Below are 72,089 nucleotides of genomic sequence, written 5' to 3' on the forward strand. Positions count from 1 at the left end.
ATTTAGCAGCTCTAGTCTCAACTTGGTTGTATCGCTCCATACAAGATTCAACCTTTTCAAAGCCTACAATGCCTGATGCTCAAGCTTGGCAGAAAAGTGGCATGCTTTATATTTAAATCCTGAGGGTTGCACCACACAGTGAGGGACCAGGTCCCTCAAATTCAATCATAGGCAAACTACTGTAAAGTTACTAAGAATCAAACGACATGTGCAGGAAAAGTAAAAACACAAGATTTAACGTGGAAATCCCCTTGCTCACGGAAATGAAAAACCATGGCTTGCCCTCATAAGATCTTCAAAATACACCATAATAAAACTCTTGATTACAACCTTTAATGAACCTAACTCTAGGTTCCTTTCGCTTGTAATAACTTTATGACAAGCTCATCTTGACAACTCTACCAAGGACCCTCTACACTGATTAACTCTAATTAGTATCAAAACTTAGGCAACTCTACCTAATCACTCTCCACTCAAAGAGAAAAGTTCATTACTCTTAATAACATGAGTAATTCATTTACAAATCAGAACTAACTCAAGGACAATTTCTATTTAAGCATACATAAATAGCTAAGAACTTGAGCAGTTTTGAAATGAGATTTTTTTTGCCTTTCTTCACTCTTTGTATTTGCCAAAAACCATTTGATAAAGAAGCCTATTTTCCTTTTATAGATGGGTGATGATTAGGGTTGACATATCATTAGACCAGGTGTCCTATTCAGTACAAGAAGCACCTACAATTTGTTACACAAAAGGATAAAATTGTGCAGATATGCGTGCCAGCTGTACTATACTATGAACATCCAGAGACCTGGTCCCTTGCAGTTAGCTTGTCATATCAAAACTAAATATAGAAATTTTCTCCCTTTTTGAAAATTACAAACCAACCATATATCTTTGAGCATATCCATCACATTTAATTAGTGTGAATTACCACTCTGAAGATGAACGTTCCTCCTATAATCTTGCTTCAACCATCATGCAACACAGGGACCTGGTCCCTTATTGTTATTTGCAGCAAAAACTCTTGTTTCATTCTGCTTGTCACTGTGCCTTATCATTCACGTAGCACATCACTTCCTTCCCCTACCAAAGTGTTTTCTTTCTTTTACCAACATTCAACACATCATATATTCCTTTTATCAACATGTCATTCATATTTACTTGGTACCCTACTATATGTACTCAGTATTCGCCCTTTTGGCATTATTAAAAAGTAAAAATAGTAAACCAAGAGTAAATTAAGCACAAATTATTTAACTTATGTCCAATGGGGCAATACTAACATGAAGAACAACTTTTCAAGTTAAAGGTAACTAATTTAACACACAAAGCAAAGATTCATTCATAAGTAGAGGATAAGTATCATTGCAGTGCATAAATTAAATACTCTTAGGGAAAAAACCATAGGAATCAGGAAGAATTAACAAGTGAAGGACTAGGAATTTTTTTGTAAAGGAGTAGGGTCAGGTAGTTGTTGAGATGCCTTATCTCTACATTCTGGCCAAGGACCTCATCAGTTAAATTGACACCCTTTTCTTCAGTTCAATATTCTCATTCTGAGCATTTTGGTGTCACATGGGCTTCATTTGGAGAAATGTTGAATTGTCACCTGGAGCTTGCTGGTTTCTTCATCCTTGGTAGCTAGGTTGAAATTTAGTTCCTTTATTTCCTTGCTGAGCTCCTTTTGATAAATGCTACCTGATTTGACACACTCAGTTTTGACCAGTGTTTTCATGACAAGCATTTGAACCACAGATCCTTGGGTTCTAGAGTCATAGACAATTCAATAATGATCAAGTACTTTGCTCAACCAATATCTATAAGGCATGCCATGCTTTCAATTTTTCCCAAGAACCACTTTGTGAATGTGTTCTATCATCAGTGTAGGTAGATTAATAAACTCAAAGCAACTAAGGCATTTCGTCACATATAAATCGATGGCTGAGGCAATGTTTCTTTTGTGACCTAGGCAGCATTGCCTTGTTCAAAAAGTCAAAAATCAATTGAAACTCACTTATGAATGAGTTCCTAGTCACTGCAGCCGCAAATTTTCCTTTGACTTTGGATGCATTTGTTATGAATTCTATTGAAGGCAGCTGCTTGGAGACAGTTCTCACCCCATATATAGGAACTTCTAAAATTATTCCCAGTGTTTTCTCATTCAGCTTTATTTTCTTTCCTTGGACCTGTGTAGTTAGATTCTTACCATCTTCTAAGAATTCCAAAGTGAAATAGAATTCCCTGACTATATCATAAAAAATAGTGGGAATAAGTCCTTCCACGAGATGCATCCAGCCTTAATGTTTTACCAACTCAACTAGTTCTAGTATACCATGTTCTGTTAATATATTTGAAAAAAAAAATCCTCCCAGTTAGCACCTTTTGATTTTTCAAGAACATATATATCTGACTTCCTTTGATACAAACTTTCTATTCTCCCTATTCCTTCTTCTAGTATAAGTGATCACATATTCTTTTTTCAGCTACTTTTCTTTTCTTGGGACCAGGTCCCTCAAGTGTCAAAACTTCTAAGTAAAACTTCCAGACTATTTTCCAAAAATTCTTGATGTTTTACGAATAATGTTTTTCTTGTGATCAGCCACGCGTTTTCCTGGGTTATTTGATAGTAGGATGAGATTTTCAGCAACCCATATTTCATCCACTACAGCACTATCAGAACAGTTTTGACAATTCAGGGATGATTTTTCATCAACAGGTTGAGTGATAAAGGAAATAGGCTTTGGAAGATTTAGAACAGGAGGAAGAAGGTTTGGGAAGGGATTTTTAAGCTCAAAATCCTCTGAAGAATATGAAAATGGGAGAGCTACAACCATCAGGAAGGTCTTTTTCTTAGAAGGGTTATTTGGAATTTGGATTTTCCTTTTTGATATGAGAAGGAGTAGGTGCAACAAGATTTAAGGAATAATGAGCACTAGGAATGGTTTTCTTGTGGGAATAAGATATGATTAGTTTCATATTTTGGGTGGCTCACCTTACTTTTTAGAATAGGAAAACATATTTCTAACACAAGGATAGGGAGGATGCGATTTTTTCTTGACAGAATAGATAAAATTTTCACATACAAGATACTAAACTGAAAGATAGGACCAAGTCCCTCACTAGTTTGTGTTAATCTTCAACATTGTGCATGTCACATTTGTCCACCTCCAAAGTTGTTCCCATGAATGTATACCTGCAAAGGTATGGTACTGAATTAGACCAATATGCTCCTATTCTACTAAGGATACCTACCTCCTGAACATAGCCAATATTTGAGGAGATACCTTGATTCACATGTTCGGTCAAGTCAATTAAATCACTACTTTTTTCAACTTTTAATCCTCGGCATACTCCCTATTTTGGAACTATTAAGAGATTAGCCATTAGTTCTGAGAACTAGGTGTAAGTCTTTTATTTATTCATACTCTCTCAAGCTCCTGCTTTTGATTTGAATTCCTTTAGGACCAGGTCCCTGAGAATTTTGACATGACCATTTCATGTTGGTCCTCTACTTGAGCTAGGATCAATGACTATCATTCTAAATTAACATCATTCTCATATGCAACTTTCATCCTTTCACCATCATCACATGAGTGAATTTTTCAATCTCTGAGACTTTAGTGCCACTAGGATAAATAGCTTTTCTAACTAATCAGGAGCTCCATGCACTTCTTACCTTGAGAATTTCAGCATTATTTTTTCAGGGACCAAGTCCTTTGAAATCAACCATTTCAAAATGAGACACTTCCACTTGAAATATCCTGAGAAAGAGAGAATAGTCAGACTTTCCAAAGTTAAAATTTGACCACTTATCAATAAACTATTTCTGACTGCAATCCCCTTTTTCATACCTGGAACCATGATCCCAAGTTGAATTTAGGAACCCAGTTGAGTTTGAATTCCCAATAGGAGGACAATAATGTGATTAAATCCCTTTTGTCCCATCTATGCAGAGAGTTTCTTTTCATAATTTTCTGAGGCTTGAAACCCATAGAATATGCATTCCCTTTCTGAATATATCTAGAACCATTTATTCTAGCTCTAATCCAGCTTTGACAATTTCCCTTTGTGTGCCCATCTCTTCCACAATGAGTACATAGAGACTTATGGAACTTGTTCTTAGCATCATGAGCAACCTTCCTTTGAGAGCCACAAAGTTGGGTTCTGTCTTGATAACCAAGACCCTTCCTATTATTAACATCTTAACTAGTTAGGTTAAAAAGGATCTGAGAGGATGTAGTCCATTGTAGGAATTTTTTACGTTCTTCCCTAAGATAGACCAGGTCCCCCTCCAACTCATTATTTTTCTAAAGTGTAGACATAAGATGCTTTTGGTAATCCTCCAATTTTTCTTCAAGATAAACCTAAAAAATTGATGATTCTTTCTTCCCTTTGCTCTAAGAAGCATCTACCTTCTTTAGTTGACTCACCAAGCTCAGATCTTCAAATTTGAGCATAGTAACCTGTTGCTCAATCATAGATATCTATAGGGATAGAGCTATCAATTCAAGCTCTTGACTTTCTACCTTTTCTTTGAGAGCATTTTTTCACTAGTCATTTCACAAATGAAATCAATCAACATAATGATAAGCTTTTCTATTTTTCTAGCAGAGTAATTTTATAAATTTTCTTTAATGTTAGAAAGGGTTACCTCATTTTTTTCTTCATCTTCAGTGTTCATCATAAAAGCAAATAAAAAATCAAAGGTCACTTTCTTATCCTCCACTGACATCATGGAAACATCTTCATGCTTCCCATCTTACTCAGATTCACTTGAGAAATCTCCCTACATTGCTAGAGTCTTTCCTACTGCATAATCAGCTGCAACCTTTTTGCTTAATTTTATAGGGACCTGGTCCCTGTTCTTTCCTTTGTCACCACCAGTCTTGAGATATTCTTGATAGTCTAATTTTTTCATTGGAGAATCCTAAATGAAGTGCTTAGGACCTCCACATTTTTGAAAAACCTTTGCAGTTCCTCACTTTTTGTTGCTACATCCACTTCTTTGAAACTGACCACTTTTCTTCATAACTTTCACAGTTCTTTTTTCTAAATAAGCATCATCAATGTCTGATTTTAGTGCCTTCAGTGCCAAAGATTTATCCCTTTTTCCTTCCTTCTTCTCTTATTCTTGCTGCTTCTTGAGTTCACGAGTCTTTAAATTTCCAATAAGCTCATCCATAGTGAGAGTTTTTAGTTTCTTTGCCTTAGTAATAGTATCTACTTTGCTTTCCCAAGATTTTGGCAGACTTCCAAGAATCTTCCTCACTTGCTTATGTAATGGAATCACTTCTCCTACGTAGTGTATCTCATTTGTGATGGAAGTAATTGTTGTATGCATTTCCTGTATTGTCTATCCTTCTTTCATGTGAAGGTTTCATACTGGGTAGTTAGAATGTCAACTTTAGAATTCTTCACATCTGTAGTTCCCTCATGAGCTATTTTCAAGCAGTCCCAGATTTCTTTGGCATTTACACATGCAAAAATCCTATTGTATTCATCAGGCCCTATACCACAAACTAGCAATTTCTTCGCCTTGTAATTCATTTCAACTTTCTTTCTTTCTTTATCATTAAACTCCCTCCTACTTTTAACAACCATTCTTGTTATTTATCCTTCTTTGACTTCTCTTAATTGGAACATGAGGTCTATCAAGAATTATGTCCATCAGTTAACTATCCTCAGCCATAATGAAGTCAAATATCCTGGTTTTCCACCATCTATAGTACTATCCACTAAATCTAGGTGGTCTAATGGTAGATTTCTATTAATCTAGGTTAGGTGGAGCAGCCATACTGACCAAGACACTCTAGGTGTGAACCTTTTAAAGTGAACCTCGCTTTAATACTAATTATTAACACCCTGAGGGTTGTACCACATAGTGAGGGACCAGGTCCCTTAAAGTCAATCACAGGAAAAATACTATAAAGTTACCAGGAATCAAAAGACAGTACAAGAAAAGTAAAAACACAAGTTTTTAATGTGGAAACCCCCTTGCTCAAGGAAAGGAAAAACCATGGCTTGCCCTCACAAGCTCTCCAAAATCCACTATAATTAAACTCTTGATTACACCCTTCAATGAACATAAATCTAGGTTCCTTTCGCTTGTAATAAATCTAATACAAGATCATCTTGACAACTCTGCCAAGGACCCTCTACACTGATTAACTCTAACCAGTATCAAAATTTAGGTAACTCTACTTAAGTACTCTCTACTTAAAGAGAAAAGTTCATTAATCTTATAACACAAGTAATTTGTTTACAAATCAAAACTAACTCAAGAATAATTTTAACTTAAGTACACATAAACAACTAAGAACTTGAGCAGTATTTAAATGGGGTTTTGATACCTTCCTTCACTCATTGTATTTGAAAAAAACTGTTTATGAAGAAGCCTCTTTTTACTTTTATAGTTGGGTGATGGTTAGGGCTAAAATATCATTGGACCCAGTGTGCTATTCAGTACAAGAGTCACTTGCAAGTTTGTTACACAAGAGGACAAAATTATGAAGATACGCTTGACAGCTGTACTATACCAAGAACATCCAAGGACCTGGTCCATTGAATTTGGATGCTCATTATCTAAACTAAATATAACATTTTACCATGCACAAGATGATATGATACATAACCAATAAGGATATTGTATATTATTTGATAGGTTCATAGTGCTCATCTAACTTTCTCACCTAATCCATCATATTGGCATTCACAATCTTTGCCAAGATGGACTTAATCTCACAGTGGGAGATCTTAACATGCCTAATTGTCTGAGGATGGTAAGGTGGTGCCACCTTATATTTCATACCATATTTCTCAATCAAGTCTTTGAAAAGAAGACTACAAAAATATAAGCCTCCATGACTAATGATAACACTCAGAGTCACAAATCTGGAAAATATGTTGTTCTTCAAGAAGGTTGTGACACTCTTCCCCTTATTGTTTATAAATAAAACGATCTCCACCCATTTAAAAACATAGTCAACAACTACCAAAATATACTTCATACCATGTGAACTAACAAAAAGGCCAATTAATTTAATATCCCATACATTATATAACTCAAGCTCCAGAATAGTGTTTATTATACGTTCTTGCCTTTGGGAGATGTTTCTTTACCTTTGACATTGGTCATATGACTTGGAATAATCGTGTCATATTTGTAAATAGTAGGCAAGAAGTATCCACATTGCAAGATCTTGTGCACAGTCCGTACACCATTATGATGACCCCCAACTTGGGACAATTGGCATGCCTTTAAAATACTCATCTTCTGAACTTCAGGAATATATATCCGTACCACTCCATTAGTACAACTTTAAAATAAGTATGGATTATGCCAGAAGAACTTTATCACATCATGAATAAACTTCTTACGTTGCTCAAATGGTAGGTCCTCAAGAACCACACAACTCACCAAATAATTAGCGAAGTCTGCAAACCATGGAATCAAATCTTGTGATGAGGCTAACACCTTCTCATCCAAAAAAGTATCATCAATCTCAAGCTCATCTTCTGGTTTTAGAATAGCCACTTATTACAGTCATGACAGGTGGCCGGCCAGTTGATTCTCATTCCTCTTTCGATCCTTGACCTTAAATTCAAATTCCTGCAATAATCGTACTCTAGAAATCAACCTTGGCTTCACATCCTTATTTTCCATAAGGTATCTAAGATTTGTATGGTTAGGATGCTCAATGACTTTTGTACTAAGAAAATAAGATCAAAATTTCTCAAAAGCAAACACCATAATAAGAAACTCTTTTTCAGTCACAGAAATTTTTTTCTGAGTAGGGTTAACTACTTTGCTAGCATAGTAGATGGGATGTAAGATCTTTCCTTGCCTTAGTCCTAGGACTGCACCTAGAACTATGCTGGTAGCATCACACATAACATTAAACTACATATACCAAATGGGAGACACAATAATAGAGGCTGAAATCAGCTTCTCTTTACGGTTCTCAAATGTTCTTAGACATGCATCATCAAATATAAATTTTACTTCCTCCACCGATAACTTACACAAAGGGTTTGAAAATTTAGATAAGTCTTGTATGAATCTCCTATAGAACCTCATATGCCCCAAAAAGCTATGAGTACCTGTCATGACCCAAACTAGGTCCTAGTCATGACGGGTATATCAAGTCCACCATGGATCAGAGACCACCCCCTTAACCTAACCTCAAGAGTACAACAATAATATAAAGCAGAAGGCAATAAAGATAGTAGTAAAAGAAAAACATATCAAATGAAAGTTCAAAGAATCCAAAACAAACAATCCAACCCACATTTGTCCATAAAAGCCTCTAAACCAAAATACCAAACGAGGTCAGGACATGCCCTCGACCATGCCAAAAGAAAAGTCACAATTCCCAAAATATAAAAAGAAACCTAGTGAAATGACAAGACTTTCTGAAAGATGAAAGCTTACTACTTCACAACAACTCAATAGGTATCCGCACTAGCTAACGCTGCACAGAGGTAACAAAAAACTCTTTAAACCCTACATGAATTGATGTAGCATATGAAGACGATTAGTGGGATGAGCACTTTCATGTAACTCAGGGAAAGTGATAAAATAATGACATATCCAAAATCAGCCAAAACTACATACACACATTCATATATACATATATAAGATGTCAGGATAGGGTAGAGGGTCATGAACATAAGAGTTTTAAACCATTAACCTAGACTGTGTAGCTCTATCCGTCTTGAGGACAACCCCGAGCTATTGGGTTCAGCTCTCCTAACTAAAAAAGCCCCAACGCGTGTTATCTAGACCAATCGAGAAAATCCAAAAAAGGGATATAAACACCACGACTCTAGCCATCCCAAAAATAAAATATGTGAACTAAGCACATGGTCATATAGACCCCCATACCGACAAACATGGTTTTTAGTATTGGTCCTCCCGGAACCTCCATCTTTACGGTGAGCTACACAAACCCCTTTAAGCCCGACCTAAAATCACTTTGCACATAATCCCAACCATAAACCAAAGAGTCATATATTAAGGCATTTATCATTTGGTAACATCATACCGGTTATGCTTGCAAGGTCATATAATCATATCAAACCAATCCATGTAACCATTAGACTCCCAAGTACCATTTTAAAATCCAAACCATGGCCACCAAGGGCCTTTCAAATCCATTTTACCCAATTATCCATTAATGCAATTGGATTTATAAATATGTTGAATTATGCAATTATCCATATAAAAAGAACTAAACTCACAAAGTGGGTTCAGGTTAATGCCATTACCAAGCCAAAAGGTCATCAATTTGGGGAAACCCATGTTCCCTCTTCCAATTCCCATAACAATGCACCTATTCAGTCCAAAAACCACAAATTTAAAGTACCAATCATCTATTTAAAACATGGGAAAGTAATTCAAGTGATACTATTCAAAACCCCTTAACCCAATTTCAAACCTATTAATTTAAAACGCATGGATAATGATAAAATAAGTGCCAAAATATAAAGTTTAAGTTAGGGAATGAGATACATATCTGAAAATAAATTTTAAAAAATATTCAAATTTTGTTTTGTGGGTAGGGATGGGGGGTCAGGGCCAGAGGATGGTGTAAGAAAAAAATATTTTTTTCATAACAAAACTTATTTGTTTAAAAAAATTTTCCAAGATGGAAAAAGAATATAATTAAAGCAACTAAAAAATAAAAATATTAAAAGTGGAACTATAAGTACTAGGTTTAAACATTTTTATGGTACAAAGTTGGGCATCATTGTGAGCCCATTTGGATTGATGATTTGTGATGGGTTTACTTAGGGTGACCCAAATTAGCCCATCTTCAAAATCACTTAAGCCCAACCCATTAAAATAGAGGCGGGTTGGGCGGGTCAAATGGGTTTGGGCTAGTTTTTCCACCTCTACCCGAAATATATAAGAAATAGAAGTTAATTCAAAGGTTGGAGCCCAGATAATATATTCACTATAAAACCCTTGAATGTTCTTGGGTTCTGAGTTTGAGAGAGACAAAAATGATTTGATCTTTGAAAACCGAAGGAAATAGAGTTATTTTATGTTATAAGGTCGTACAAGGGGTAAAAAGACCAAAACCCCCCTCACCCTAAGTGAAAAAAATAAAACTAGGAAAAATTAAAACATAAGCATGGCACGCCATTTTTGTAGAGGATAGCCTTCGTGCCACGCTAATATCGCAGATCCTAACCTCCATCCCATGCCAATATTGCAGACCCTCACTGCCCCGGGGTCCTAAAATAACCCTAAATCCCTTTCAAAAATTCAAAAACTTTCCCAATTTATCCTTTTAACATCTCTAAACATAATTTAAGTCAAAATTGACATTACAAATGCGGGAGGGTCAAAAAAAATCATCGATGTTTTATGGGGTCTCACAATACCCTTCACAGAAATTGGTAGAGATAACTTTTCAATCACCTCAATCTTTCTCTTATCAACTTCAATCCCCTTCTTCAAAATCTTATGACCAAGCACTATCCTTCTTCAACCATGAAATAATACTTATCTCAATTTAAAACCAAGGTGCATTCTTTGCATATCTTTAGAACATTGGTGAGATGTGACAAAAATCTTCGAATTAATAACCCACAATCGATAAGTCTTCAATGAACACCTTAATAAAGTGTTCAACCATATCAGAAAATATCTCTATTATGTAGTGTTAAAAGGTCATCAGTGCATTAAACAAATTGAAAGACATTTTCTTAAATTCGAACGTCCCATAAGGACTAGTGAAAGTAGTATTTTCTTGGTCCTCGGGAGCAATAGAAATCTGATTATGACCTAAGTATCCATCAAGAAAATAATACCAATATCTACCAGCAAGTCGGACTAACATCTAATCCATAAAAGGCATCAGAAAGTGATCTTTATCAATCCAAGAGTTTAGTTTCCTATAGTACATACACACACGCCAACCCGTGACTGACTTTATAGGAATAAGTCATTCTTCTCATTTGGTACTACAATGATTCACCTTCTTCGACATATATCAGATCGGGCTTAACCACTTGTTGTTTGAAATTGAATAAACCACACTTGTATCCAACCACTTGATAATTTCAATTTTTACCACCTCTTGCATAGGTGGTTTAAACCTCCATTGATATTTAATACTCGACATGCAATCCAGTTTAATTTAAATCTTATGTTGCAAATCAAGGTGGAATCCCAATGGTGTCATTAATCGACCATCTGAATGCCCTTTTGAACCTCTTAAAAATAGAAACCAGAGCCTCAACTAGACAATCTACCAAAGCATCTACAATAATAATTGACAATGTGTTTTTGTCTCCCCAAAATGCATAACGAATATGGGAGGGAAGAGATTTGAGCTCCAAAACTGGAGGCTCCTAAATAGAAGAGCGCATAGTAGTGTTACTCTATTCTTCAAATCAAGATCTAAATTTTTTGGTGCATAAGTATATGAACCCCTCCCTACCTCCAAGTGTGCTAACTATATAATCATAGTCATTAATTTCATCACCTTTAGAGTTCATAATGACTATTGCAAGGGCCTCAATGCCAAGTCTCTCTTCAATAGGAGCTACCAAGTCATCCTCATTGACTGTATCTATTATAGAGATAACATGTATATTCTTTGGCTACTTCATTGATTGGAACACATTAAACTTAACTTGTCATTATTCAACCAAAAATTTATCTGTCTAGTCTATATATCTACTAATGCATACCCAATCATAAGGAGTGATCTTCCTAAGATGATGAAAACCTTAAAATTAACCTCATAGTCCAGGATAATGAAGTCAACTAGAAAGACAAAAGAGGAAACCCTCATGAGAAGTTTCATCAAAGTAGATTTGGGTTCCCAAAACCCCAACTATCTATAAAATGTTAACGAAATCATGTTAATATTAGATCCCAAATGACACAAAGTTTTTAACACAGTTGAAAAACCCAATAGTTCATTCGTGAAGGCTCTAGGCTCTTCATTCTTCCCAACCAAGGATTTAGAGACTATTGCACTACAATGAAATATATTATTAACAGGCTCATAACTCACTATCCTTTCTTAGTCACCAAATACTTTATAAATTTTCTATAACTTAGAATTTGTTCAAGTTCCCCAATTAAAGGGATATTCACGGTCAACTAGTTCAACATAGAAATAAACTTTTGGTAATTTTCCTCTTTCGATTTCTTTTTCAGTCTTTGTAGAAAAGGAGGGGGTGGTCGTGGAATAGGAGTCAGTACTTGCCGGACCTTCTTATTCTTCCCCTTTCTTACCCTGGCTTTATGATCTTCAACTTGAGGGTTGTTAGCTCATTCTCATTTACCATCACTTCTTCATAGTACACAACTTGTCCATCTTCTACAATCACCAGTCTTACTACATGATTAACAATCACGGGCATAGGAGGATCAATAGTCATCTTACCACTTCAAGTGGTAATAGCTAAGTGATGCCCATCATTCTTAAAAAATTTTATTGTGTTACTTAGAAGTTGATGCTAATTCAATATTGTAGAAATATGACCAAATTTTTTCTTAAGTTGTTTGTTGGTGGTAGCATGTGATTCAACATTTTAATTCATACCCAAAATATCTACCTTAATCTCCTTAAGGCAGTCTTCTATTTTCTCTACCCCTTTCATAATATTTTCAAGCATGTCTTCTATCCTTAAATTGCTCAAACCCATATCATGATTCCCAGGTAGAACACAAAAGACACTCTTATCCTTGTAGTCATTCTTTATTATCCCATCACCATCAAAATCCCTACTTCAATCTCTATATCCAGATTTATTGTAATTGTTCACTCCATGGTGTTACTTAGACGTTTATTCTAATTCAATATCATAAAAATCTGACGAAATTGTTTCTTAAGTTGTTTGATGGTGGCAGCATATGATTCAACTTTTTAATTCATACCCAAAATATCTACCTTAATCTCCTTAAGGCAGTCTTCTATTTTCTCTACCTCTTTCATAATATTTTCAAGCATGTCTTCTATCCTTAAATTGCTCAAACTCGTATCACAATTCCCAGGTGGAACGTAAAGGACACTCTTATCCTTATAGTCATTCTTTATTCTCCCTTTACCATCATAATCTCTACTCCTATCTCTATATCCAGACTTATTGTAATTGTTCACTCTATGGTAGTTCTAACCTTGGTTCCCTTATCGAGAGTTCAAATTGTCTTGGTTAGTCACTTAGCCCTTGTCTTGGAAATCCACTACCTCTCTACCAAGATACTTTGCCGCTTTTTTAGAATATAAATCCTCATACCCAGGAGCCTTACCCTATGTACCAACTATATTCACCATCTCTGCTCCCGCTATAACAATTTTTTTTGTAAGCAACCTAACCTCAATCCTTAATTATGCAACCTCTTGAGCTACTATCTCATATAATGCTCTCTACTCTGTGAATTATCCCATTGGATAGGTGCTTAAGGGTCTATCTACATCTTGAGTGTGTCATCCTCATTTTGTCTTTGTGATTTGATTTTGGATCTCAGAAATGTGCTTCTAATGCAAACTCATGAATGCCCTACGAGTGATAGTATTCTCTACAGCCTTGGTATTTGTGTTCAAGTCTCTATAGAAGATCTCAAGAAAGTTTCTACCAGTCATCTTGTGATTTGAAACATTTTATAACTTCTTTTTGAACCTCTACCAAATCTCATACAGTTCCTTCGAAAGTAATTGCTTGAAATTATAAATCTCACTGCAGCATTCTGGAAGGTGGGGAAAATTGGGTGAAGAACTGAGTCCTCGACTCATTCTAAGCAGTAATGGATCTATATGGTAATTCATCCAACCAGAATATAGCCTCTCCCGCTAGAAAGAAAGAAAACAACCTCAATATAATTGCCTCTTGACTCACTCCAGGAAGGTTGTAGGAGGTGAAAATCCCCATAAATTTCATTACATGCATAATATCATCATTAGTAGTAGGTACGCAAATACCCCTTTCAAGTTCAGCAAGTAGATCATGATACTAGTAATGCCAAACTTCATCCCTGGAGGCATTTTGGTATGTAGAATCGATAGGTTATGTAAACGTATAACAATTATGCTCTCTTAACTAAGTAGTATCATCAAGTAATTTTTTATTTTCTCCCGGATCCTATGTTACTAACCCCTATCTTCGATCCTAAATAACTATCTCAAATTTTAGCTCAAGCTATTAAGTGGAGGTATATAGCTCCAAGTCTTTATTTTATATTCCCTTATACCCATTTGTATTCATCCTTTTATTTAGAATACTGATCAGGCAAGTTCTAACAATGTGCATAAACCATTCAATCCTAAAAAGACAATCAACACACGTGAACACCAATTGAAGATTACTCTATACAATAAATCCTACTTTATTAATCCATCATGGTTCCAAGAACCCTAGTTGTGGTGTTTAGTGTCACGCCTTAACTCGAGAGGACCAACCTATAACCTAGTACATCTCATGCATGTAAATATGATAACCAAAGGTTCTTCCAAATATTTATATAATGCATCAATGAGAATAAACCACGTAGGATTTATAAATACAAGACTTGGCCGTTAGGGCCACCACATCTAAAAGACAAGACACTAATATGCTTAACTTTATATTGATCTACAAAGCCTCTAAATCGACATAGACTTTGTTAAGATTAGGAAAAACTCCCACCTTACTCTTAACTACTATCAATAGCAAAACATATATAATAGACTCAAAAAGCCCCGAATCAACTTGGAGCTTAACAATAGCCGCTGGATATCTTGTACTCATACTAGAGAGGTACATTAGCTGAAGCACCTATACCTGTAGCATGAAATGTAGCTCCACGTGAGGGACATTAATACAAAAATGTGTACTAAATATTCAAGGATGAAAGTAATTACACATAATACAAGAGCTTAATTGAAATTAGATACAAGTGTATAAATGGTGCTAGTAGACTACCTTTACATATACTTGTAGGATCAGGTACATTACATTCTTTTCCTTATTTTACCCTTCTTACTTTATAATATTTGTTATCCATATGATACAAATAACCAGCTGATCACTGGTAAGAAAAAAAATTGGGATTGGCTCATGCTATGATTTCACCCTTGAGCTTCCACGCACATATAAAGGTATCGGGATCAACCCATGCTAGTCTTATGCCCAGAACTGCCACCCATATAATTCAGATTAATGTTACTTCGTTTATTTAACCTTTGAGATTATTACTTTGGTGCTCACAACATTATTGGACTTTATAACAATAATTTACCAGTAAGATACATCTAAATAAATACTTAATGTAATAACAATAAGGTAGGGAGTAGTTGGTACACGAATAAAATATTTTGGAGCTAAAAATAACATATGAGTCTAGTAAAAGTAGACATACAGACTTGATTATAAGCATGTATTGAGGTGTTTTAACACATTAAAGAGTTGGAACTAGGTCGTTAGATACATAAGATATCATGCACTGCCACTATGTATCATTTGCTATAGGATAACTTTAGAAGCTTACTTTGTAACACAAGTGTTGGATTTCATGCCAAAGAATACAAAATAGAGTACGCCTTACATAACATGCTGTACAACTTCAATATTAATCAAATTAATCTTTTGCCTCTAAAATTACTTATATATAATAAAGTATATGGTAAACCTATTATAGTAACTAACCAACATATTTGGTCTACTTAACTTCACAAAACATAGTCGGACAGTAAGTTTGTAATTTAGCAAACCAAAGGTGTTCTCCTAACCCCTTCTCATCTAATTACATTTGTACATCACACATATTTATATGATATCCCCAGAAACTCCTAAGCTTCTTATTATGTACGAAACATTTCATAAAGTGTGGCTGGGCAATGGGCTTATACAATGTCTATTTATGTGGCATTTCATTATGCCCATTTATAAATCAATGCTAATTGTTTACACTCCTTTTTAAGATCAACCAAGCTACCTTCAATATACACACATAAAAAATACCCTAAAACACTTCCAAAATTCCTTTATCATAACAGGATATTATTGAACTTTAAGGATTCCCATCAGTCTTCCATTTTTTTTTCCAAGCACATGTGGAATTTCTCAACTAATATTGTATATAAGGAGGGGAAAAATGGCCAGTAGCCTTACCTTAATTTTATCTTTTAATTTAAATCCTTCAATACCTTGGAATTTTTTTATGCTTGAACACCTTAAGAGGAAAACATCATTAAGAACCTCAAAAAAGAGTATAGGACTTCCTTGTAATAGAATATTCTTAGGATTGTCTCACAAACTTCAGGTTTATTGATACATGATACCATAACCCTTTATGGGTGAATCAAGCTAAATTTATAAATTATTTTACTTACCTTGGCTTGAGAAAAATATGGTGCAACTAAATAGCCCTAGAGTGAAAATAGGGTTGCTTCTTCCTGCTCTAGAAAAAAGTAAAGAGAACTTGTGAAATATGGTCTTTGTTGTGACATAAAAATGAAGAAAATGACCAGCAACTTGTCCTTATAAAGGCCCTATTTAGGATATCTCTTTAGAAACATTTTGGACCTCAAATTTGTCCAAGTAGGTGATGCACCTACTTAAGGAGTTCAAGCTACTCAAAAGGTCAAAGTACGTGATGTACCTACTTGCTTGATTCTTTGTTGGGCTCAATTAAATTGGGCCTTGGCAGATTTGAGTGTTGGGTACTTTCTCCATTTTATTTTTTCTTTTATTTAGTTTGGGATTATATAAGTGCATTAATATAGGCCCAAATTTGAACCATAACCTTAGATCCATTAACTTGGTTCATATAACTCAAGTAGGTGACTCACCTACTAGATTACTTAAGTCAAGCAACAACCTTAATATTTTATTCCATTTTTAGTTCTTAACCCCTTTAATTTAACTTAAAACTTGTATACACTTGGTCACTTTAAGCTTAGATTCAAATACCTACTCACAATCCCAAGTCAAGATAGTTGTATCAATGTTAACTTGGTCATGTCAGATTAAAAGGTATGAGCAATATCTTCAAATCTATTTACACCATTAATATGGGTAGTCCTTTACCTATACCACAAGTCTATATCAAATTATGTATAAGTAGAACAAGTACATACAAAATATGGGGTGTTATACCCCCTCATAGGAACATTCGTCCTCGAATGTTAACATAATTATCCACCCTAAACAAGTTCAAGCCTAAGTTTAATCTTCCTGTTACCACATAATACTTATATATTTATACTTACATGTTATTTCTCCAATTCAACATCTTGAAACTCTCTCTTTGGAGTTGAATAAATGTGGGTATTTGGGTTTCATTACTTCCTCAGCTTCCAATATGATATCTTCTACTTGCTGGTTCCTCCAAAGTACTTTTATAGAAGTGATTTATTTATTTCTTAACTTCTTAACTTGACGATCTAGAATATCAATAGGTACTTCTTCATAGGCAGGTCTCTCATAACTTGTTTATCTTCAGTAGGAGTAATATAATATGGATCTCCTATGCACTTTCGAAGCATTAAGACAAGAAACACTGGATGAACTGTTGAGAGCTCTTGGGGTAGCTGTAACTAATATGTGGCCTGACCAAACCTTCGAATAATCTTATATGGATATATATGAAGTGGACTTAGTTTTCCTTTCTCACTAAATCTCATTACCCTTTTCATTGGTGACACATTAAAGAATATCCAATCACCTATAGCAAACTCTTGCCCCGTTCTTCTAACATCAGCATATAATTAGTGTCAACTTTAGGCTGTTTCTAGCCTCTGTTGGATCACTTTAACCTTTTCCATAGCTTAACGAACAAGATCTGGACCAAATAAGGCAGTTTCACCCACTTCAAACTATCCAATTGGTAATCTGCACTTTCTTCCATGTAAATCTTTATATTGTGCTATTTTGATATTCAAATTATAGTTATTATTGTAAGAAAACTCGATGAGAGATAAATGATCATCCCATCTAACTTTAAAGTCCAATACACAAGCTCTTATCATATCGCCAAGTGTTTGAATGGTACGTTCAACTTGTCCATCTATTTGAGGGTGAAAACTATACTTAAAATCACTTTTGTTCCCAAACTTATCTGAAAAGACTTTTAAGAATTTGTAGTAAATTGAGCTTCCATATCAAATATAATAGAGATTGGGACTCTATGTAGCCAAACTATCTCTTTAATATAAAATTTCATATACTTTTCAACTGTGTAAGTGGTTTTAATCAATAGGAAGTGTCTAATTTGGTAAGTCTATCAATTATTACCCATATGGAATTGAACTTTCGAGATGTATGAGGCAAACTATTGACGAAATCCATGTTGATCATGTCCCACTTCTAAATTTTATGATTTAAACATTGTATAAAACCCCAGGCTTTAGATGCTCAACTTTAACTTTTTGAAAATTTTGACACTTGGCTACAAATTCTGCAATGTTCTTCTTTATGTCACCACACCAATACATTTATTTCAAATCATGATATACCTTAGTTGACCTCGGATAGAGGAATACCTTGAATGATATGCCTCTATCATAATCCTCTTTCTTAGACCATTTATATTAGACACATACACTCTATTTTGGAACCGAAGTACTCCCTCTTGCGTAAGCTCAAATGCCTTTGCCATACCTTATTGTACATTTTCCGTAAGTTATTAATAGAATAGGATCTGCATACTACTTCTTTTTCATCTCAACTACTAATGAAGATTCTTCTGCATTTTGCACAATAACCCCCTCATTTGGAGTTTCCAGAAGGCAAACCCCTAAATTAGCTAGTTGGTGTAGATACTTAGCTATTCCTTGCCATTCCATTGACTACACATAAATTCTTGACATTGTCTTACAACTCAAAGCATCAGCTACCACATTTGCTTTCCTTGGATGATACAAGATATCAACATCATAGTTTTTTAATAGATTAAGCCATTATCACTGCCTTAAATTTAGGTCCTTTTGGTTAAATATATATTGCAAACTCTTAAGGTTAGTATATATATCAACATGAATCCCATACAAGTAGTGGCACCATATCTTTAAAGCAAATACAACTGCTGCTAGCTTAAGATCATGTGTTGGATAATTTTTCTCATGTAGCCATAATTATCTTGTGGTTTAAGCTATTAATTTACCATGCTACATCAGTACACACCCTAAGCTAATTCCTGAAGCATCATAATACACTGCCTATCTTCCGTGCCTTCTGGAAGTACCAATACGAGTGTAGAAGTTAACTTATTCTTCAGACCTTGGAAAATGTATCCACATGCGTTATCCAATGAAACTTGGATGCTTTGTGTGTTAGAATTGTTAAAGGTTTAGAAATTGAACAAAATCCTTCAACAAACCTTTTATAATAACCTTCCAACCCAAGGAAACTACGAACCTTCGTAGGCGATGTAGGCCTTGGCCAGCTCTTCATGGTTTCTATATTTTTAGTATCAACCTTTATTCCTTCATCATATACAATGTGACCTAAGAATGTGATAGATTTGAACCAAAACTCACATTTAGAGAATTTTGCATATAACTTATGATCACAAAAAATATGTAACACCTGTCATAAGTGATTAGCATGGTCCTCTTATGATCTTGAATAAACCAGAATATCATCTATAAAAGCTACCACCAACATATCTAAGAATGGCTTGAACACTCTATTCATCAAATCCATAAAAGATGTTGGTGCATTAGCTAACCCAAAGGACATGACGCAAAACTCTTAATGAGCATACTATGTTCAAAAAGATATCTTGGGTATATCTTTCTCTTTGACCCTAACTTCGTGGTAACCCGACCTCAAGTCAATCTTTGAGAAATACTTAGCCTCTTGTAACTGATCGAATAAGTCATCAATTCTAGGAAGGGGATATTTGTTCATAATAGTTACCTTATCTAGTTGCTGGTAGTCAATACACATTCTCAATGAGCTATCTTTCTTATGCACAAATAACACTGGTACGCCCCAAGGGAACATATTAGGACTTATGAATCTTTTTTCTAGCAAGTCCTTTAGTTACTCTTTCAACTCTCATTTCTGATGGGGATATTCTATACGGAGGAATAAATATTTGTTGAGTACTTGGAATCACATTAATACCAAACTCTACTTCCCATTTTGGAGGCAAATTAAAAAGATCTTCAAGAAATACATCGGGGAATTCATTTACCACTGGAATAACTTGAAGAATTAGTGGTTCCAAATATATGTATTTTACTCTACTAGATGACATATGTAACCTTTGGAAATTATCCCTTTTGACTTATGATAAGAAATAATTTTAACTTTTGGCACATCAATACCACCTCTCCATTCACGGACTGTCTCTCTTGGAAAATGGAAATAGACCCTTTTAGTTCGGCAATCTACTGCGGCATAACAAGAATCCAACCTTTCCATACCCATTATAACATTACAATTGACCATTTATAACTCAACAAGTTTATCCATTGTATCACGACCATAAACAGTTATTATACAATTTTGATATACTTTCCTAGCTGTAATAGATTCACCAACTAGCATAAACACTACAAAAGGCTTAACGAGTACTTTTAGTGTTCTTTTGAACTTTCCAGTAACCAACAAAGTGACATATGATAATATAGAACCAGGATCAATTATTGCATATACATTATGTGAAAAATTGGATAATGTACCTGTAAACACATGAGGAGAAGCCTCTAAATTTTGTGAATCTGCTAGAGCATATGTACGATTATGAACTCCACTAAAACTAGTTGTTCCTTTAACACCTTTACCGTGACCTATAGGGTGTATACCCCTACCTAAATATGCACCGATAATGATGACGCAACGGTTGTTCTAGTAGGTCATTCCATACCACCCATGCCCCTTTGTAGGCACTCTCTAATTATGTCTAGACATCCCACACCAAAAAATGAATTTTTCCCAAACTCAAATGAAGATTTCTATATTATTTACATGGACATTGAGGAGATGTTGATTGGATCATACTCCTTTACTGTTGATACCCCATTATTTGTGAACTTTGGCTCTCACTTCCTTGCCCAAACTTATTGCCGTTGGACCCTTAAAACCATGGTGAAGCACTAGCTACAGAATAAAAAAATGATGGCCTAGGTGGTCTATTAGAAAACCAATGCCTAAACTCTCTTTGGGATGCCATAAACTACCCCATAGATATGGTATTCTTGGAATACCTTCTTTTTTATTCTTGTGTTCTTCTTCTTTGCCTCTAATTTTCTATTTTTTTGCAAAAGCTTGTATCCTTGCTATATCCATGTCTTTATTCAAAGTAGTAATAGTATAATCTCTAACCAAATATGGATCCAGTCTATCCATATGTGGATAAACTCTATCATCCATAGAAGCTACAACATTAGGAGCATACCTAGCCAAAGAGTTAAATAGACGGTTGTATTCCCTCACGCTTATATTTCCTTAGCAAAGATTTAAGAACTGATATGCACGGGCCTCTCAAATCTTAAATGGAAGGTAATCATCAATAAATACCTCTTTGAACTCTTTCCAAGTAATTGAAGGTACGTCGATACCCATAGACCATTTCTAGTCTTCATACCATAAAATAGCCTCTTCTTTTAATCTATATGTTGATAGCTCAACTATCTCTTTACCAGATATATGCATAACATCCAGATCTCTTTGGATTTAATCAATAAAGTGTTATGGATCTTCATTGAGATTTGATCTGGAGAATGTGGGAGGATCTAATTTAAGGAAATCTCGTGTCCGTAGACTAGCTGCCCTATTCACACTACTAGAACCTGTAGTTGGAATAGTCTATCTTTGAGCTTATTTGGAAGCTATATAATTCATCAATTGCACTGTATTCCTTTTAGTAGCATTAATAGGTGATTCTGAGGGTGCTGCTTTCCCCATTAGCTATTCTGGAGATGGAGGAGTAGAAGAAGTTTGTGATACAAATTCAGCTTAACCTCACTTTGATTAGTTTGTCTTGGTGGTAACCTGTCCCTTCTCCAGCAGGCACATCAACTTTATTACATATGTTCTTACTTCTTCTCGTAACATGTATCTTTACTATAGTAAGAAAAAAATAGATTTAATAATTAAAAATGACTCCACCTATAACTTTGGCTATATAGCATATCTAAAGATATGAAGAAAAAAAGACAACCCCTGATGTACCGTTGCATCCTATTTATGGATATGGTGCACAAAACACCCATAAGCAAGAGTGTACATAGACACAACTTTGTAGAATCCAAGGAGGATCTGATCTGATACCACTTTTGCCATGCTACAACTCCCATTGAAGCATACAGGCACGCATAGCCATAAAGGCCCAAGATCACCAACCTATAACCTTGTATGTCTCGTCTATATAAATATGATAGCCAAAGATTTTACCAAATACAGATATAATGTATCGATGAGAATAAACCACATAGGAAAGCAGAAAACTATATACACAAGACTTGGTTGTTGGGGCCACAATATCTAAAAGACAAAACACTACTATGCTTAACTTTATATTGGCATACACAGCCTCTAAAGATACACAAACTTAGTTAAGGTCGGGACAAACCTCCACCTTACTCTTAATTATTGCCAATACCAATAGAGGCATACACAGCCTCTAAAGATACTAGAGAGTTGTATTAGCTAAAGCATCTATGCCTACAACATGAATTACAAGTACCTCAAAAAGGATATCAGTATGAAAATATATACTAAATATGCAAGGCTAAAAGTAATTATACATAATACAAGAGCTTAATTGAAATTAGATACAAGTGTACAAATGATGCTACTATACCACCTTTACCTATACTTGTAAGATCAGGTACATTACACTCTTTTATTTATTTTACCCTTCTTACATTATAATCTTTATAAGCCATATGATATAAATGACCAGTTGATTAGTGGTGAATACACACATTAGGATCGACCCATGCTAGGCTTACCCCCCTAAGCTGCCACCCATATAAAGGTATCGGGATTGGCCCATGCTACGCTTATGCACCTGAGCTACCACCCATTTAATTTATATTTGCATTACTTTTTATTTAACCTTTGAAATTGTTACTTTGGTGGTCATAACATTATTGTACTTTGGAGTAATAATCTACAAGTAAGAGATATGTGAATAAACACTTAATGCAATAATAATTAGGTAAGGAGCAGTTTGTACATGAATGAAATGTTTAGGAGCTAAAAATAACATATGGGTATTATTTGACTTAAAGGAGAACTCTTGAAACTTGTTAGTGAAAGTAGATTTGTAAACTTGATAATAAGAATGTATTAAGTGTTTTAACATATTAGAGAGTTGGGACAAGGTCGTTAGACACATGGGAGATCATGCACTGGCACTATGTATCATTTTTTGTAGGAGAAATTTAGAAGCTTACTTTGTAACACGAGTGTTGGATTTCATGCCAAAGAATACGAAATAGAGTATGCCTTACATACCTTGTTGTACAACTCCAATATTAAACCGAATTAACCTTCTGCCTCTCAAATTACTTATCTATAATAAATTATATGGTGAACCTATTATTAGTAACTAACCAACACATTTGGTCTACCTAACATCACAAAATTGTAGCCTCATGCTAAACCAGTAATTTAGCAAACCAAGGGTGTTTGTTTAACCCCTTATCCTCTAATTACATTTGTACAACACATATATTTATATGAGAACCCCAGAAACTCCATGGCTTCTTATTAAGTACAAAATATTTCACAAAGTGTGGCTGAACAGTAGGCTCATACAATGTATAATTTAAGTGGCATGTCATTACGCCTTTTTATAAATCAATGGTAACTATTTGCATCCCTTTTTAAGATCAACCAAGTTTACTTTAATATAAACACATAAAATAAACCCTAAAATAGTCCCAAAATTCCTTTATCATAATAGAATATTATTAAACTTTAAGGATTCCCATTAGCCTTTCATATTTCTTTCCAAACACATGTGGAATTCCTCAACTAATATTGTATATAAGAAGGAGCAAAAAATGGGTAGTAGCCTTGACTTAATTTGTGAATATTACCATTTAACTTAAATACTATAATACTTTGGAAGTCTTTTCATGCTTGAACACCTTAAGAGGAAAACATCATTAAGAACCTCTAAAAGAGTATAAGAGTCACGACCCGAACTAGGGCCTGGCTTTGACGGACATCCCAAACCATGAAGGCCCAGACATCCTACTCTATTTGGTAGTCATGCACAACATTCATCTAGTAAAAGAAAATGTGGAATTTATGATGTAATACAGAAACATGGTCATACTCTGGATTAAGTTTAACAATAAGGAATGAAATCCAAAAATCATTAACAATATCTGGAAAAGTCTGCGAAATCTCTACTACATGAAATTCTAACAAATATCTAAAAACTAGGAAAAGTCCCCTAGTAGACCAAAATTGTTATAGATGACATAATCTGAAAGGATAGGCCTTCTGGAATAGAGAAGGCTCACCAATGCACAATTTAATCTATTGTCTGAATTACCTATTTCTTATTGGGACCCTTAGACTGAGCCTCAGAACCTGAGAGGTAGGGGAGGGGGGTCAATACAGATGTACTGGTACATAGAGAAAATCCAAAATAGTAATTTGAATTCAACATATATAAGAGCAATTTAAAACAGTTCATAAACATATCATATAGTAAGAAATCTCATAGGCATTTTTTAGAGACTCTGAAAAATCATTTGAACTCTGTGACACTCTTTGTTTTACTTCTGCGCTAGGTGGTATACCCTACAACTCTGAAATTCTACGGGCTATATGGAATCTACCATTAACTCGGCAGCCAAGACCCCAACCTAAGTGTGCCACAAGGGTTGGAGTCTCTGAATCTACTACGCCATACGGCCATCGCCAGCGTACAATAATAATCTACCCATATCGGCAAATACAGTTTTAGGCTAAGAGTTACTTGAACTCAAGCCTTCTTTGAGTAACCACCTAACCCTCGTTATGCCCATTTTTAACTCTTTAAAATATGCATTCTCTAAAAACATATTCTGAAAACATTCTCTGAAAACATACTTTGTTATGGCTTACTTACATATGGTATCGTCATACCATTGACTTGAAAGTCACATCTTTGAGTCATTATTAGCATATTAGAATCTCTGTTTCCAAAACATAAATTTGGGACCACCATATCAATAAATCAGTTCGAAGAACCCTTTCTTTAATTACTCATGTAAACACATGTATGCAACTCTCTTTGACAATATTTCAAATAATACAAGGTGGTCATGTCAAAAGAATTAATCTTAAACAAATCTTTTTTTATTTAACAAAACACATTTATATCAAGAAACTCCCTCTCAAAATCTCTAAATCATGCTCAAAATACTATGGTATTTAAGTAAACTATTTTCAAGCCATAAATCATGCATATCAAATCATTCCCAACAAGACCACAAATTTAAAGTCATCACAAGAGAGGGATTCCATAAATTATGCTCTCAAACAATCTTCAAATCTGAATTTTTTTCATGCATATACATATACATGTAAATCAATTTAAGGGGCAAAGACCTAAAGACCAAATCATCAATATCTTTCAACATTCCTAATGCATAATAAAATCATAGATCTAAAAACTCCTTTATAAATTTATGCTTGATAGATCTTTAAATCATACTTTAATATTTCAACAATCCCATGTAGTTTAGGATAAACACCACGTACCTAAGATTATTTAGTTTGAAAGATGGAACCCGGATATAGATAGATGGAACCCAGACCTAGATCCATTTCTTGAACATCTTCACTTAGGAGGATGAATTCTTGATCCATTGAAGGGAAGGAAACGTAAATCCTGATTTGTTTTCTTAGAAATCTTGAACTAAAGGATTGATTTTCTTAATTTCTTGATCTTGGAGAAACCCCTAGTTTCCATCTTGTTCTTGAGAGTAGAGAGGATTGAGATGTTGTAAAACTGATAATATATAGATTAATAACACTTAAGGGGTGATTTAATTCATGTGAAAGGTTTTTAGGAGTGAGGAAAAGACCAAAATACCCCTACGAAATCACTTCCCAGCTGCTGAAATTTTCAGCTGACAACCAAGGCTGATAAGCCATCAGATCTATGATAGCCCATCAGCCCAGGTCGTCCACCTAGGAGCTGAAATTTATGAGTTTTTGCCTAAGGCTGACGACATATTTTGATAAGTCGTCAGATTTGTGATAAGCCGTCAGAATTGTCGTCACTCAGTTGCCAGGTTGATATGCTAGAGTAAAATGGGCATAACTTTTTGCTCCGCTATCGGATTTGGATGAAATTGGTATCATTGGAAATCTAATTTGAAGATATTTCATTTGATATATAGTAGGCCATCCATTTCATCATATAAAAGGATTTATGATCAATTAAAGTTGACCTAAGTTTTGGCGCTCACTAAAACTCGAATGATAGGAAAGCTTTCAACTTGACCTTGAGTTAGAGGACCTCTATGATCTCAATTCATGCTCAAATAGGTTTCCACACTACATAATTGATTAACATACCAAATTTTCATAGGATTTATGGCTTTTAGAACATCAATGCGTAGAAATGACGATTTTCATTCTAGCCCAAAATATGGGGTATTACAATAAGATTGCCTTGTAATAGAATATTCTTAGGGTTGTTTAAAAAACTTCAAGTTTGGATACACGTGATACCATAATCCTTTAAGGATGAATCAATCTAAATCTATAAATACCATGTCTTGAGAAAAAAATGGTACAACTAAAGGACCCTAGAGGAAAAATAGGGCTGCTCCTTGTTCTTCTAGAGAAAAGTAGAGGGACTTATGGACAATCGAGTACCACACTAGTATGGTACATAGACTTTGCTTATCCCCTATAGTTCATGACTAGTTGGGCAAAAATAAGTTCCTTAGCATATGTGTATAGATTAGTGTTGATTTTGATAGGTCGTGCGGTTTAATAAATCAATAACGAACTAATAGTGTGGTAATTATGAGGTTTAGAAGGAAATAGTAATTGTTACTTATGGTATTATTGTTGATTCTGTAGTTGTTTATTGGATGGTTGATACTTTTGATAGTTATATGGCTTGTTTGTAAAGCATTGTTAGCCCGTCATTGATGTATTTGATGATTCATTAAATACTTGTTATATGTTGATGCCTACCTACTTATATTCAATTTATATTGTATACATTCTATTAAATTAAGTTTGTCTATGATTCCTACCAGTACATAGTCATTTGTACTGACACAACCTAATCTTTAGTGTTTGAAAGTTGATTTTGATCCAAGGGTGAGAATTCCATCCAAGATACCATGGATCATCATATTAGTTCTTGTCCATCTTTTGAGCAATGAGACATTCTTTATTATTCTTTATTTTAGATATATCTTTAGACATGATGTTTGTTTAGAAGTTCTTGTACGATGACTTTCAGGTCTTGGAGAATTTTAATAAGTAGTTTGCTTGATTTTCTGCATTAATAAAAATTACATTTGATTTATTATCATTAAGTTGGTTTTTATGAAAATCTCATCTTAGTATTGACTAATGATCAGGTATCAGTTTAGATGGTTCTCCCATAAGAAGATTAGTATAGGTACCACCCATGGTCATTTGGGTCATGACAAAGTTGGTATTAGAGCCCTAGTTTTTTTATCTCATCGAACAAGAACATATCTATAGAGTCTTGTACAGAGACATCTACACTTTTCTTTAAGAGGCTATAAGACACTAGGAAAATTCAAATTCTTCTTTCTTATATGTTATTACTTGATTCCAATTGGTATCTGGTGATCCCAATTGGTATTTGACTCCTTTCATTCTTATTCTCATAAATAGTAAGAACACAAGAAAATAAAGCAAGAGTTATATTGCCTGAACTGACTATTGGGGCTGTGGTTCAGTGTTGAGGACAAGTAAGGAAAGGACGAGAAAGATTAAGGAGAGCTACACCTATCAAGGGTAGAGCTTAGGGCATGAGACTAGCTAGAGAGAGCTTAGTGTCTCCTCTTCTTCAAGAGGATATGACTGAGATAGCAGAGGATAGAGCGATACTATTACAGAATAAGGGGATGTCATTTCATAATTGTGTCGCATTAGTTCAGAGAGGTTCAACTCTAATTCAAATGTCTTCCAATGTGATAACATATTGCTGATGTAGCTCCTCGAATGGAAGAGATGTCTGAGTTAGATATTTTTTTAGACAGGTAGGGGGTCAAGTGATGATTAGAGATAATCATGAATTGTTTTCCAAAATTTTCAAGATGAATCTTTCTGTTTTTCATAGCACCGAGTCTAAGGATGCCTATGATTTTATTATTGATTGTCATGAGAGACTTTACAAGATGGATGTGGTGGAAATGTATTATGTGGAATTGGTTACTTTTCAATTTTTGGGAGTTGCCAAGATGTGGTGGAAAGCTTATGTAGAGTGTAGGGCAACAAGTTTGACTCTATTGACTTGGACTAAATTTTACTCAATTTTTAAGAAAAGTATGTGCCTCATATATTGAGAGATATAAAAAGGGATGAGTTCACTAATCATAAGAGGGGGAGTATGTCAGTCGCAAACTATAAGGCCAAATTTTATTGATTGCTCGATATTTATCTCATTTGAAAATGGAGGAAGAGAGGATCTATCTCTTTGTGAAGGTTTTGAATACACGTCTTTAGATTTTTACACTTCAGAGGACATCTTTAGGTAAGTCTTTTCTGGAGATGGTTAATTTTGTTAAGAAGGTAAAGGGTGAAAGGCAAGAGGGTTATGCCAAAGTGGCAGAAAAAAGGTCCACAAAGGGGGCAATTTTGGTGGTTCTTATCCTAGGGGTCTGAGTTCACAAGGATACCCTGCCCACCCTATTTAGTCAGTGATGTAGGTATTTGGTGGGGGTACATTAGGGGCTAGCCAACTATTTTAAGACTTTGATGGTTACCTTACTTCGTCTTCATCAACTCAGTGACCCACCTTGGATTATATATGTTATAAGTATGGTAGAGTTGGTCACATTAGGAGGTATTTTCCTTATTTGAGGAAGTATGATCAGTCTAGATAGCAATAGGATCCTTGAGCTTTGGTTTTATCAGGCAGAGGAGGTGGTGGTAATGGTAGAGGTTATCCATGGGGTGGGTGTGGTGGTCACCACGCAGGTAGAGATGATAAGCAACCCCATTAAGGTGATTCTTAACTTGGCAAGGGTGACATTCAGATTGATGGTAGGGTTTATAACTATGCTTTTCCAGGTAGGCTTAAGGCAGAGGCAGTAGACGCTGTAATTATCAGTACCATTCTTGTCTGTAATCGAATGACCACTATATTATTTAATCTTAGATAACTTTCTATTTTGTTATGGGATTGGACATGGTGTGTGATTTACTTGACTTTCTTACTCATGTGTCTACTCCTGTTGGTGATTCTATTATTGTTGATAGAGTTTATCATTCCTGTTCTATTATGCTTATAGTGTATCATACCACACTTGGGTAGATTTGATGATTCTAGACATGGTAGATTTTGACATAATACTAGGATGAGTTAGTTGTGTTTGTATCATGCTATATTATACTGCCATGCTAAAACTATAGTTGTGGATACACCGAGAATGGATAGACTTAAGTGGGAAGGTGATTATAATCTTGCTCTACAAAAACTTATTTCCTTTATAGGTGCAAGGAGATTAATTGTAAGGTGTTGTTTGGCCTTTCTAGAACTTCTTTAGGACACTAATGTAGAGGTCCTATCTATTGAATTAGTTCCTGTGGTGTATGGGTTCCAAGAGATTTTTCTTACAGATTTGTTTGGCATGCCACTAGACAGTGACATTGATTTCTGTATTGATCTAGAATCAGGTACTCATCCTATTTCTATTCTGCCCTGTAGGATGGCTCCGATTAAGTTTAGGGAGATGAAGGCTCAGTTGAAATATTTGTTATGTAAGGGATTTATTCGTCTGAGTGCCTCTCCAAGGGGTGCTCCTGTCTTCTTTGTGAAGAAGAAAGATGGTAGTCTTCGTATATGTATAGACTACAGGCAATTGAACAAAGTTATGATCCATAATAAGTTTCCTTTACCCCTATATCGATGATTTATTTTACCAGTTGTAGGGTGCATCCATATTTTCCAAACATGATTTGAGGTCTGGGTATCCTCAACTTAACTTTCAGGCCGACAATATTCTAAAGACAATATTTTGAACCAGGTATAGTCACTATGAGTTTCTTGTGATGTCTTTTGGATTGACTAATGCCCCAGCTGCTTTTATGAGTTTGATAAATGGGATATTTAAGCCATACTTGTATTTTTTTGTGATTGTCTTTATTAATGATATTCTGGTTTATTCTAAGGGTAAAAAGAAACATGAGAATCACTTAAGGATTGTTTTGGATTTGTTAAAAGAGAAAAAGCTTTATGCAATATTTTCTAAGTATGAATTTTGGTTGGATTTTGTATCCTTTTTGGGGCATGTGGTTTCAAAAGAAGGGCTGATGGTAGATCCTCCGAAGATTGAAGCAGTTAAGAATTATTCTAGGCGTACTTTAGTGATGGAGGTTCATGGCTTTGTGGGGTTAGCAAGTTATTATCGCAGGTTTATGAAAGGATTTACTTTTATTACTACTCAATGACGCAACTGAATCCAAAGGATGTATCTTTTATTTGTCCTGATGAGTGTGAGGAGAGATTTTAAAAGTTCAAGACCTATTTGACTACCTCTCCTATTTTTGCCTTTCCTATAGAAGGTAAGTATTTTATTATTTAGTGTGATGCCTTACGTTATGGTTGAGGTTCTATTTTGATGTGGGAAAGAAATGTGATTGCTTATTCTTTGAGGAAATTGAAGCCTAATGAAAGGAATTATTCAAAACATCACTTAGAGTTAGCTGTTGTGTTTACTCTTAAGATATGGAAGGATTACTTGTATGGAGTTCGTTGTGAAGTGTTCACTGATCACCGTAGTTTACAACATATGCTTACGCAGAGGGATTTGAATTTGAGACAACGTAGATGAATGGAGTTTCTTAAAGAGTATGATATCACCATTCTATACCATCCGAGAAAGTCTAATATGGTAGCTGATGCATTAAGTAGAATGCCAGCAAGTATGGGTAGCTTGGCTTACTTGAATGCTACCAGGCGTTCGTTGGCTAGAGAGATTCAGAGTCTAGCTAATAAGTTTATTCAACTCGAGGTGACTAAAAGAGGAGGATTTTTAGCTAGTATAGAGTCAAGGTCCATATTTTTTATCAAATCAAGGCTAAATAATTTTGGGATACTAAGTTACACAAGATTCGTGATAAGGTTTTCTGGGGTGAGGCTAACATGGCCGCTTTTGATGGTGATAGGGTGTTACAGATTAAGGGTGAGTTTTTGTTCCTCGTGTTAATGATTTAATTCCTACTATTCTAGATGAGGCTCATTGTTCAAAGTGTATACATCCTGGAGTAAAAAAGGTAGCATTACTGGTGGGATCGAGTGAAGTATTATATAGTTAATTTGTTGCTAAACGCTAGAGTTGTCATCAAATAAATTATGAGTATCATAAGCCTAGTAGTACTCTTCAAAGGATACCCATTCCTAAATATAAATGGGAAAGGATAGCCATGGATTTCATTGTTGGTTTTCCCAAGACTTTAGGGAAGTATGATTCTATATATATTATTATGGATTGATTGACTAAGTCTGCATATCTCATTCTAGTTTAGGTGACTTATAATGCAACAAAGTTGACAAAGATTTATCTTAAGGATATTATTTGGTTGCATAGGGTCTGGATTTCTATTATCTTAGATTGTGGTACTCAATTAACCTCTATTTTTTAGGAGAAGTTGTATGAGGAGTTAGGTACAAGTTGGACCTTAGTATAGCTTTACATATTCAGACCAGTGGGTAGTTCGAGCGAATGATTCAGGTATTGGAGGATATGCTCCATGTGTGTGTGATGGATTTTTAAGGTTATTTGGATTAGTTTCCACCTTTGGTTGAGTTTCCATAAAATAATAGTTATCATTCGAGTATCGATATGATGTCGTTTGAGGCTTTGTATGGGAGAAGGTGTAGATCTCCCATGGGGTGGTTTGATGCCTTTGAGGTAAGACCGTGGGGTACTGATCTATTGAGACACTTGTTGGAAAAGCTTAGATTCATTCAGGAGAAACTTGTAGCGGCTCAAAGCAGGAAAAAGCAGTATGCGGATCAGAAAGTGAGAGATATGTACTTCATGGAGGCTGAGCAAGTGTTGCTCAAGGTATCATCCATAAAGGGTATCATGTATTTTGGGAAGCGAGGTTAGCTTAGTCCTATATATAGTGGGCCATTTGAGATTTTTCAGTGTGTGGGACCGGTGGCCTATAGGTTGGTGTTGCCTCCGAGTTTATCAGGAGCTCTCCCTGTGTTTTATGTATCTATGTCAAAGAAGTTTCATGGTGATAGTAACCACTTAATTCATTGGAATTCAGTCTTGTTAGATGAAACCCTCTCTTATGAAGAGGAAACTATTGCTATTCTTGATAGAGACGTCCATAAGTTGAGGACTAAGGATATTAGCATCTATGAAGGTCTAATGGAAGAATCATCCTATTGAGGAGTCCACTTGGGAGACTGAAAGCAAACATGTGTAGCAAGTATTTGCATCTTTTTGATGATTCAGGTAATTTCTTGTTTTCCCGTCTTGTTCATTATTTTATCATTCGGGGACGAACGGTTGTTTAATTGGTATCTGATGTAATGACCCTCCTAGTCGTTTTGTGAATTTTACTTGTATTTCCCATTTTAGCTTTCTCCATAGTTTGTATACGTGATTTATGACTTACGGAGATAGATAGTACCAATTCTTGAGGTGTTGGAAGTGCTTTAAGTCATTAGTTAGGTTATTAGGTTTTAAGAAAGTTAAGTTCGACCACAGACAACTTTTGATCAAAATGACCTTGATTTAGAATTGTAATATTTTTAATAGTTTTGGAACATACTCTTTAGTCAATTTATATATTTGATTTATTTTTATGGAATTTTAAATAGAGTTTGAGAATTTATTAAAAGTTTTAGGTATTTTAGATAATTAATATAATTAGTGATGATGGATCAAAATTGCAACTCTTTCCTTCTCACATAACCCACACTCAATATTAATTAAAGTTAATGGGCTAATCCTTTAATTGGTAAAAAAAATATACATAGACGGGAGTTCAAAACTGCTGCGCTGTCCTCAACATTGAGCATCTCAGGTGAGAAATTCCATGCTTCTAATTCATTATGCTAGGAGATTTATGTCTTAACATCAATTACTGTACAAGAGTAAGTATTTAGTCCATGTATGTAGATTGGGGGCACAAGAAATCATGGGGTAATGATGATATGATGATGACAATGTTGACTTTGTTACTAATATTTAACTTTTTTCTTGGTGTTAAAATATTGCTACTATAATTCCTATTAACAATAAGAATGACCGCAATATTAGAAACTATGTATAATAAATGCTAGTTTATTAATCATTGTCATTAGTAATAGAAATAGATATATTTCTATGTTTACCATGAATGAGGGTTGTACAGTATATTAGTTTTCTTTTCTTTTTCGTGATTTGCCTCGTATTTTGGAGGTTAGAAAAGTGAGGTTTAGGTCTAGAATTTTTAGAGTAAGAATTTATAAATGGGTGTTATTAGATTTGTAGTCTTATGGAGATTATGTATTTGAACAGATTTTGATCATTCAGAGACTTTATGGAAGGACAAGTCCCTTGCAAGTAGCTTGCATTTGTACTCCCAGTTGAGGTAGGTTATGGTTTAATTAGAGTTTAGATTCGATTTAGTTATGAGTATGCTACTAAATTGGATGCTTATTTATTGGTCTTTTGGCATACTTGAATTTGATGATATTTGGATTGTTGATAACTATATGAATAATTATTAAAAATCAAACTTAATTGAATTGCCTTATAATTTTAAGTGCACTTGTAAATTTAGTACATCGTACTGTATTCCGAGAGAAAGTGTGAATTTGATAAATTGTATATAACATAGTTATGGAGAATCGGGTGTCACGCCGGTACAAATGTGAATATGATACTACTTATTTATGGAGGATCCGGTACCACGCCAGTATGGTACATGGACTTAACTTGTTCCCTGCAGGTCATGACTAGTTAGGCAAAAATAAGTCCCTTAGCATGTGTATATAAATTAGTGTTGATTTTGAGAGTTCTTGCAGTTTAATAAGCCAATAACGATATAATAGTGTGGTAATTGCGAGGTTTAGAAGGACATAGTTGTTATTTATGGTATTACTGTTGATTCTGTAGTTGTTTACGAGATGATTGATACTCTTAATGGTTACGTGGCTTATTTGTAAAGCATTTTTGGGTCATTGATGTATTTGATGATTCGTTAAACACTTGTTATGTGTTGAATTTATGTTGTATACATGTTATTAAATTGAGTTGGCCCATGATACCTACAAGTACATAGTGGTTTGAACTGATACTATCCTGTACTATTCTTTTGTTGAGTGCAGAAAGTGTTCCAAAGGCTTAAACACAGCCTCATCGATAGCATTTGATAGCTTTCTCGATCCAAGGGTAAGCACTCCATCTCCAGGCTTCCATGGATCATCATATTAGTTCGTGTCCATCTTACAGACAATGAGACATTCTTAATTTTTTTTATTTTGGATATCTCTTTTAGGCATGATTTTGGGGATTTTAATGAGTAGTTTGCTTGATTTTTTGAATTAATAATGATTAGATTTGGATTTATTATTGTTAAGTTGATTTTTATGATAGTATCATCTTAGTATTAACTAAATGATTAGGTAATAGTTCGATTTAGATGCTTCTCCCATAGGAAGATTAGTGTGGGTGACTCTCATGGTCATTTGAGTAATGACAAGTCAATCTTCTCTCCATCCGTTGTCTATTTCTCTTCTTTACTGATGACGGCTCATTTAGTCACCCTACAAGTGGTGGGGTGACTCTTTTTCTGTAATGATCCTCACGGTTAATGTAATATTAAAATGTTTACACTATTATCAAATACCAACATACTTGCATTGTTACATTTTATACCCATACGCATATCGGCATAAGTTTTATGGGAAAAAGTTTGCTTATTGTATTTAATTTACAAAAAGAAATTAAGTTATTCAAGCTCGAGTTCTAGTGGGGCACTATTCGGAGGCTTCTCGGAGAAACATTTTAGCTTTGGCCTCCAGGTAGGCTAGGCTTATCCTATCTTTATATAAAACTTATTTACAGTAATTGTGTGCTATTATGCTAGTTTTGGGCAGATAGTTGTAGTTTTCATATCATTTGTTAAATATATCATGCCTTATTTATTAGGTTAGGGCCCTGTTCTAGTAAATTTTGACGTTATCTTTTAGTATGATGTAGTATTTATGAGCTTAGGACTAGGTATTAAGTTGCAAAACCTTGGATTCTTTTCTTTTAAATTAAGTTACATGAATGATTATTTAAATGTATTTTAATTACGGTTTAGGGTCAACATGTACTTTATTTTTGTCATTTATTGTAAAATCTGGCATCAATTAGCATCAGCTACGGTATGATTTTGGTTTTAATTTTATAGTTGAGTATGGTTACTATGAGTGTCGGTTCGAGTCCGGCATTTGGTTATGATGATTTAGAAATTCTGGTACTAATTACTGTTGTTCTGATAGTTGTGGTTCCTCTATGTGCTAGTTAGAGTCCAACATCTGATTAAGAGTTCTGTTGTATGTCATGTATGTGGCCTCTCGTTATCGCCCACTATTTTAGGTTTGAATCTGGCATATAGCCTCTTATTATTGTCCATCACTACTGGTTCGAGCCTGGCGTCTAGCCTCTTCTTACTACCCATTGGTGCCGGTTCAAGCTCGGTGTAGATCTGGATGACTACTATGATTTAATTTTAGGATTGGGTCAGTTACAAATTATTTACATTCATTTATTAATTACTTTATTTGTGTCCCACTAGCTTATAGAGGCAAGGTTGGGTTAATTGTCTTTTTTGGTGTGCCTGGCAGGCTTATGGGGACCTAGTTAGGTTATGTTTTGTTTGCTTTTATTATAACGGTATTTATATTTTTGTATTGCTTTTACTATTCCTTTATTGCATTTGTGTAGCTTGATAGTTGTTTACCGTTCTATCCTTGTTTACTGTTGACTTAGACTACACCCTGGCATTTTAGTTATACTTTTCCTAGATTAAGCTCAGTCGAACAATGATGCCTACTGAGTACCCATAGTACTCATACTATACTTTTACATTTTTTTCCTGATGTAGAACTGATTACTAGAAGCCAATGTTGACGTGATTCCTATCTTTTAGTACTAATCCAGAGCAGGGTGAGCTTGCTATCTTCCAAGGTTGATCCTCCTTTATCTGTTCTAGTTTAGTTTTTGGTACTTGATACTGCTTGTATATATTTTCTATATTTTGAATTTTTTCTAGTACTCTAGGTATCTTTTAGTAGTGGCTCTAGTATCGACCTTACCAGGTCTTGGAAGGAAATTCATTTGTATATTTGGTCCCCTTTCTTCTCTCATTTGATAAATTATATATTTTTCCTTTCTATTTTTCACATACTTTTACTACTGTGATCATTTCTATCTAGTCCTCTCTAGTTTTTGACTATTAGCCCATTACCTATCATCTCGGGCTATGGCTTAGCTTGCCTATTGGTGGGATAAGGTTGTGCCATCACGACTTGAGAAATTGAGTCGTGAAAGCTTTGTATTAGAGCTCGAGTTTTCCTGGTATTGTTGGTACTAGAGATGATGTTTAGTAGAGTCTTGTGGATTGGTATAGAGACGTCTATATCCTATCTTTAGGAGGCAACAAAGTCTTTCTAAGGAAAAATCTCACTTTCTTGATCCATTTGTGTGGGTTGGGTCTAAGTTAGTTTTAATATATATTAGTTCAGTCTTTACGCAGATGGATAGGATGCGTGGTGTAGGAGTCGGGGATCAAGATCTTGAGGCCCCTGCTAGAGTTCCTATTAGGGGTCAAGGTCAACCCAGTGGTCGAGGGCAAGATAGGGCAGTAGTCCAGTTAGAAATTAGTCCAGGAATCCATCATCTTATCTTGTCATAGCTCCTGAGATTGAGAGAGCTCCATGTATTTTTCCACCACACCGGCAGGTGGGCTAAGGGCAGCCCAGGATCCATCTCGATTTATATCTTCTTTGGTTCTTCAAGATGTATTGGTATATTTGTTGGGGTTAGTTGGTGGTATCTAACTGAGGGAGCTCAGCCAATAATACAGGATGGTGTTGACTTAGGGGCACAACCCAGCAGTGGTGCCTAAGGTAGAGGTTCTGCGAACACTAGTAGTCCTATAAGTGGTAGTACCCTAGCCACTTATGTCTTCAGAGAAGGAGAAAATGCTAGGATAATTTTTTAGATTTGACTTCACCCATGTTTATCAGGACCCCCAAAGAGAATACTTATGAGTTACTATCTAATTGCAATGAGGGGTTACAAAATTTGGGGTTAGTTGAGTCGTGGGGAGTGGAATTTGTTGCTTATCAACTAGACATGATAATAAGGAGGTGGTGGAGAGTTTATCTTGATTATTGGCTAGCTGGATCTCCAACAGTGACATGAGTCAGTTCTCTGAGGCTTTTATGAGGAAGTATATGCCTCGCAGTATGCATAAGTGTCTTTAAAAAGATCTTTTTGCTTTGGTATAGGGTTCCATGTATGTGGTTGAGTATGAGGTGAGATGTCATGACTTACCTAGGAACTCCAGTATGATTCTGCCTACAGAGTACGAGCTGATTTGATGCTTTATTAGGGTATAGAGATTATCGATTTATAGGACTACACAGAGTTTGGTGACTTAAGGGAAGTCTTTTTCTAATATTGCTGAGCATGTTTATTTAAAAAGGATATGGATTGTGAGGCCCAAGGGGACAGCGATAAGAGACCTCATTACCAAGGCAGTTACAATGGGAGCCACGGATTCATAGTTCACAGTCCAAGGGGTTTATAATAGGTACTTCTTAGCAATAGCCTTCTCAGAATCAGGGTTAGCCTAGACGGCCAGTTTAGGCTTCGCTTTAGATATTAGACAAGGGTTAGCTCAGTTATAGTAGTTCCAGTAGTCAGAGCAGCAGTTAGCCGCAGAAGGGTATTCAATCAGGATCATCGAGTCAGGGTGGTCGTATTGGATCTGCTAGACCTTTTAGACAAAGTAGGGTGCCTGGGGCATGCTATGACTATAGGTTATTAGTCATTTCTCCCATGAGTGTCCCAAACATGGGATGATAGATCATTTGGTTTAGACTACACAGTCACTCAAATCACTGCTACTATCGTCCAGGGTGGTGCATAAGGTTGTAGGGTTAGTCCCTAGGGTTCTAGAGGTGGTTCGCAAGGAGGTAGGATAGGTGCTCAAACAGACACCCAGTTCACTAGTAGACAGGGTTATTTGTATGTTATACCTAGTAGAACAGAGGTAGAGGCTTCAGATACTGTGATCATAGGTACGATTTTCTTATGCCACTAGCCAACTTCTGCTTTGTTTGATCCTTGTTCCACATTTTCATATGTTTTTGCTTATTTTGCATTGCGGCTGGGTTTATGTTCAGATTCCTTATCTGTGCCATTGTGTATAGCTACCCCTATGGGTGATTCTTTAGTAGTGGATCGAGTATATAATGTTGTTTGGTTACTTTTCGGGAGTTTGATACTCAGATTGATCTCATTATCCTAGATATGGTAGATTTTGATGTGATTCTAGGCATGGATTGGTTATCTCCTTACCATGCGATCCTTAATTGTTTTGCTAATAATCTTAGCCTTGCTCGGCGTACCCCAAATTGTGTGGCAGGGTTTTGTTAAGCATACATCGACGGGGATTATTTTTTATAATAAGGCTAGGAGACTGATATCGAGGGTTTGTAAGTCATCCCTTGCATATGTTCGGGATGTTAGCGTTGAGAGTCTATTTCTTGACTCTATCCCTGTTGTTTATGAGTATCCTGATGTATTTCAGATCGACCTACCTGACCTTTCTTCTTTGTGTGATATAAAGTTTATTATTTACCTCGAGACAGGCACCCGACCAATTTCTATGGCTCCATATTGTATGGCTCTTATAGAGTTGAATAGTTAGCTTTAAGATCTTCTAGGTTAGAGTTTAATCAAATCGAGTGTATCGTCATGGGGTGCATCAATTCTATTTGTGAAGAAGAAAGGTAGCTCTATGCATTTGTGTATCGACTACGGGTAGTTAAATAAGGTGACTATGAATAATAAGTATCTAATGCCTTATATCAATGATTTATTTGAACAACTTTAGGGTACAACAGTATTTTCTAACAAATATTTGAGGTTTCGTTACCATCAGTTTGAGATTTAGGGTTGCAAACATCCCTGAGATAGCCTTCAGGACTCGTTACGGTCATTATGAGTTTCTGGTGATGTCTTTTGGGTTGACTAATGCCCCAACAGATTTTATGGATCTAATGAACCGCATGTTTAGGCCATATTTGGATTCTTTCATGATAGTATTTATTGATGACATTCTAATATATTCGAGGATTAGCTTGAAGAATGAGCAATATTTGAGGACTATGCTCCACACTTTAAGAGATCATCATCTTTAAGCCAAGTTCTCCAAGTGCAAGTTTTGGCTTAAGTCACTAGCATTCTTGAGGCAGGTAGTGTCCTAGAAAGGTATTATAGTGGACCCAACAAAGATTGAGGCTATTCGTAGTTGGGGATAGGCCTACGTTACCTACTGAGGTTCGTTGTTTTGTTGGGCTGGAAGATTAGTATAGGGGATTCGTTGAGGATTTTTATTCTATTGCATTCCCTATGACTATATTGACTAGGAAGGAGGTTCCGTTCCTGTGGACTGGGAGTTGTGAGGCGATCTTTCTGAAGCTCAAGGATTTGCTTACTTTATCTCCTATTTTGACTCTTCCAATTGAGGGCGAGAGTTTTACTATAATGCGTCTAGTGTTGGTCTGGGGTATATTCTAGTGTAGAAGGTTTGTGTTATTATATATGCACCAAGGTAGTAAAAGGTGCATAATCACAATCACCGCACTCATGACTTAGAGTTGGCAGTGACAATGGTTGTGCTTAGGATTTGAAGGCATTATTTGTATAGGGTTCACTGTGAGATCTTTACTGATCACTATAATCTTCAATATATTATGACCCAGAAGGAGCTTAATTTGAGGCAGCGTAGATACATTGAGTTGCTGAAGGACTATGATATCTCTATTCTCTTCCATTTGGGCAAGACGAATATGGTAGTGGACGCCTTGAGCTGGAAGTCAGTGAGTATGGATAACTTAGCCTTCATTTCAGTTTCTTAGCGGCCATTGGCTTTGGGCATCTATTCCTAAGCTAACTTAATGGTTCATTTAGATATTTCTGACCCTCGAAGGATCATTGCTAGTGTTGAGGCCAAACCTACTTTGTTTGAGTAGATTTGGGGTCGTTAGAATAAAGATAGTAGGCTTAGTAGCATTTGAGGGTAGGTGTGAAAAGGTGAGTCTAGGAGGGCTACCTTAGATTCTGAGAATGTTCTGAGGTTTGACGGTCATATTTGTGTTCCATGTGTTTAAGATTTGATTCAGTTGATTCTTTATGTGGCTCAGCAACTAAGATGTATAGGGATTTAAGGCAGTATTATTGGTGGAGTGGTATGTTGAGAGATATAGCATGGTTTGCTAGATTCAAGTTCTAACCTGTCTTTTATGACCCGTTATGTGGTTGTACATTTTGGTTTTGGTCCTGAAAATATTTCTGACTCCTTTTTTTGTATCTACTTTGGTGGATGATTCCATTGTTGCTAGAAAAATCTATAGGGGTTATGTGGTGTTCGTTCATCATAAAAAGACATTGATGGATTTAATAAAACTTAATATGATGGGTTTTGATGTAATCTTAAGGATGTATTGGCTTTATTCTTGTTATGTTTCTCTATATTGTAGGACCCAAAAGGTCAATTTCCATTTTCCTAATGAACCGGTGATAGAATGGGAGGGGAGTTCCTTAGTGCTTAATGAAAGGTTTATTTTTTATCTTAGAGCTCAGAAATTAATTTCTCAAGGTTGTTTGTATCATTTAGTTCGAGTTGAGGATTCTAACTCTGAGAATTCCTCTTTCCAATCTGTTCCTGTGGTTAATGAGTTTCCTAAAGTTTTTCCCAATGATCCTTCTGGAGTTCCTCCAATAGGGAAATAGATTTCAGGAATAATAGTCTATTAAATACCCATCCTATTTCTATTCCTCCTGATAGAATTGCTCCTGCTGAGTTAAATGAGCTAAAAGAGCAATTAAAAGATCTTCTTGATAAGGGTTTCATCTATCCTATGCTTTTCACGCGAAAGAAGGATGGGTTTCTTCAAATGTATATAGACTATCGGTAGCTGAATAAGGTTACAGTGAAAAATAAGTATCCCATTCCTAGGATTGATGATTTTTTCGATCAACATCATGGAGCTAGGTGTTTCTCTAAGATTGATCTTTGTTCGGGATACCACTAATTGAAAATTAAGGAGGTTGATATTCCCAAGACTATTTTTTTTAACCGGTACGACTACTATAAGTTTCTAGTTATGTCATTTGGGTTGACTAATACTCCGGTTGCTTTCATGGATCTTATGAATCGGGTGTTCAGGCAGTTTTTGGATTTGTTTTCTATAGTCTTCATTAAAGACATCTTGGTGTACTCTAAGAATAAAGAGAATCATGCCAACCACCTCTAAATTGTGCTGCAAACTCTGAAGGACCCAAAATTGTATGAAAATTTTTCTAAGTGTGAATTTTGGCTAAGTATTATAACCTTTCTTGGGCATATGCTTTCTAGTGAAGGGATCAAGGTGGATCCACAGAAAGTTGAGGCAGTTAAGAAATGGCGTAGACCTATGACTCCAACCGACAATAGGAGTTTCTTAGGTTGGCAAGCTACTATAGGAGGTTTGTGAAGAGTTTTTAATCTATTGTTGAACCACTGTCGAAGTTAACTCAGAAAAAGATTTAAGTTTTTATCATCTGATGCTTGTGTGGGTAGTTTTGAGAAATTGAAAGATAAGTTGACTTCTGTGCCTGGTTTTACCCTGCCCGAGGGTATTGATGGGATCATTGTGTACTATGATGCGTCCCGTGTGGGATTGGATTGTGTTTTGATACAGCATGGTAAGGTTGTGGCCTATGCTTCCCGGCAGCTTAAGGTTCGCGAGAGGAATTGCCTAACTCACGATCTAGAGTTAGCATCTGTGGTCTTTGCATTAAAAATCTAACGCCATTATCATGACTCGAAGGAAATCTGTTGGTGGAATAATATGAAGAAGGATGTGATGAATTTTGTTGGTAAGTGTATGGTTTGCCATCTAGTCAAGATTAAACATTTGAGGCCTGGTGTCTTGTCCCAAGAGATAGAGTTACCCATATGGAAGTGGTAGATGATTAATATGGATTTTATTACGGGTTTTACGTGGTCTCACAATCAGTATGATTCTATTTGGGTCATTATGGCTAGAATGACTAAGTCTGCTCACTTCTTGCCTGTGGGGACTAATTACTCAAGAGAAGATTATGCAAGGATATTCATTCAGAAGGTATTTCGGCTGCCTGGATCCCCGGTGTCTAATATTTATGATCGAGGTACGCAATTTTCTTCTCATTTTTGGCATTCTTTTCAGAAGGACTTGGGTACTTAGGTGAACCTTAGTACCGCTTTCCACCCTCAAATGGATGGACAAGCGGAATGGACTATTCAGACTTTAGAGAATATACTAAGGTCATGTTTGATTGATTTTAAAGGTAGTTGGGTTGATCATTGGCCTCTTATTGAGTTTTCTTATAACAATAGCTACCATTCTAGCATTTAAATGGCTCTTTTTGAGGCTCTTTATGGAAGAAGGTATAGGTCTCCTATTGGGTGGTTCGAGGTGGGTGAGACTAGGTTGTTTGGTCCTGACTTGGTTCACCAAGCCATGGATAAGGTGAAAGTGATTAGAGAAAGACTTAAGACTGCTCAGAGTCTCCAAAAGTCTTATGCAGATGTGAGGCAGAGGGAGTTAGAGTTTGAGTTTAGTGATTGGGTATCTTTGACCGTTTTTTCCATGAAAGGAGTTATGAGGTTTGGGAAGAAGGGAAACTTAGTCCCCATTACGTTGGTCCATATCATATTGTAAGAAAGATTGGGAATGTCATTTATGAGTTGGATTTATTAGCAAGTTTATCTTTGATTCATCCTATATTCCAATAGTTCTTGTTGAGGATGTTGGTGTTATGAATTCGTTGTATTATGAGGAAGTACCGATTGAGATATTGGATATGCGAGTTCATAGATTGAGGACAAAGGATATAGCTTCGGTGAAAGTCCTTTGGAGGAATAAAAAGGTGAAAGAAGCTACATAGGAAGTTGAGAAAGATATGAAATCCATGTACCCGTTCTTGTTCCCCGTGTTGGATGAAAGTGCTTGAGGTATGAGTTTCATTTCCCTTTTTAATTTGTCTTGGGTTCTGTTTGCATTCTTCATATTATCATGCTAAGGGTGTCTTAACTCATAATACTGAGGGAGGGGTGGGGTGGGGGTAATGTGACACCCCAAGTTTTCAAGCTTTAAACCCTCCAAGAGTTTAGTAATTGAATTGCCAAGTTTCTGAAATAATGTAAAAAAACTTCCAGTGACAACAGTCCAAGGTACAAATCATTATGGGACATAACAAGTTATGATGAGGACTTGTTGTATTGGCAGCAAGAAAGCCCAGGTTTTGGTCCTTTGATAATGAGTCCAGGGTACGACCTGTTGTGAGGCACAATGAGTCATTATGAAGGACTCGTTGTCATAACAAAAGGTTACCCAGGAGTCCAGCCTCTGACCGCGAGTCTTCATCACGACTCATGATGTCAGATAATGAGTCATGATGAGATACTCAGCATCATAATAGTGAGGTACCAAAATTTTGATCCTCGAGTAACAACTTTGGGCCACAACTCATAGTCAGGCCTCACGAGTCGTTACCTAAATTGTGACGACTGTTTCTAATTTTTCCTATACATTTTAATTAGGGTCCTTTTGGTCTTTTACTCCCTTTACACTTTCCCCATGACTTAAAAATACTCTAATGACCCTTTTACCATCAGTTATCAAAATAAAAATTTATTTTTACTCTTTAACTCCCAAGGCAAGAAACTAACATTGAAGCTCCAAATTTTAAATTTCTTTCAATTATTTGGTATTTCAGGCATGTCTCCCATACCTAAAGTTGTATTTTACATTATGCATAAATTGATTCAACATTCATGTGGTTTAATTATTGGGTATGAAATTGGGTTGGGGGCTTTTAATTGATTTCTACTTGAATTGTTTTCCAATGATTTAAACATGTTATTCATGCTTTGATTAATGGTTTTTGTGGGCTGAATGGGTGCATTACTATAGGGATTAAGATGGGGAATATGGGTTTCCCCAAATTGATGGATTTTTAGCTTGAAATTGGCATTAACCTCAACCCACCTTGTAAACTTGAAACTGAATATGGAAGCTCACATAGTTTAACTTACATTGAAAATATTGCATTGCAATAAAGGACAAATGGATAATACAAATAGTTTTGGGAATGCCCTTGGTGGCAGTGGTTTGGATATTAAAGGAACCTTGGGAGTCAAATGGTTATATAGATTGGTTTGGCATAATTGAATTAGCTTGCAAGCATATTGGTATGACGATATCATATTGGAAAATGCCTTAATAAAGACTCCTTAGTTGATAGTTGGATTTATATGTAAACTATTTTAATTTGCGTTTAAAGGAAATTGTGTAGCTTACTGTGAATGTGTAGTCCCAATGGGGAGCAACATTAGCAACCATGTTTGCTAACATGGGGATCTATGTGACCATGTGCTTGGTGCGCACTTTATAATTTGGATGGCTACCCCTTTGGTATGTTTAGCCTTTCCTCGTACATGCGGTTAACACGCACTGGGGCCTTTCAGCAGGGGAACTAAATCTATTTATCCCATGGGTTCCTTTAGGATGGAGCGAGCTAAACAGTTCAGGTTAATAGTTTAGACTTTCATGTACATGACCCTTTTCCCTATCCCGACATCTTATATATGTATATATAAGTGTTGTGCATGTGATTTTAACTGGATTTCTGGCAATAGCATTATTTTATTACTTTTTCTGAGTTATATGCCAGTGGTTGCTGCACTGACCATCCCTAGACACTGCATCATTTCATGATGTAGGGTCCAAGGAATTTTCTGTTATTCCTGTGCAGCGTTAAGTGGTGTGGCACATCGATTGAGTTGCTGTGAAGTGGTGAGCCTTCATCTTTTGGAAAGCCCTACCATTTCATTAGCTTTGTTTTCAGATTTTGGAAATTATGTGTTTTCTCTTGTCATGGTCGGGGGCATGTCCCGACCTAATTTGGTATTTCTGGATTCTAGAGGCTTTTGTGGACAAGTATGGGTTGGTTATTTTTTTGACTCTTAGTTTTCATTTGGTTTATCTATTCTTTTTATCATCATGTTTGATTGACTTCCGCTACATTCGTCTATTGTATTCTGAATGTTAGGCTAAGGGGATGGTCTTCGACTCACGGTGGGCTTGAGATACCCGTCACGACTAGGCCCTGGTTCGGATCGTGACATAAGTGGACACAAGTTGGTACATGCTTAACCACATAATTAGCTACTAAGAGTAGCTAAAACTACCTTCTCAGTGAATTCTCAAGATTTTCTAATTATTTTTAGTACTCAAGCTAACAAAAGAAAATAGAGAACTTCAATATACAGTGAAATACTTTTATTTCAAACCTTAAGGCTTATACAACTTGTTTCATACTAAGTTAAAAGTTAAAAATCACATTTAAGTAAACAACTATCCTAAAACAGTACAAACATAATTTCGTATTCTAGTATTCTAGCAAAAGATGGCACAGAAATCCTACTACGGACAACTAAGCGTTTGTAGAGTTTTTAAGCATTTTAGAGACCTTCCATGCTAAGTTAAAGGTTGCTTGCATCTTACGAACACAACAACCAAACAAAGAGATGGTTAAGCCATTAATTCCATGTTCAAATCATCCAAAACTAACATCAAACTACCCTTAAAGAGTTAGTTATATTCATTTGAAAACTCAGATGAACCAAACTAGCGTCTTAGCGAACTTTGCGATCAATAAAGTTCAACCAACCAGTACATATAAACACGTCTATATATTATAAATGGTAAAAACAAGGGAAGAAAGAAGTTTTACTAAATCTAAAGGCGATTAAGTAATGACTACATTTCAAGAGGATCAAGAATGCGTAAGAGGGAGGGATTAGCTTCTGATTTTAAAATGATAGTTCGGTCGGACTATACACAAGCTAACAGATTTATCAAAAATTCATCGAACAGTTAATTTGTGAGTATGAAATAATGAGCAAATCAAATTCTATTTTTTGGTGCTATGTTTTATATTATTTTTCCACTAATTAAATCCATGTCAGATATGAATCACATATTCCACATGTTTACACACAAGCAGTTGCTTATAGTGACAAGCAAGGCTGGACGAGTAACGAACAAAACAAGACGGGATAATTCATGCATATGCTTTAAACTCAAAATAATTCACATATTCACAAATTCAAAGTAAATAAAGGAGAAGGATAGGAAAATGAAAGTGGAACAAAGGTTGAATTTACGTAATAAACATAACATAGCTCTACATTTTCCATTTAAATACAAACTTCCCCAGCTATGTTATTAACTCTAATCCAACATGTTATTACCCATTAAAGACAACATATCCCCATGCGGTGACTAGCTTGAAGCAAAGAGAAGCTCATTCTCATATCCTCAATTCAGAAAAATGGCTAGAAATACCTGACCCATATTATGAAACTCATGGATTCACATAAACACTTTAAAACAAAAAATAGGCAGAAAGCAAAGGAATAAAGAGAAATTTGACATTATTTCACACTTTTATGTGCAAAGCAGCCTTTTCCTTAAACAAACAAATTTTAACAATTAAAAGAGACAAACATGTCCTTGAGCTCGATTTCCAGAGAACGAGTAGCAACACCACGCTTAAACATGTAACCAGACCACATATTCGCATAATCAAAATGGACGACTGGACGTATTTGAGTTTTAAACCTTTTCAGCCTCATCATACTAGTTTTATGGTTGCTAATGCATTGTAAAAGCATAGCCAAGGAGAGAAAAAATAAGTAGCTATTACTAAGGCCAGAACATCCAAATCAACATAGCTATAATCTTATAATGGGCAGCTAACCACACATATGCCCTCATACCTCATAGAGCTGGTCGAGCTAAATCACAAATCGTAAATATTTCACAAACACTCAATCAAATATGGACAATCAAAAAGACCAGAAAATTATTTTCATTTCACATTTTATGTTCATGATTATCCACACGAGAATGATAAACTCAGTCGATCAATAAATCACCAAAATTAGACATAATTTAACTAGACGGGATAAAATATACTCAAGTAATATCACAAGTTGCAAATACACATGATCTCAAACCCGTAAAATTTATTTCATTCAAATTTTTATACTTTGAGCCAGTCGGCTATCATCTCGACTAACCACATGATAAATGATTAACAAAACTAAGTACAACACAAGCAAGATGGGATAGAGTTTACCTTTTGTGGGGCAACAAACTAGGGCTTTGAGTCTTGAACTCCTCTATCAACTACCTCCGAATAGATTTTTAAAGGAAGCGGATGATAAACTTTAGCAAAATAAACTAAGAATATCAAGCTCTCAATTTAAGGTTGTAGAAACGATTTTTGAATCTAAAATCTATGGCTAAGATTTTACGAGTTTCACAGATGGCAATAGGAGAGGGATTCCCACTTTTTTTTTCTTCTTTTCCAAAATTGCAACAAACGCTATGCATTTATAGCTGAAAAAAATGGCTTGAACTCAAAAACTAGTTGTTTGAGAGTGAAGTCAGAATTGATTAGAAGAATTTCAGTAAGATAAAGACATATCTCAAAGAATCCAGATTTGATTTTGATTGCTCCTGACAAGGATAAGATTTTCAGGAGAAAACGCGCAATTGGTGAATCAAAGTCAACTATTGTGGATCTATGAAATCTTAGAGATGGATATGGATACTAACAGAGTTGGTAGTAGAGGTGTTTAGGTTATAGCTCATGTTCAGCATTTGTTGGGAAGAGAGATAATGTTGAAAAAGATTAGAGTGTAAGTACAAGACTAGGTTAGAGACTTGGACAATGTTTGTGGGTAATTGGGCTAAAAATGGGGTTTGGTTGTCGGGTTGGGGTGGTATGGGGCTGGTTTAAGTTATGTTTTAAGGAATGCAAATTATTTAAAGAAATTTCTTCAAACGGATAAGTGAATTAATCTAATTCCCAAATTAATTTGACTTAACTAATTTAATGATGTTTATTTTTTTTTAACTAAATTTTATTCAAAAGTACGTGTATATATGTGTGTGTGTATATATATATAAAATTTTCATACGTACAAGTACGTAGACACACGTGCCTGATTTCAAATATGTTCTAAAAATGGGGTTTGGTTGTTAGGTTGGGGTGGTTTTGGGCTGGTTTAAATTATGTTTTAAGGGACGCAAATTATTTAAAGAAATTTCTCCAAATGGATAAGTGAATTAATCTAATTCCCAAATCAATTTGACTTAACTAATTCAACGATGCTTATTTATTTTTAACTAAATTTTTTTCAAAAGTACGTGTATATATATATATGTGTGTGTATATATAAAAATTTTATAAGTACAAGTACGTAGACACACGTGCCTGATTTCAAATATGTATATATGTTATATTTTAAATACGTTTAGCTATAACACAAAATTAAATAAATAAAATAAAATAAAATAAAATAGAGTAAATTTACAAAAAAAAAAAATATATGATAATATAGCAAGGATTATGTTAATACACTAACATATATTTGCTTATTCATTTTAGAAAAATAGTGAAATAATAATTTATAGCATATATGCACATATGCATATATAGATATATAGAGAGAGAGAGACTATTATTTTTTTGTGTGCAAATTTATAAGACGAGATATTAGTATTTTAATAACAAAAGATAAGGAAAATTTCATTTTCAAACTATTAATGTTAAAAAGTAAAGAAAATATAGTTGGGAAAATATTTGACAATCCTAAGCATCGAGAAACTAATTTTATGAAAAAGAAGAGCCAAAATTGAATGTCAACAAGTACATCAAAACCTAATGGATATATATAATAACACCTTTTATTAGAAAATATTGAAGTATCATCAAGGAGGACATGATTGATTTTGTTATTGACTTATTCCAGAACAAAAAATTTACTAAATTATATATGTATACATGCCTTGATTTTAATTCCAGAAAAAAACTGACTCTTTAGAACATGTTGCACATTTTAGACTTATTAGCCTCTTTAACTTTTCTAATAAAAACATTCTAAAAGGCTAGAACTTAGGTTTGAATAATTTATTTTCTCATTTAGTTTTTGATAATCAATTTAGCTTTATGAAAGATAGGTTGATCATTGAAAATATTCAATTAGTTCACGAGATTTTTCGGGCTATTGCTCAGCTTAATAAGACTGGAAACAGAGTGATGAAATTGTATATGGTTAAGACTTGTTCTTCTTACCAAATTTGAATTTTCTGAATGTTGAACTAACTTAATTCATAATCTCATTTGAGGTGTTTTTCGTTCAGTCATCATGAATGGCTAGTAGATAGGTTTCTTTACCTCATCTCAGAAACTTAAATAGGAAATTTGACCCCTCATTTCTATCCTTATTTGTTTTAGCTGTTGAAGTATTCACTAAATATTTAATACTAAGTTGTATGATAATGAGAATTTTACTCTTTTTCTATATTAGGAAAAGGGCCACTAATTAACCATTTGACTTATACAGATGATATAGTTATTTTTGATCAACAAAACATTTTTTATTAGAAATTTTCATATTTACAAAGTCATCTTAACCCCATTTGTAACACTCTTTTCCTTCTCTAACAAACACAAAAAGACCAACTAATACTAATATAAAAATTCCAAGCCTCCTATATCACTTTACTCTATATTGCTTCTTTATCCTTGTTTTGTCTTTGTACTGAGGTCTCCTATACAATGTGTCAAAAATTTTATATTTGTGTTCCTACTGCACTTGTTTACTCACCTATTGTTGTCTGATCACCTAGTGATTCCAAGTTGCCTTATTATGAGATAGATTGTTGCTGCCAATATCGCCCATGTACGTGAATACCCTACTTACTTTTATTTTTTTTCACTTTCTCCATAATTCTTTCACGTCAACTCTGTGAACCTGGATCCCCATTCAATTCAAAATGTCTCCTAGGCATATTTTTGAGAACATATCCTCGAAAAACAAGTGATCAGTATAGTTTTAGTGGTGGGAGTTCAAAATATATCAGATCTGTGAAGAATCATATTAAGAGATATGAACTCAACACAAGAAAGAAAGTCAACAGGGAGAAGAGTTTCTTCCTAATAGCCTCCAGAATTAACAAAATGAGAATCAATATAGTATTCATGAATAAGAGATTGTTATTCAAGTATATAAGGTGTTCAGTTTATGTAGGTTAAAAAAAAAAGAACAAATTATTTGACAACATAGTCAGAAAGGTCGTGAATAGATTAGGAGGATGGAAAGAAAAATGTTATCTTATAGAGGAAAAATAATTCTCATTAAACAAGTTTTACAAGCTCTTCCCTCCTATACCTCACAACCTTCATTCCTTCGGAAGTTATTTTAATTTACTAGTGAAACACTTTGTCAATTTCATTTGACGCTTAAAACAAAAATAAAAGAAATACCATTGAAGCTCTTGGAGAAGTTATGCTATCAAAGTCCGATCGAGGGAGGAATAGGAATCAAAAGAACCGAGTGATAGCAAATTCGGAATATAAAATGGAGTATATGTACCTTAATCTATTGCAGTGGAAGTGTTGAATTTGCTACTGATACAATTGCCCCAAGTCAATCTTAGTCTTTCAAGGAAACGGAGAGTAGATCCACAAACTAAAGCCTTTTATTTGGATTTTTGTTGATGTTACTGGTTTTGGTCACTTGAATACCTCTCGGAGGAAGAAGAATTGTAACATATATAGGAAGTGGAAGAAACCATTCCCCCAAGATTCAAAATTGAATCTTATCTACTCTTTTCTCTCTTAATATGTCAGATAACCCAAAAACAATTAAAATCAGGTCGGGTCGGTCCACATAGGCGACCCATGACCCGTAATTCAACATCTCCCACTTCGCACATGTTGGACTAGACCCGCACCAGTACGATATCAGCAAATCACCAATTCATACAGCAAATAGTTCGTGCGACCTGTGAGCATTACGAGCTTTACCTTTAAGGTTTTATAAGCTACATTTAGGAATCCAATAACTTGAGGAAAGAATTCTCTACTAATATGAGGATACTAATACTCACAATACCCTAGATTTCATTCACTACTTTAGTAGTTACTTATCCAATCCCTCATCCTCTTAAAGAGGTGAACTCGAGTTCATGATTAACTTTATATACACAATTACACTTGACTCTTATATGGTTAGTGTAATAGCCTACTTGTGTAAACAAGTTAATATATTCATTTTAATTGTCTTCCCTTTTTACTCGAATCTATCTGTTCCAAATCAACTGCTTTCTTAGACATGCACCGCATTGCCGAATCTCTCATGGCTATTAGTAACATGCTAAAGTAGCAACACCGATTGAAACTTCAAGAACAATTAAAGGTCTAAGGGTATTTCAATAAAAAGCTAAAATAACTTTTTAGGATCTCACACAATGAAGAAACAGGGATTTATTCTTTCATTAATCCCATTGGTCGTCAAGCACACGTGGTATGAAACACGTGTTACGATGTTATCACCTTATGTTGGTGCGTGTGTCTCATTCTCCTAATCATTCAACATCGTACAGATCTAGGTCTAGACACCTCTAAATGTCTAACCTGAGTTTCTTTCTTTAATAATCCCCAAATTCATATTCTTAGAGAAACTCACATCTGGCTTTACAAAATAAGTCATTATCTTATGGTGGAATCTTTCTCTTCACGTTCCTCAATGTAAGAGGTGATTGCTCATGTGAGAGAGCCAACCTCGCGACTTGTTCGACACACTGTATTAATAAAACACATTTACGCATGCATATTAGATTGAACATAAATTCAGGATTCTTATATTGATAATAATTATAATCAAGTCATCATCAATACATGGACATAATCATATCCTACATAATCCTAGAGCCATAACATATTTCTCAAACAAGTCTCTAGATATCGCCTTAGTAAAAGGATCAGCTATCATTTCTCGTGTCGGAATGTATTGTAAATTTATTTCTCCACTTGCTACTATGTCTCTTATAAAGTTATAATTAATATCAATGTGTTTGGTATTGCTGTGATATTTAGGATCCTTCGTACATGCGATAGCCGCTTGATTGTCACAATATAAAATCATAGGACCCTTAGGATTCTTTGCGATATTCAAATGCTCAAAGAATCTCTTCAACCAAATAGCTTCTTGTACTGCAGATGTACAAGCCACAAATTCTGATTCCATAGTTGACAGGGTGGTGCAAGTTTGTTTCTTGCTTTTCCGTGAAATTGCACCACCATTTAGCAATAAAGCGTAACCAGAAGTTTATTTTCTATCATACCGATCACCAGCCCAATCAGCATCTGTATAACCTCTTATGGATAAATCGGATCCACTATAGGATAGTGAATAATCAGCAGTTCCCTTCAGGTATCGAAAAATTCTCTTTAATGCTTTCCAATGATCTCTTCCAAGATTAGATTGATACCTGCTAACCAGACCTACGGCATAACAAATGTGTGGGCGAGTACACATCATAGCGTACATCAAACTCCCAACTGCACTGGAATATGGTACTCAAGACATGTCTTCTTTTTCCTTTTTAGTCTTTAAACATATTTCAAGGCTTAAAGTTTCACCTCTTGCTATAGGAGTATCCATGGATTTGCAACTATTCATTCGAAAACGTTCCAAAATTTTCGTTATATATGTTTCTTGAGATAAACTCAAAATTTTCTTGGAACGGTCTCTTTGGATTTTAACACCCAATATATAGTCTGCTTCACCCATATCTTTCATGTCAAATGAATTTGAAAGCCATGACTTAACAGTTTTTACATACTCCAAATTATTTCCAGCTAATAAAATATCATCCACGTAAAGCGAAAGAATCACAAACATTTCATTGGACTTTTTCACATGGATGCAATGGTCTTCATCGATCATAGTGAAATCAAATGAAATCACTTCCTTATGAAATCTCAAGTACCACTACCTTAAAGACTGCTTAAGGCCATATATAGATCTGTTTAATTTACAAACCTTCTTTTCTTGGCCTTTAACAACAAAACCTACAGATTGTTCCATGTAGATTTCCTCTTTTAGTTCTCCATTGAGAAAAGCTGTCTTTACGTCCATTTGGTGTAATTCTAAATCTAAACGTGCAACTATAGACAAAAGAAGGAAAATTGAGGTGAATTTCACAACTGGTGAAAAGGTTTCGTCATAATCTATTCCAGCCTCTTGAGTAAAACCTTTTGCCACCAATCGTGCTTTGTGTCTTTCTATTGATCCATCTGATTTGCGTTTTACTTTGATAATCCATTTGTTCCCAATAGCTTTACGCCCAGAAGAAAGATCAACTAGATCCCAGACTTTATTGATTTTCATGGACTCTAATTCTTCTCTCATTGTTTTTATCCATTCATCTTTTTCAAAACTCGATAAAGCCTCAGTCACAGAATTAGGTTCATCCAATTCTGTAGGAGATACCAGAAAGACATAATCCTCAATTTCATAAAATCTTTTAGGCACACCTTTTTTGGTACTCTTACGTAATTGAAGTTCATATTCCTCAATAGGATTTTGGGATTCACAACTCCCACTTGGACCAGGAATCATTTCTTGACCAATAAAATTATCAAGCATGTCCTGTGACATTATTTGATCATCTGAATTCAACATTTCGTAAAGAGGCTCATTTTCCTTTATTTCATTTCTTTTTGAAAAATTATTTTCCAGGAATGTGACATCTCGTGATTCAATTTCAGTAGTACTTCTATCTTCCAATTCACCAATGAACACATATCCTTTGGAATGTTCAGAGTATCTTATAAAGATACATTTCTTTCCTTTTGGACTTAGTTTTCCAAACTTACCAAAATGATTTTTAATATATGCAGCACAACCCCGAGGTCGTAGATCATTAAAGTTTGGTTTATTACCAGTCCATAGTTCATAAGGAGTAGAAGATACTGATTTAGAAGGCACTTTATTCAATATGTAGGCCGCAGTTAATAACGCATCTCCCCAGAAGGATATTGGTAAATTTGACTGGGCCATCATAAACCTTGTCATATCCAACAATGCTCTATTCCTCCTTTCGGCTACACCATTTTGTTGAGGTGTATAAGGAGTAGTCAATTGTCTGACAATGCCTTTTTCAATACACAGTTCTTCAAACTGTTTTGACAAATATTCACGTCCCCTGTAGGTTTTTAATGTCTTTATATTTTGTCTAATTGATTCTCAACTTCATTCATATATCTTTTGAAGCATTCAAGTGCTTCTAATTTATGAGATATCAAATAGACATAACAAAAAAGCGTGAAATCATCAATGAATATAATGAAATATGAAGCACCAGTCCTTGCTCTCACATTCATTGGACCACAAATATCAGAATGGATTAATTGCAATGGAAATTCGGCTCTTTTAGCCTTCCCAAATGGTTTACGTGTAATCTTTCCGGCAAGACAATTTTGATAAGTTGGCATTTCAATTTTGGAGAAAGAACCTAGATGTCCTTCCTTTGCCAATCTATTCATTCGGTCTTGCCCTATGTGACTCAATCTAGCATGCCATGTAATTATATTAACATCATTATTACTAGAATAATATGACATTACACAACGGTCAACATAATAGCCATAAGTTGAAGGATTACAATCTAAAACAATAAAGTAGTCATAGCGATGTCCAAAACCATAAAAAAAATATTATCTAGAGTAATTCTTACATAATTACGACTAAAGAACAAATTAAAACCAATATCTAAAAGAACAGACATAGATACTAAGTTTCGTCGAATTTCTGGAGCAAATAGGACGTCATGCAACATTAAAGACCGGCCTTCACGCAAATCTACTTTGCAAGTGCCAATCCCTTTGACTTCAAGTCTTGCATTATTTCCTACATAGATCCACCTTGATCCAGGTGAAACTCGACAAAACTCCACAAACATTCTTGATCTCGACTTATATGGTCGGTGGCTCCTAAGTCTACAATCCACATAGGATAAGATTCAGTTAATAAAGCAGTGCTAGAAACATATGTAGCACTTAGAGATGCATTTAGAAATGCTACATTTTTACCTTCAAGACATTCACGAGCAAAATGCCCCAGATTTTGGCAATGTAGCACTTCATCTTGCTCTTGTCTTTCTTCTTGAAAAACTATTTCTTCTTCTTGAAGTTTGGCCTGTTCTTTTTCTCAAAGGGACCTTCTTCGTTCTCTTTACCTTTCCCATTCTTTTTCCACTTCTTATTACGCTTGAATCCTGAAGAGTCCTTACCACTTGATTCAGCCATAAAGGCATTAGAAGCATCTTTAGCAGCACCAAGCCGTTCATCTTCAAGTTCAACGTGGCGTGCAACATCAAAAAATTTTTGATGCTGTCATTGTGGGTTAAGTTGACCTTCAGGTGTTCTCAACTATTGGGAAGAGATCGGATCACTTCCTGAACCTGCTACTCATCTGAGAGAAATGACCAACACTTTTGAGTTGAGCTATTATATTCGACATCACCCTAAGGTGTTGTTTGATGTTCTGATCATAACGCTTCTTGTAAGTGTCAAACTTGATAGTCAGTTGTCTCAGGCGGGTAATAGAAGTACCCCCATATGTTCGCAAGTTTGTCCAGATGGCATTGGTAGTAGGAAATTCCTCACACTCATGTATGAGGTCATCAACCACAGAACTTACTATGATTCCACGTGCAATAGAATCAACCTTTTTCCAAGCTTTGTAAGCTTCAAGGTCTCTCCTGTGTTGTGCAGTATTGCCCTCTTCTGGTAGACTTAAGACATGGTTAATACCTTCGAAAGCATTTTGATCTTCTAGTACATACCACATCTTACGACTCCAAATATCGTAGTTGTCTCCATTAAGTTTTTCTCCTTTATTCAAGTCAGCAATTATGCTTTTAGATGCCATGTCTGTTATTAAGAGACAATTACGCAAGTATATTATCAATTACGCATGCAAGTTACATATTCAAGTAAATCATTTCACATAAAGGTTTCATATTTAGTATATATTCGAAAGGACACTTAAGAATCCAATCATCATATATTAACTAAACACTAAGCCAAAATTAGAAATTAATTTCTTAATATGTATTAAAACGATAGCTTTCAATTAAGTCGTTTTAAACTCAAATAAATGAGCGTAATTCAAAAAGACATAACCAACTTAATTTATATATAACATAAAGTTAAGAAATAACTACATGTTGCAAGTCACAAGTCAATCTAAAGATAAAAGTCATACCACAAATATTCTAGACGACTTATGTACACCCAAAAAGGCTCGCTACGCCAATTCTCATGGTAAACATCAATTAATCGCCAGCCCCAAGGTTCACGGGAAGAATTTACTAAAATAGCTAATGCTTCCCAATCCGAGATTTCTACATAGTTTTCTAGTTCTACAAGTTTCAATTCAAATAACTGAATAAAACTAGCAACTGAGACATTAGGTGACATCTTAAAAGACTTGAACTCTTTTAACTTCTTCTCTCTTTCCCTTCGAATAGCCCTTTTATTCCGTAACAAATTTTGTGTCTCCCTGGGGACACCATTTCGAATGATCTCACGACCTCAAAAACATGCCCTTCAGCGACGTACTCTTCTACCTTGTCTCTTTGCTCGACATCTAGAACTCCCACTTGGAGTGATTCGAGTTTATCCCCGTTCAGCCATTTCTGAAATGGAAACCAAGAAACATTTAAGAATGGATTTACCACTCAATATGACACATAAGTTATAATTCATCGTAGAAGATTAAATCTGTTATAGAATTAAAATTATGGACTAATAAGGACAAGAATAATATTAAGTCTAATTCAACCACATATTTATTTAATCCATATTAATGAATAATGACAAAATATGACATAATTTTAAAACATTCATTTCCATTACATATTATGGAATAATTTCATTAAAAAAAAATCCCAAAGGAAATTGATTACAAAAATACTACAACAACAACAACAAACCCAGTGTATTCCCACTTAGTAGGGTCTGGGGGGGGGGTAAGATGTACGCAGTCCATACCTCTACCTCTGATGAAGTAGAAAGGCTGTTTCCGAAAGACCCCCGGCTCAAGGCACAAGATATCACACAAATACATAGTAAAGCACAGAAGCAGATGACATAACATAAATACGGCACCCATAAGGAATATAAAACAGAGGAAAGCAGAGGAAAGCACACAGATTCGTAATAAGCATGGAACACTGAATACGGAATCATAACGGGAATAAAAAATAAAAAACCCCCACCAAGTAATTCCCTACACTAGCGACCCAATCTGGCCCTACTCTTCTGCCGTAATTCGCGTCTTCCAGACCTTCCTATCTAGGGTCATGTCCTCGGTGAGCTGTAACTGTTCCATGTCCCGCCTAATCACCTCACCCCAGTACTTCTTCGGCCTACCCCTACCCCGCCTAAAACCATCCAACGCTAGCCTCTCACACCTACGGACCGGGGCATCCATGCCCCTCCTCTTCACGTGTCCGAACCATCTCAATCGTGCTTCCCGCATCTTACACTCCACTGAAGTCACACCAACCTTCTCCCGGATAGTCTCATTCCGAACTCTATCCCCTCGAGTCAGTCCACACATCCAGCGCAACATCCGCATTTCTGCCACCTTCATTTTTTGGATGTGGGAGTTCTTAACTGACCAACACTCCGCTCCATACATTCAATTAAGTGATCATTAAACAGTGCTCAGTACATCAAGTATTTTCATAAACACCAAAAGTTTTTTATTATTATTATTATTAAATAAGTGCACAGTTCTCAACTTGTACATCACTTTAATAGCACCGCACAGATTTTGTTATGTTTTCATCTGCAAAGAGTGCATAGGCATAAGTGCCAATAACAACAACACGCACGACTCTTCTAGATTCCGACAAAAAAAATTTTTTTTTGGCCATGTATTCATTTTCCACCACCGAATTCACCCACCACCGATGGCGAAACCGTCGCCAAAAATGGTTTGGTGATGCTTTAATAGTTGACCAACAGCCGCCGTCCATATTACCAGATTAGCAGCGTCTGACCAAACTAGCAGCGCGTGTGACCGGAGATCGGCGGGGCGTCTGACCGAATCTGCGACACTACTGACCGGATTAGTGACGCGTTTAAGTGGCGCTTCTGACCAGATTTGGCGGCGCCTTTGACCGGATCAGTGATACGACTGATCGAAGACCAACTATTATTTACAGGTATGTGCTAAATCAGTTTTCTATCTCTACACTTTAAAATCAAGATATTACACATAAACTTAAGGAAATAAACCTGGCTCCGATACCATTGATAGCAAATTCGGAATATAAAATGGAGTGTATGTACCTTAATCTATTGCAGCAAAAGTGTTGAATTTGCTACTGATACAATTTCCCCAAGTCAATCTTCATCTTTCAAGAAAACGGAGAGTAGATCCACAAACTAAAGCCTTTTATTTGGATTTTTGTTGATGTTACTGTTTTTGGTCACTTGAAAACCTCTCGGAGGGAGAAGAATTGTAACATATATAGGAAGTGGAAGAAACTGTTCCCCCCAAGATTCAAAATTGAATCTTATCTACTCTTTTCCCTCTTAATATGTCAGATAACCCAAAAATAATTAAAATCGGGTCGGATCGGGTCGGTCCATATGGACGACGCATGACCCGTAATTCAACACGGAGGATCAAAGTATAATTCTAACTACACAATGATGGTGGAGATTTAATCAATTTCATCTCCTTAAACCACATTTCTAAAACATAAATTTTGCATTAGAGCTTACTATACCGTTAAACAGGGGGCTTCTTATAATTCACATACATGTGAAAGATAATGACCTAAACGATAAATAAGGAAGAATAGCATTTGGCATATTAGTTATGTTACAAGTAGCTCCTGGTTGGATAAGTAGAGTGGAAAAGGCCCACTTTGTAAATTATTATCCAGATAAAAGAGTATTGACACCTTGATTAGTAACTTCATTTTTAGTGGTACTTGAAATCCAAACAAGTTTAGGGAATATTGTCCGTCCACTCTTTTAAGAAAGATTATATTATCATATATTTACTTTTCTATTTAGTGTAAATTGGATCCCACATAATATGTATCACATATTTGTTTCGTTAAAATTAAGCCTTAATTGATTTATAAAATTTGTATTTATATGTTGTTGTATTATAAATGAGAACCCACAACTTTAGCCAATTCTTTTCTCCTTTAGAATTCTACTGGTCTTTCTTAAATTATTTCACTTTCATTTCTTAAGTTGGTATCAGAGTAGCCTTTAATTTTTTCAAAAAGATACCAATCAATGAAGATAACGCAACAAATCACAATTTCAGCACTACCAGTTAGTGAAGTGTCGATATGGCCGGACCCAAATTATTTGCTTGTTACAATAAAACTAATTGGAGCCAACTATCCAACATGGAGTGAATCCATGATACATTCCCTTATGGCTAAAAGTAAAATTGATTTCATCAATGGATCTATCAAACCACCTTCAGAATCTAAATGACCAACAGAATACGCATAGTGGGATCAATATAACAACGTGGTTTTATCTTGGCTTATACATTCTATGGAACCTGATCTAGCCAAAAGAGTTGTCAATTCTAAGATCACTAATCAAGTATGGGAAGATCTAAGGGATCAGTTCTTACAAAAAAATGCACCATCAATTTATCAGATGTCATGATTCAAAAGTTGAGGTCATGATGACGCTTATCTTGGCCCAACCTTAATAAGTAAGCTAAGTTGCAAAAAGTTAAGAAAATTCAAAAACAATAATATTATAGAACAAGACGAAACTTCTTGAATGAAATCAGGTCATAAATATAAGCAAATGCAAAAGTCTGAACAAAATTCATAACCATTCCAAAACTTGGTATATCACAAGTATAAGAGCACCAAAAAATCACATCTGAATCTGAAATAATACATAAGTTTGTCTCCAAAATAAATAAAGACATCAAATAGATAAGATGAGTCCTGGAACCAACTCTAAAAGCCTAAAGTATTCTTGTACCTCAAAATCTCTAGCTGATTAAGAACAGACTCATCCATCGCATATCGTACTCATACTCGTACTAGGATCTACATCGAAAGGACACAGTAAGAGTAATTATGGTCCACTTGTATTTAGTAAGTATCATAGACCGACAAAAAAAAGTAGAAAATAATACAAGTAAGAAAATACTATGAGAATGCAACCTGCAAGCAGAAAAGTTCTTAAATGGTAGCTCACGCCATCTCCACTGACAGATGTTCTTTGACCGCTTAAGTGGTAACCGATTTAGCGGACAGACTTGGCTTAAGCAGTAGCCGTTTTAAGGGTTATATAGCCTCTAAATCAATCATCACTGTATATATATACTCTTTTTTGTAATTTTCACCATTTTTGAATTGAGCTTTGGGTTTGGACGAATTTAGGTATTCATCACCATTTGAGATCAAAATCTTATTTTCATTACTTTACATTGAAGTATATCATTAAAAACACTCTTTAATCATGATTTCAAAATAAAATTTTGAAAATTTTGCCGGTAAATTTTTTAAAATAATTTTTTTTCAATTTGAAACTCGTTTTTAACTTATTTTTGTGTGGATTTTCAACTGTAGACTCTTATAACATTGAAAAACTTGTTTCTAAAATAAATTTCAGCTTTACTTCTTTCATCTTCAAACTCATTTTTAAATTTATTTTGGAGTAATTTGGACCCAATTCTTAAATATGGGCAATATGGGTATCATTAACTTTCTTTTAACGCGTATATGTTGTATTTGTATGATTTAATTGATTTCGGGGCTATTCAAAAGGGGAAGTCTCCTATTGAAGGACTTTAGACTTGAATTTCGACGCTTCAAGATATATTATATGGTTCAACGTTCTTCAGATTGGGCCGAGTAGTTAATGAATAAATAAAACATGCTATGAGTTGAGAAAAGTAACTATGAGAAATGTCTTTTCGAGCTATTATATATCGTGTGATGCTTGAGTGAGGCTTATATTTTATTGTTGTTGACTTGTGATATTATATATTGTGTGTTGTTCGTATGGGGACTTTATTTGACATCATTAAACTTATTTATACATTTGACTGCCTTTATTCATAATGTGATGCTCGTGCGAGAGCTAGAATAGATAGTATAGGAGCATTGTTTGTCTTTAAACTGATAGAAATGCCTGAGTTAGAAAAAAAAAACTTATCACAATATTAAAAAGAAAAAACTCATCCTTTAAAAAAGTAGAGGAGCTACACTCCTGAGTCAAGAGATGAGTTAAACTTCCCATACTAGTCAATATTTAAAAAAGGCCAGACAACTCATGTCAATATTTAAAACAAAACTTATTCACAACCAGACGACTAATAGCTTATCACATGCTAGTATAAGGAGTTTAGCTCATCTCTTGACAATATTTTTTTTCTTTTTAAAGTCTTATTCACAAACCACACGACCCTTATCCTTTTAAAGTAGAGGTCCAAATCGAAAAAACTTCCCTTAGATATATATTCCATTAATTCAGTCCACATTTAAAATTTTCTTGTTACACATATAAATAAAAACTTCCCACAAAATTCAAGAAGCTTGTAATGCATTTTGTGCTTCTACTTCCTTTACCTTATAATATTTCTCTCTTTATGTATATGTAGATGATTCTACTCTCTATGAATTCTTTTTTTTTTTCATGCCAATCCTCGAATAAGTGAGAAAGGAATGAATAAGCAAACATATATAAGAATATAATATATTCTTGCACAGAAAGAATAGCATTGTGTATATTGGAAGAGAGAAGAGAATCTCACGAATGAGGCAACTAGGCCAAAGGGTCAAACTCTTTCGATCAATTGGCTATAAATATTGGCATAAGAAAGCAAGATAGTCCACGACCAAGAAAAAGTATGTTTGGAAGAAAGGCCTTGCATGAAGGGAAGAGCCTTTGTCTACTAGCCAAGGATGACTTGCCTACATAAATTATACTACCAACAAGCTGAAAATCTTGTTTAGTTGAGATGTTTAGGCAGTCATCTATGGCTTTGTTGTCAGACTCTTCTCCATCATGTTAGTCTTTCTCTTCCATTTTGGTGCCAAACATCAAGCACTACGTTGCTATCCTATACATTGCCTTTCTTTCTATTTATTTTCCTTTCTTTCTGATGTGACATATTTTATGTGATTAATTTTTTTACATGATGGACATTCTAACACGCCTAAAAACTAGCTTTTCTTTCCATTGAACCTGGAGTGTCTAATAGGAACACTTCGTCATGTGTTCAGGTGCTCAATTGGAACATATCGTACGTAGCTTGATTATTTATATAAAATTTAATGACAAATTTAAGAGAATGTCAATGTATTCAACCTTTAAAAAAAATAAAGAATGCCGACAATCCTAGTGCCTGTTTCGAGTGAAAATTAATTTATTAAAGACTTAACTGATTCATTTGAAACCACCAGGAGACACTGATTTTGAAGGAAAATATTGACAAGAATACAATTTATTCAGGTGTGGATATGTGCGGTACTTTTTGTAGGAAGAGCAATATGGCTGGTGCAAATGATTCTGTGGTACTTTTTGTAGGAAGGCAACATGATGGTCCAAATGATTCTTATAGTCAATTTCTATGGTCAAAGTTGACGCAGATACTTGGGGAAAGTAGAGATGTTGTGTCACAAAAATATCACATCACCAGGAATAGTCCGTGGGCATTTTTACCACAAAATTGTTACTCCCTCCTTTTAAAAAAACGAATAATCTATTTTTCTTTTTAATCCGTTTTAAAAAAAATAATTTTTTTATAATACTTTAATTTCAACTTTTCACATGACATGTTTAGAACCATAAGATTAAAGGACATTTTGATACATTTGACACAACTTTAATTTAAGCCCAAAAGATTCAAAAATCTACTTTATTTTCTTAAAATTTATATCAAATCAAAATAGGTTATTCTTTTTTAAATGGAGAGAATATAACATTTTAAAAGGTGAAAATGGGACTCATTCGGACTCGTCTACGCAGCAGCTATGGAGTTAAAATTTTTATTAAGAGACTTAAAATATGAAGTAGTCAAATGGAGCCCAAATATATTCTTTCAATATATATATATATATATATATATATATATATATATATATATATAAACTGTGTAATTTTTCACCAATACTATTTAAATGAACCCCGTAATCCCATCCAGCTCCGCCCCACCTAAGGATGGCAAACGGCGGATTAGATTAGATTTGGACGAATTAAATATGGATCGAGCAAAAATAATTTGGATTACAATCCGCCCATATAAATATGGGTAAATATGGATTTGGTCAAATATGAATTGGATAAAAATAGTTTCAACCCACTTTAACTCATAAAGTCAAAAACTTAAAACTTTTATATCATATCAACTTGACTTTTTTTTCATTTGTTTTTTTAATTTTTTTTTCTCTTCTGTATGTAGTCTCTAGTTTTACTTTTTTATTTTTTCATTTGTTTTTTTTCTCTCTTCTATCTCTACCCTTTGCTTCTCTTTCTTTTTTTCTTTTTTTCTTTTCCTTTTTAGTCTTCTTTTTTCTTTTTTTTTTTTTTGTTTTGTTTTTAGTTCTTTCTTATCTTTTTCTTTTTGGGTTGTATTTTATGTTTTATATTTTTTTTATTTTTGAATAACATGGTTAAACCGAGTACAAATTATGGATGATAACTGAAATATCATATCCACTCAGTATATTTGTATTTACCATTATTTTTTTTTCTTTTTTCCTTTTCTCCTTTTTCATTATTTTTTTTCTTTTTGATTTTTTTGTATTTTTTTTTTTCAATTCTTTCTTTAAGTTTTTTTTCTCTCTTTTATATCTAACTTCTACCTCTCTTTTTTTTTTTTTTTTTTTTTTTTTTTTTTTTTTTTTTTTTTTTTTTTCTATTTTTGATTTTCTTCTTTTTCTTATGATAACAAAATTACCCTAAGCGCATATTGATTTATATTCGCCCAACATTTATAATTTACGTAAGTACACTCAAGTGGACTCTACCTAATGAACAGATACAGAGATAGTATCCTGAAAGATCTTGGGATTACATTCGTCAAACCAAATATCATTAGCATTCGCAAGAAGTAAACAAATCAAAGTTTCTACTACTTTCTGCCTTGCCTGACCCTAAGTTCTTATACAAATACAAATGTTACATTTGTATCATATGATACATGTTTACACAACTTGAATCATACGCATACTAATGATACTTGTTTATATAAAATTATAAATGATAAATTTAATATACGAATACTAATGACACATTTGCATTGAATGATACATTGTATATTTATATATTTTAATCTTGAGAAAATATAATTAATTCATACATTTATTTGTATATAAATACAAATAATAAATTGTACATATTGACAACTAAGCTATTCAAATACAAATAATAAAATTATTTGAAATATATAGTACGATACAAATAAATTTAAAGTACAAAAAAATAAAAATATAAAATGCAATGAAAATAAAAGATGAGGAAAAAAATATAAAAAAGAAGAAAAATGACGAACCAAGAATGAAAAGGGGAAACGAAAATACAAAAAAAAAAATGCGAAGAAAAAAGAAATAAAATTGAAAAATAGAAAAATTGATGAAAAAGAAGAAAGAACAGAGTGTAAAAGACAAGTAAAAAATAAGTGAAAAAAAAAATTAAAAAGAAAAAAATTAAAGAAAAGAAAAAAAGAAAGAAAAAATAGTAAATTAAAGGAAAAAAAAGAAAAAAATAAAAAAAATTGGAAAAGAAAAAAAGAGAGAAATAAAAGATAGAAAAAAATAATAATAAAGGAGTGAGACTATGGATTATATTTAATTGATAAGACATGTTATAAATTGTATAGGCTAAATGGAATAATTAGAAGCTTAAATTAATTAACTCATGTAGGTCTCAAGCGAATATGAATGATTAAATAAGAATGAGAAAGGGAAAATGAAAAAAAATATAAAGAAAAAAGAAAAAAAATATAGATGAAAAAATGAGAAAGAAAAGAATAAATTATAAGAAACGAGTAAAAATTGAAAAAGCAAAAAAGTAAATTAAAGGAAAAAAGAAAGAAAAAAAAAATAGAAAAAAAATGAAATTTTAAACATAGGTGGATGATCTCTGTGTTTAAATGGATACCCATATTATTTTACCCATTTTGTCCATATTTGTATGAGCTTTTAAAATGAATTCAAGTCTATATTTAGCCATTTAAAATATGAGTGATCCAATTCAATAAATATGGATTAAATGAACTCTTTTCACAAATATGGGCTGAAATTGCCAGCCCTAGGCCCCCACCTATGTCATAGAAACACCCAAAAAATGCCTCGGACCAGAAGTGAGAGTCAATTATCGAGTGAAATTTACAAATCACCATCTTTTTTTATCTGTGTTATAAAATTTTAAATTACACAAAGAAAAATATTAAAATCTTTTCATAAAATTTAAATTGAAACTCAAAACTTTTGAAACAATGACTATTTTTCAAATATATATATATATATATATATATATATATATCAAAAATATCCAATAAATCTATTTTTACGTAAAATTTGTCCCGTAAGTGATAAGGCTTACATCTCAAGTATTCAACGTCCAGCCTAGAACGTTTACAACTACCAATTCACGCAGCTCATCCAAGTATACTAGGGCGGAGCTACAGTACACATAAGGATTTGGGCGAACCCAATAACTTTTGCGTTGACTTTATATATATATATATATATATATATATAGTGCGAGTCCACATACAAAGCCTGTTGCTTGGCCCAGTGATGGATGTGTGGCGGTTGAGGCCTCTTTTGCCTCAAATGTGGGTTTGAACCCACCAACAATATATATTTTTATCTTTTTATTTTTTAGTTTATATGCATTTTTTTAGAACCCACAGACTTCAAATCCTTGTTGCACCTCTCTGCAAGTATATGTGCAATTGTGTATGATTAATCATAGCTATGATGAGAAGTTCTCTTTAGCAAATGGAGGGGAAAAAATTCTTGATTATTTTCAGAAAAAAAATTCTTGATTATTTTAAATTTGAATACTACTTTTCATAAAATGGCCTTATACAGACTGAAAAATATTTTCCTTCACGAATATCCTTTAACTTTTGTTTGATTTTATTTATTCCAGTCAATAGTTAGGCATTGTTATCAAACTTCCAATACATTATATATCCTCACCACATCTTTCACTTGTACAACCACCCTATATTACCAACTTTGATACTTTTTTTAGATTTACAGTGGATATCTAGGCACCAATGATGAGGAAGGACGTAATAATTAAACAACGAAATGTTTAGGAGAATTTAAAATAAACTTAAATTCAGAAATTTATGAATAGAAAAAACTATCAAACTGTTGTTGAGTCCATATACGAAGAAGGATAACCTGGCGAACGCGGTCAAGCACTAATAAATAAATCAGAAAATGATTTCTTAAATAAATGCACTATTATATAAGATCCGACCAGGACTAATTAAAGACCTACTTGTTTGTATGACAATCATAATTTTCATTCATGTTTTCGAGCTCCTTCACTTCTTAAGCTGAGTAATATTCATTTACACCGTGTAAATTACACACCACATAATTAAATAATAAGTAGTTTAGCTGCACGTGTCTTGCATGTGTAACGTTGATTATTTACAATTAAATAATTTTATCTATTGCGGAGATTTTTAATGAAGTGCAAAAATTTAAATCATTTTTCAAAGATTCTTCACACTTTAATCTAATAATGTAAACATAAACATATTTTTTTAGTGTAAGCACATATATATTTTACATCATCACTTTTACGTTTTGATTACATTCTTATTACGTGATTAAAACTTTTAAAAATTTGGTACTTCGTAAATTTTTCTTATTTTAACGCTTTTATATTTATTTCTAGATTTTTCAAGTCTTTTTTTAAATCAAATTTAGTTGATTTAAAATTCTAAAATTAATGAAAAAAGTATTAGTTGTCATAAATTTTCATGACTTCTAATAAAGAAAGATTTTACCATAAATATATTAAATTACACGCCACATAATTAAATAATAATATCCAAATAATAATATTGCTCGCAGTAATCACTGAACACGAATTATAAATGCAACACTATAAAATAAAAAAATCCGCCACATTTTATGACAAACGAGTTCTCATAAATAAATGAGAAACTGTAAATATTAATGATGATGTACATTTTCCAACTCAAAACAAAAGGTTGCCCGTGTTATCCAAAAGAGAAATAAGATACGTATACATACGAAAGAAAATTTTAATATATGTACATAAAATAAGAGGGTTTAAGTTTTATGTATTAATGTTATGAAAAATGTTTATACAATTAAGTCGGCTAAAAGATAATTGCTAGTAACTCTATTTAATAGTTGATTGGCAGTCTAAACTATATTATAAAGTGATTTGCTATAACAAGTTAAATTACATTATACAAAAAAATTGTTACATATTTAGTAGATTCATAATGATATCACTGTGGGCAACGAAATTTTATTAAATTAAAAGTCGTACAAAATTCGGATTCTATTAAATTTAAAATATATTAATCCCAAATAAATATTGCGGATTAATATAATTGAAATAATTATTTAAGCCACACATGTATGGATTTAATTAAAGTCTAATTTTTATTGGGCTAGCCCATTGATTTGGGGCTATAAATGATGAGCCCACTTTGTTAAACCCAAGATATTGTCATATTCTAGAGATCCAAATGAGCGCCACGTGTTGAATGACATTGTATGCCGGTACGGATATGCATATGATGGATCAGGTACCACGCTGGTATGGATATGTATATGATGGATCGGGTATCACGCCGGTACGGTACATGAACATAGGTTATTCCCTGCGGGTCATGACTATTTGGGCAAAAATAAGTGTCATAGCATGTGTGTACATATTTGTATTGAGTCTGTGGATGTTTATAGTATGGTTGATACTCTTGATGGTTATGTGGCTTGTTTGTAAGCACTGTTTGATCTATTATTGTTGTATTGTTGATTCATTGGGTATTTGATTGTGTGATATGTATTTAAAGAAGTGAAACTTTGTACTTACTTATATGTTGGTTGACTTGCTTCAAGTGGAGTTTCATAGATTGGTGTGTAGGACCCCACACCCAATCTTCGGAAGGCTATGAGGCATGTAGAAGTCATTTTTCTTTCTTTATTTTCATCATGCCGTCCTAATCTTGGACTATTAGATTGAACTCAATTGGTGTCTAGACAATTCTAATTGATATCTTAACAGAGCTCAATTGGAATGTAGTTGATTCCAATTGGTATCTTAGTAATTTGAATAAAAATCTAGAAGATTTCAATTGGTATCTAGTGATAAGGTCTAAAAGTTATTGTTAATAGGTAAAGACTTATGAAAGTTGTGAACTTATTGATTGCTTGTGTTTGATATTTGACTAAACTTGTATTGCTAGATTTTTGTCATTGTCGTGAATTATTTTTGTTTGAATTTAAGTGATGAAAATTGATTAAGTTGTTTCTGTTGATTATTGTGATGAGATTATTTAATTTTTTGTTATTGTGAGACTAGCAATTCTATGGTGCTTACTTATTTTTGGTACTATATACTAATGAAATTGATGGTATGATAACTGAGAGGGTGATATGAGAACATGATGTCAAGAAAATATGATGAAAAGGTGATATGAATAAAAGAACGAGGTGATATGTGTTTTCCGTAATAAGAGATTCTTGTTAACGATGTTGTGGATGGATCCTTGTGTAGTTCGATTATTTGATATTATTTGGGGATCCTTGTATGGTCCGGTCATTGAGATTGTATTTAGAATTTTTGTGTTGTTCTATTATTGAAATTATAATGGGTTCCTTGTAAGGACTAGCTAAGTGACATTATCTTTGAGTTCCTTATGTGAAAAAATTCTTAATGCTTGGCAAATAATGAGTTTTAAATAAAAGTGATAAAAACTAGTAGAGGTTGTTGATACCTACAAAATTTGATCGATGACTTCTCTAAAATGTGATATTGGTGATGAGATTGTTAATGACCTGTAATTGATTTATTTTGTTTGGCCTTGCTTATGTGATAGTGGTGTGGGGACTACTCTTGAGGTGATTAAGAGTTAAGTGAAGCCCGTAATAAATATATTGTTAGAAAGAAATAAGAATGACTTTGTATATCTTAAATTGGTGTTTGTGATATAAGAGTGAGTTGGCTTAACCATAAAGTGTTTGTCATTGAAAAATACTAAGTTAATGATTGTCAGGACATAAGTTGTAGCTGTGGATTTATGCATTACGAAAAATCTTGAGAAGATAAATTATTATTAAATTGACCTTGTGACTAAATTACACATTTGCATGTCCGACAGAATTGACTAATATATGACACTTTTAGAGGATAGTAATTTTCATGATAGTGGCAATGCAAAATCAAATGACTTAGTTACACTCATAAAATAATTAAGAATGATCCTGAATGGGAGAATAAGTGAATTATTAATGGCATGATTGATCTTTCCTTGGGTGATACTTGATGTATATTGCTTTTTGACTGATTAAGGTATGATGATTAGATGAATATTAATAATGTTGTGGAGGAGAATATGTTGTAGACTATAATTATGTGGGATCTTTATGGCTAATAGTTTTAAGCCTGTGTAATGAGTGAGAGGTTATGTTGTCATCTATGTATAGTAGTAAATACTAAGTTTGAATCGTGGGTAATCTTGAGGTGAAAATAATAATGTTTATGAAATTTTGAAGCTAGATTTATAGAATAAATTTAATAGTCTTGATAGAGTTCATGCGGATATCTAAGTTATGTGACTTGTAAGTAGTATGGTTGCTTAAATATGATCAAATGTAGATTCACCATAGGGTAGTCTTGGCTACAAACTGAGTTAGGTTTCTTAGGGAGAGTTTGTGTGTTGTATGGATTAGATTTGACTTATCTAGTATTTAAAATTTAAGTAGTAGATTTATATATGTAGCATCTCGTAGCACTTTATAGAATAGAATTTGGGGCTCTAGAGATTAAGTAAAAAAAAGAAGTTATTCTTCAAGGTGAATGCTTTAACCATCTTTATCTTGCTTTCATAAAACTCAAGTTTCAGACTTAGGCTTTTGAAAGGAGAATAAGTGATTCGTGTGTAAATATTTGGCTCTGCATCTTCATATTTTGAAAACCTTTTATAGAATGATTGTGTATAGAATGTGGGTTGATCGATAAGGATATCGAGTGAGTGAATAGGGTGCAACATACACAACTCTATTAGTAATGTATTCCTAATTCCAACCTCATACTTTTCTCCACTAAATGTCCGTTCGAGGGCGAACGGATGGTAAATTGGTATCTGATTGTAACGACCCATTTCGTCATTACTAAATTATTCATAATAAATTCATAAAAATTCTTAATTTCTATTCCTCAATATTAACTTGGGTCCAAAATAGTTAATATTTTATTTATTATGTCACCTCAAACTTTTCGGCAAAGATTTTAGCCTTCGAATGTGTCTAGATAGACTCAAACCCGATAAAGTTAATTATTTATGAGTGCTAATATCAATAATTTAGCTTTAAAGTTCTTTTAGGGATGAATTAACGCTGTACAATATCCCTAACACATAGTTAAGTATAAAACTTTCTTTTTGAAACAGTTTCGATATGGGTTTTTATTAGGGACAACTTCAAACGATCATATATCGAGAATATAAGGAGTTAGGGGTCCCAATACCTACCAAATCAAAGATCTCCGAGTCCTCTTTCCTACGCAATAAATCGTTCCTCAATCCAAATTTAGAATAAAAAGTTATGACTGTTTTACTGAGCACTATCAGGACTGAAATGGGACTTCACTGTAGCAAAAATTCTGATGATATTTAAATCATCTTCAGTTGTATTTTAGGTCTAAAAACTCCAAATTTCATTTCCCAACCCTAGAAGGTGATTTTCCAAAGCATAAGGTGAAATTCCTACATTGAGGTAAGTTTTTCCATTATTTTCTTCGTCTTTTAATTCTTTGACATTTTAGAATCCTTAAAAAAACCTTTAATGGTGGAATTCTTTTGGGCAATACTTATGGGTGTTTTTAATATGACCTAGAGTTGATTCTAAACTATAAATTAAATATTCCTAACATGAATTTCATAAACTAGATTATGAATTTTGATGATTATGAACCTTGAATTCCGTAAAGATGAGACCTTAGGCATAAAAACTCTATTAATGGAGATGGGTTAAGTTTGAAAGAGCTAATTAATGATTAATTGAATTGGAAAATTATATAGACCTTGAATTGAGGGTAGAATTAGTGGGTTTTGCATCCCTAATGGAGATGGGTTTAGATGATTGATTGTTCCAAGACTTGAAACAAAGAAAAGATCATCCTTGTTGCAACTTGCTTCTTCCAAAAACTTGGCGTCCAGGTAGGCTAGGTGTAATGAGTAGAAGATTCTGTTATTTTATATTTTCATAATTTAGAATTGATGGGAGAATGCATGTCTAGGCCTGTGGACATGGAGTTGAGGTGGATAAAGACACGAGAACTTAACTTTAATCCTGAAAACTATATTATTAATTAATTATATGATATTTGTGATATTATGTGCTATGTGCTGCACTGAGACTATTGTAAATGAAGGATGTGGATATGATAGTTCTTAGTTGTTCTAGTGATGAACCTAGTTGAGTTATAATGATATTAAGTTGTATGTGTTAGACAATAATATGGTGAGGAGAACCACGC

The 72,089-nt window shown here is 34.3% G+C and overlaps 1 long non-coding RNA gene across 2 annotated transcripts; it reads right to left on the bottom strand.

Annotated features, from left to right (window-relative positions):
• Positions 1 to 14,334: 14,334 nt before the first annotated feature.
• LOC124886397 lies at positions 14,335 to 48,396 on the bottom strand. Of its 2 annotated transcripts, XR_007043521.1 has the most exons (3): positions 47,586 to 48,393; positions 16,335 to 24,504; positions 14,335 to 14,784 (listed from the first exon to the last, which is right to left on the bottom strand). It is a non-coding gene; the product is annotated as an uncharacterized LOC124886397 (long non-coding RNA). The 2 variants fall into 2 exon arrangements; XR_007043522.1 differs by lacking the exon at positions 16,335 to 24,504 and having other exon boundaries at positions 14,456 to 14,784; positions 47,586 to 48,396.
• Positions 48,397 to 72,089: the final 23,693 nt, after the last annotated feature.

This window comes from Capsicum annuum, chromosome 8 (genome assembly GCF_002878395.1).
Source record: "Capsicum annuum cultivar UCD-10X-F1 chromosome 8, UCD10Xv1.1, whole genome shotgun sequence".
Classification (NCBI taxonomy): domain Eukaryota; kingdom Viridiplantae; phylum Streptophyta; class Magnoliopsida; order Solanales; family Solanaceae; genus Capsicum; species Capsicum annuum.